Source organism: Limanda limanda, chromosome 3, assembly GCF_963576545.1.
Source record: "Limanda limanda chromosome 3, fLimLim1.1, whole genome shotgun sequence".
Lineage (NCBI taxonomy): Eukaryota > Metazoa > Chordata > Actinopteri > Pleuronectiformes > Pleuronectidae > Limanda > Limanda limanda.
The window spans coordinates 1629559-1690839 of record NC_083638.1 but is presented as its reverse complement, the minus strand read 5'-3'; the positions used below and the strand labels follow the sequence as shown (position 1 = coordinate 1690839).

At 40.6% G+C, this 61281-nt stretch overlaps 2 protein-coding genes across 2 annotated transcripts; both read left to right on the top strand.

The window, feature by feature from the left end:
- Positions 1 to 12455: 12455 nt before the first annotated feature.
- On the top strand, positions 12456 to 19265 carry LOC132998967 (up-regulator of cell proliferation-like). The gene is made up of 3 exons (XM_061068722.1): positions 12456 to 12492; positions 14309 to 19008; positions 19248 to 19265. The coding sequence occupies exons 1-2, from the start codon at positions 12456 to 12458 to the stop codon at positions 18982 to 18984; spliced, it is 4713 nt and encodes a 1570-aa protein (XP_060924705.1). The 3' UTR covers positions 18985 to 19008; positions 19248 to 19265.
- A 6537-nt stretch (positions 19266 to 25802) lies between these two features.
- LOC132999052 (up-regulator of cell proliferation-like) lies at positions 25803 to 32331 on the top strand. Its single transcript, XM_061068836.1, has 2 exons — positions 25803 to 25839; positions 27656 to 32331. Exons 1-2 carry the CDS (start codon positions 25803 to 25805, stop codon positions 32329 to 32331), a joined length of 4713 nt encoding a protein of 1570 aa, XP_060924819.1.
- Positions 32332 to 61281: the final 28950 nt, after the last annotated feature.

The window sequence follows — 61281 nt, the reverse complement described above, 5'->3', positions numbered from 1 at the left end:
AACCACCATTTTGAGAGCCCCTCATTCACACACACACACACACTCATACACATCTTTGTTAGTTGGTACGTTTTGTTAGTAATTTGTGTTTTTATACTTTATTATGTTCATAATAAATGTTTTCTTTCACAAATGTTCTTTCATTAATGTTGCATACAGTGGGTATGGAAATTATTCAGACCCCTTTAAATTTTTCACTCTTGTTACATTGCAGCCATTTGCTAAAATCAAAAAAGTTCATTTAATTTCTCATCAATGTACACTCAGCACCCCATCTTGACCGAAAAAAACAAATGTAGAAATTTTTGCAAATTTATTAAAAAAGAAAAACGGAAATATCACATGGTCATAAGTATTCAGACCCTTTGCTCAGTATTGAGTAGAAGCCTTTTGAGCTATTACAGCCATGAGTCTTCTTGGGAATGATGCAACAAGTTTTTCACACCTGGATTTGGGGATCCTCTGCCATTCTTCCTTGCAGATCCTCTCCAGTTCTGTCAGGTACGATGGTGAACGTTGGTGGACAGCCATGTTCAGGTCTCTCCAGAGATGCTCAATTGGGTTTAGGTCAGGGCTCTGGCTGGGCCAGTCAAGAAAGGTCACAGCGTTGTTCTGAAGCCACTCCTTTGTTATTTTAGCTGTCTGCTGTGGCGGCAATTTTACCATTTGGGCATTGATTGATGGAAGGGACTACTTTGATGTATAGAAAGATGAGCGAATGGATTCCCTTAGGTATCAGGGTGTTGCTCAAGCAACTGATGTTATATGACTTCCTCACTTACAGGGTCACCTAACAAAGACTTCACAGGAAAGCGGATGTGAGTGGGTTGTAAAACATTGATAAGGGATCCTTGAAAACAGATGTTTCACTCAAGGGGCCTGAGACCAAGTAGAAGATAGGATATTGATCACCTATTTCTAAAGATCAAAGAGGTTAATTGATAACATGTGTTCCTCTTACAGGAGGAGCCTGTAAAATGTATAAGAGTGTTGTGTGTCCTGTATGTCATTGCTCTTTGTATGAAATATTTGCTATGGTTCGTACTGTGATGCCCATCTGCAGATGTAGAATTAAACTTCCAGAAAGAACAATTGTGATGACTTGTGCTTGACTATTGAGAAAATTCTACGACAATCTGCTTAGGGTCATTGCCTTGTTGGAATGTGAACCCAGATCTGGGCCTTGCCACAATTCTGTCTCTGACCTCCATCGGCAGTTCCTTTGACCTCATGATTCTCATTTGCTCTGACATGCACTGTGAGCTGTAAGGTCTTATATAGACAGGTGTGTGCCTTTCCTAATCAAGTCCAATCAGTTTAATTAAACACAGCTGGACTCCAATGAAGGAGTAGAACCATCTCAAGGAAGATCAGAAGAAATGGACAGAATGTGAGTTAAATATGAGTGTCACAGCAAAGGGTCTGAATACTTATGACCATGTGATATTTCAGTTTTACTTTTTTAATAAATTTGCAAAACAAATTACATTTCTGTTTTTTCTGTCAAGATGGGGTGCTGAGTGTACATTAATGAGAAATAAAGTGAACTTTTTTGATTTTAGCAAATGGCTGCAATGAAACAGAGTGAAAAATTTAAAGGGGTTTGAATACTGTCCATACCCACTGTAAGTGAATTTTGCCAACCTCTACACTGTCAAGAACTCTATAAACCTTCACTGCTCATTATTTAATCTGAAATAGTAAATATTGAGATTTCTAAGTGAACAGATCTAAATGAGACTGATCTTAATCAATAAATTGGCTATCTTTTCCCTTCTGTGAAGGGTGGTGCCCCGCGAGAACTTAAACAAACTAAAGTTATGATTTAATAATATTTTAAATATTAATGTTTTATATTTTATTTTGATAACCACATTTATTGAACGCCTAAAGGCACACTAGCTTATGGTATCATTCCTAACCCTTATTGAACAACAGTGGGATCTGCTTCACTTGTCTTCTTGGCTGCAAGTGTTCATTTTTAACAAAAGAGAGTAACGCGGGTAACAAACTTATTTAAATTTCAGTAATTGTAACTGCGTTACTTGATTTAAAAAAATACTTTGTTACATGTTTGTTACCGCTAAAAGTAATGGAATTACAGTAACGCGTTACTTTGTAGCTCGTTACTGTAATTCCACTTCTCCCAACACTGGTCATCACTTGAACACTGACTCCAGGTACAGACCTGTTTTTATAACTTACAAACAATCAAGCAAAGTATATAGTACATAATGTATTAAATTATATATGCAATACTTTGAATGTGGAAGAACTCCATACGGCACATTCATTGTCTTGGTAGTGCACAGTTTAATCAAAAACCATATTCAAATACAAAGTTGAATATCCACAGGAAATAAGGACACAAACTTGGTTCATAAGTTAGATTTCCTCTACAATAATACCATACTTTATGTTTCTTGTCATTTTATAAGGGACGGACGAGCCTGAAGGATGCAGCTGTGCTGACCGTGTTCTGTCTCTTATGGGAAAGAAGACAAACAAAACACAGGTCATCTTTAGTTAAGGGAGGACAACATGAAGTGTTGTGCAGATGAAGCTGGTGCAGGTCGTCCTCATGTTGACCAGCCTGAAGCTGCCGATCTCCACCATGTTGCTGCTGCCACAGTGGATGCTGAGGACATCAGGTGCTGCATGATTCATGTAGTGACAAGAAGAAACTCACTAAAAAGGAGGTTTTATGCTGAAATCACTGTCACATCTGTAGGAAAACATGAAACAAAGGAGCAACACCTCAGGGTACAGACACTCATGGTTCACACATACACACACACACACACACATATTATCACTTGCTCCTGGTATTTCATGTGATGTTCTACACTATGACCATTTTTAAAAAGCGGTGTCGTAAAACATGAGCTGCGTTTCCTTTCGCTGGAGTTCAGTCCAGTATGTAAGAGTCAGGTGAAAGGATCGATTGTTAGAAAGTGAATATAAAATAACACTTATATAATTAATAGTGCTGTCAAACGATTAAAATATGTAATCGCGTTTGTCACAGTTAACTTAAAATTAATCGCAAATTTGTATCTATTCTAAATGTCCCTTCATTTGTTTTTTTTCCATAATTTTTTTTCGTTTTAAAGGGCCCATATTATGCAAATTCCACTTTTGTAGTGCTTCTACATGTTAATTTGGGTATCTGGCATGTCTACCGTCCCAAAAACTCTGGAAAAAAACAACTCCCACGATTTGTTGTGGTTCCTCTCTGTCAGAAACGCTAAACTAGAGTGCGTCGTCACTCGTGGTCTGTTTACATGGCATAGCCCCCCCCCCCTGAGGTGGAGCTCTAGCGGAGGCGGAGACCAGGGTGAAGTACGAGCCAGAGCACCCTCCTCAACCCGAGTGGGGGGGGGGTGTTAGCTGGGGAGCTAGCCGAGGGGGGACGCTAACCAGGGAGCTGGGTGAGAGGCAGAGGAAACAGAGCCTGCAGTCGGAGAGAGTTACCTGCCACAGCCCCCTCCTCAGCTCGGGCTCGCTGGGTGATGCCTGCGGGCTGCTGGCTCCATGTCAGCGGCTCGCTTCTGGTGGTTTGCTGTTTATTCCAGGTAGGAGTTCGGAGCTGCTTCACTGTGTTGATGCTGTGGCTGCTGTGGCTCTGTTTGACTGTGTGTCACTAGCTGTATGTAGCTGTATGTGACTTTGTCCAGGTTGGACGTGTCAGTGTTAGTTTACGGGTAGCAGCACCGGACTAACGCTAGCTTCTGTGTGTGTGTTTTGCCCCGTTAGAAGCAGCATGTATAAATAGAAAAAAGCTTTTTGTCGGAAGCTTACGTTAGCTTGCTGCTAGCGTTAGCTGTGGCACCGGCACCTCCACGGAGGTGCCGGTGTTAGCTCCGGGGTTGCCGGTGATGGGGACCGTGTCTCTGCCGCTGTGGCCACTTAGATGATTTAAGTGTATTAGCAGCGTGCTAACGCTAGCTACCTGCTAGCTTGTGTTTAAAGTTCCAGCACTTTCTTGAATGGTTGCTTGTGAACGTATTTACAGCAGCATTGCATGTGGCCGCCCCATTCGGGAAGCATCGGACTGGGAGGTGGGGGGAGAGATCCCATTTCGGGTCCGGAGATGAGGAGCAATGCTCTCGGAGTCTAGCTTGTGTGTGGGGAGGGGGGGGGCCCGGGCATGCAGCAGCTATACATAGAAAACAATGCACTCGGAGGCTAACCCGACTCGTAGCTTCTGTGTGTGTATGTCTTTGTTAGAAAATAGCACCGGAACGTGTTCAAGGACCCCAACCCAGTCACCGGTTGCAGTGTACCCGTGCGGGGGCGCTCGCTCAGCTGTGATGCCCGGGTGACGAAGCGGAGGAGGAGGAGGGGGGGAGAGAGCTGCGCCTTAAAACTTTTGTGGCTCGTACAGATTTGCTCCAAGCAGCCCGAGCACCGGTCACCAGCAGCTCGTGTCCACCTCCGTCGCTCGGTTTAAAATAGACTCATACCCGGGGTTTTAAGTGCATTTCGCCGCAAAAGTTGCAGCAGTGTTAGCTTCCCAAGCTAGCCCCCACATCCCTTTGCCTGTGTGTGTGTGTGTGTGCGTCTGGCTTAGACTATATGCCCTGTATGAATAAATATACACATACAATTAAATACTGTATACACACATATCTAATGCATGTATTTAATTAAATGTACATCTTTATCAGAAGGTGTAGTAGTGTGAAAATTGTAGCTTCAATGAAGAAACACAACAAACGAATACAGAAATATATGTGTAGGACAGTGACTTAAAATTATTTTAACAACCTTAAATATGCTAAGAGGAGATTTAAGACCTGAAAGTGGATGTGTGTGTGTGAGTGACAGGGGGGGGCGGGGGGGTGAGAGGGGGGTGGGGCGATGAGAGAGGGGGGGGCGGGGCACTCGAAACAGGTCAATCTGAGGAGGGCTGTTTTAGACAGGGTAAAAAGGGTAATGTTTTAAATGATCCTTGTGGTATTTTGACCAAAAAATGTTACAGACGATTCATTAAGACCCCAAGGAACCATATCAACTTGTGGTAAAATGGGCATAATATGTATCCTTTAATGCTCTTATCAACATGGGAAAGTGGATTGGCTTCCTTTATGCAAATGTTTTATTTAATTGGAAAACAACATTGCCAAACAGGGCGGTACAAAATAAAATGATAAAGTTCACATTTCAGGTAAACAAGGACTCAGCCTATTGTGCAGTTAAACCATGGCTTAATATTTTATTTTTGTTTAAGTTTGCTGTGAACATAGCTGTCAAGCCTCTTATTTCAGAAACAATGAACCGTAACAGTTAGGTTACCAATAAAAGGTAAGCCTACTACTTCTTTGCTTTCAGCCAGCTACTCAAACAGACAAGCAACAAGATAACAAACAAACAAAATACACAGGCAAGTGTCGGCCTACTTTGAAATAAATGAAACACAGAACTTTGTAGGGCTATTTGAGTCCTCCCATTATTTGTGGAAAATGTATGGAATAAGAAGAACCCTATTTTGAAATAAATAAAAACATATAGCTGCAGCCTAATAGCTTAAAAATATATATTTTAGTTGGCGAAATATTAACACAAAAAGCGAGAGCAGGTCAGACTGGAGGCGAACACAGATACTGAAGCTCGGTAGAAACCAGCTGCAGCTTCAGCTCTGATCAAGAAGCTGCGGCGCTGATCTCTGAGCAGCTGAGACCAGAGAAACTCTGTGTTTTCACTGTTTCCATAGTTAAGAAGCAGCAGGTGAGTCAGTGACCGGCCTGCTTCACGTGAACGAGCTCTGATCTCACAGTGTCTCTGTCAGCGGGGGCGGGGGGCGGAGCCCACGGACCGGTGCACTATCTGGGAGCACACAGACACACACTCGCCCGCTCCTGGTAATTCATGACGGCCTGATACGATGATGTATTTGTTTGTATTTGTATTTGTACTTCACAAAAAAGGAGGATCACACAAAACACAAGTATATTCAAATAAAATCAGATCTAACTGGTTTTACATACTCAGTCCTTTTGGTCCAGGTCTTATAAATGACCTTGAGGGAATAAGAGATCTTTTCCATAACATAAATCTCATACACAATTTCAATCCATTCATCAATCGTGGGAGGGTCCACTTTTAACCATTTCCTCGTGACACATTTCTTACTAGCTGCCAACAGTATAGCGAGCAGTTTTTTGTCTTTTATGTTCCACATTTCAAACAATATATTGCCCAAAAACAAAGTTTCACATTTTAATGGGATGTTCACATTAAATACATTGTTAATATGTTTGTGGATCTCTTCCCAGTAAGACCTCATTGCTTGGCAGTCCCAGAAAATATGGAAGTGGTTGGCTCCAATAGATCCACAGAGCCTCCAACAGGCGTCTCCGCTGCCTTGGTGTCGTTTTTGTATGGGTGTGATAAAAAGTCTTGTTATATTTTTCCAGCAGAACTCCCGCCATGTATTTGACCCGGTCGAGAGCCATTGTAGTTGACATATTTTCTCCCAGTTCTCCTGTGAGATCTTTACCCCTATTTCCTTTTCCCATTTCCTTTTTAGGTATTCTGTATTCTCTTGTTTGGATAATTGTATGGCGTTATATAATTTGGAGATAATTTTATCGCATGTTCTAGATTTAGTCAATGCTAAAAATACCTCCATGAACCCTGGCTCATCTTTTCCTAACGCGTCTTATATATTTTTGTTAAAGTAATGTCTCACTTGTAGGTACCTAAAAAAATCATCTTTCCCCAGACCGTGATCCTTCTGTGGGGTTTCAAAACTTTGAAATACCCCATTGTGGACAAATGAATAATAGGAAGTTAAACCTTTTGTGATCCCTGTCTTAAATCTCCCGTCGATGTTATTCTCACTAAAGTCTGAGTCATAGGCACACCACCTCATAATTTTAGATGTGTTTTTAAATCTGCAAATTTTGGCTATTTCCTGCCAGGACTTCAGGAAGCTGCCTGTATAGAGTCTTCTGGGATCTCCTGTTCTTCTTGTAGTTTGTTATCATTTAGTAGAGCTGTTATTGGGATACCCTTTACCATCGTTCCTTCTATTTTCTTCCATGCTGCAGTGTATGATGGTGAACACAGGCAGACTAGCGGCCTTAATTGGGCTGCATAGTAGTATTCCTGTAAGCAGGGAAGGCCCATCCCACCCTTTTTTTTTCTTAACTGCAGCGTTTTGAATTTAATTCTGGCCTTTTTCCCTTGCCACAGATACCTCGCTATCAATCTGTCCCATTCTAAGAATTGCTTAGATGGTATTCTAACTGGTAGACATTGAAAAAGATACAGCATCCGTGGAGAATATTCATCCTGATTGATTCTATCCGGGAGCTTAAACTCAAAAAGGAAATAACGTTCCATCTTTATATATCAGTTTTTATCTTTGAATCTAACGGATCGTAGTTGATGTTATATAACCTTGTGGAGTCCCTAGGTAATGAGACACCCAAATATTTAATGGACTCAGCCTCCCAATTCCAGTTGTATATGGTCTTAATTGAAACTGAAGGGTCATAATTAAATGTTAATACTTGAGTTTTATTAACATTAATTTTGTAACCTGAAATTCCTCTAGCAATTTCATCAATTTTGGGAGTGTCTGAGTAGGTTGTGTTATACTTATTAGGGATGAGCGAGTACAGCATTATCTGTATCTGTATCTGTTAACCATATGAATTATCCGTGTCCGTATCCGTACTCGGAGTGGGCGGGGCCTAACCCGGAAGTGGGCTGGTTCAATATAACTTTCTTTTTTAACTTTGAAATTTTTTTATGATTTTTTTATTTTTATTTTTTTTAAATTTATTTCCACAGTGTGTGTGTGTGTGTGTGTGTGTGTGTGTGTGTGTGTGTGTGTGTGTGTGTGTGTGTGTGTGTGTGTGTGTGTGTGTGTGTGTGTGTGTGTGTGTGTGTGTGTGTGTGTGTGTGTGTGTGTGTCAGATGTAGCGAGGGACGTTCACTGTCTCCCGGAGAAATGAACACTCTGTGTTTTTAGTATAGAATGACGTGAATTATATTCGTTCACAAGTCATACAGACTGGTTTTGTTATTTTCACTTTACATTAACACTTAAAGTTTAGTGCAGTGTAATTGTTTGCCGTGATAATTAAATGCCAGTGTGATAATAAATGACAATTTCAAACCATACAAACTGTCATGTTGTACTGTATTTAATAGAGGTTTACTTTACTGTAAAGTAAGTGTAAATGTAAAGTGAAAATAACAAAACCAGTCATTATGACTTGTGAACAAATATAATTCACGTCTTTCTATACTAAAAACACAGAGTGTTCATTTCTCCGGGAGACAGTGAACGTCCCTCGCTACATCTCCAGCGCTCCTCTACTGAGCCAATGCAGGTCTCGTGAAAAATGATCCGTACCCGAAGACCCAGTCGGGAAATGAACGAATCATTTCTGCTTGCTTGACTGAGCCTATGGAACAGTCCCGATGCGCAGTGAACCTGAGTGACTGAAAGACAGAGAACTGTTCTGTGAGTGAGTGAGCAGAGCCGTGTGTGACGGGAGGAGCGCTGTGACGCTGTATGAGGATTTTCATTCAGTCCGAGCACAGATAATGACTCCGATTACTCGTATTATACTCGTGATCGGCAAAAGTGCTTTATCCGTACCGGATACTCGTTTCAGCCGAGTATCCGGCTCATCTCTAATACTTATCAATAAATCGTCTGCAAATAGGGCAATTTTTTGCTCCCCGGATGCCATCGGTACCCCCTTTATATCAGTCCTCTGCCTAATTAGCTGACTTATGGGTTCTACAAACAAGGCGAAGAGGAGCGGGCGACGCACAACACCCCTGTCTCGTTCTGATACAATGATGTTTTAAAAAATTATTGTGACTTAGTCAACCACCAACATGCAAAAGTGTGTGTCAAACGGCGGAAGTGTGAGAGTTGGCAGCTCTGCGTTAACCTCGCGAGAAAAAAATTGACGTCGTTAAAATGGGTTTGCGTTAACGCCGTTAATAACAGGTTTAACTGACAGCACTAATAATTAATAATATTTCTTTCACCTTTCACCTCAATTGTACTAATAGTTGTTTTATTTACCCTGGAATGTGCCCTTTATATTTAAATACTTAAAACAAAATATTTAAATAGCTTATATTAAAGTTAGGGCTTTCATCACAGAGAAGCTGTTATTAATCTGATTAATCACCGTTTGTAAATGCCTAAAAAATCCACTTTATCTCTGTATATTGCACTGCATGAAAAGAAGAGTTTGTGTCAGTACGTGTCGCAGGAAATTTTTGGTGAAATTTCCCCTCTTAAGAGGCGGGTGAAATTCGCCTAAAACACCTGTTTGAGGATACCCAAATTAAATTAAAAGCTGTTCTTGAACCATTTGGAGTCCAAGCATGATCTTGATCTCTTTCGAAAGGTAACATTCTGAACTTTACCCCCCAACAGTTCAATCAGAGTTGGAAATCTCATTGGCTAAACGATACGCCAGTACTTAGGACAATTGGTTGCAATTGGCTCAGCCTTTACACGTCAGAAGAGGAGCAAGCTCTGTTCGTCAACGAGGTCTCTCGTTGGCTATTGCAGGCTGTGGACAGCCCATGCCAGCTCCTATTGGTGTCAAGTTTATATTGACAGCTCACTTAACCCAATAGGAGATGCTAGCCACCATTTTGAGATATTTGTTTACATGCAGACATAGTTGGAGTGAGAGTACGACACATTTTACATGTAGCAGGTAGCTGTGCTGACATTACGCAGCAGCTGACTGTGGCTATTCTTTGATGAAATAGTACCTTTACCATTAGTACCTAGCTGCTACAACGCAGTTCTGTAAATTACAATGTTTGACGCTGATCAGTAAAACAGAGCACCTGGACGGCGCCCGCGGGGGGGGGGTTGAGTTGAGAGGAGGTTGTTAACGGCTGTTCACAGGAAACTGTCAGGAATTGACCCGGGGTTAACCAGTTTCTGGCAGGCTTTCACATGCAAATGACAATGCTCTGAGCTTCACAAATGCAAATCAGGATAGTTTCCCTCAGAGCAGATAACACATTTTTCTAAGAAGCACCAACTAAACTATCTGGCGTAATTACACCAGGCTTACAATAAATATAAAACCTGAAATTGTTAGTGGTTTCCCTTGAGTAAGTAAGTGTGCTATAATGAATTACATTGTATACCATGAGCAAAGGTCAATGCTATGAACATTTTTTGAAACAGTGCACTTTATTTCAACATTTTATTATAATCCAAAGCAATGAGGCTCAGTAAGTCTGTTTCCCTGGACAGGAGTGACAAACTTCCCCTTCAATCTTAATTGCCCATGAACACTATCCTAAATCTCAACCACTTTACAGAGTGGCATGATAACAGTCACTTTTTCACTTGTGTTGGTTAAATGCACAGAGGATGTGTTAACAACACATCTACCAGCAATACCCTCAACAGGAAGAAATGATGCTGGGGATGATGTGTCTGTGCCCTTTAATCTCAAAACTTCTACTGAATCCCATAAAAATATCTGTCCTCCTAAAATACTGGCAAATATAGCACCATATTCACATGTCAATGGCAAACTAAGCTGTTTGCCATGAATTATAAATGTTTCATTTTCACCATTACTTTCAAAATTGCTACGAAAAATTAATTGATTTACTGATTTCCTTTTTCAGTGTAATATTTAATCCCCCATGGACTGCACAGTGAAAAAACACAGCAGCCGCCTGTTTGGCTACAGCATACATCTCCACTCAGTTTGATTATTATTTTAAATATAAAGGAGACACAATATAGAGCTTAAATTCCTTCATAATTTGAACTTCAATTGTCTTATTTTTGTTATTAAACTTTCTCAGTATTCCATTAAAACACTCAACACTTTTATCCAAAGCGACTTACAATAAGTGCATTCAACTATGAGGGTACAAATACAGAACAGTGAGAATCATGTTTGTGACCAGAAAGAATAAACTGGGCCTCAGTCACATACTCATCCCATATGAAGGTGCAATTTAAAAGCTGTTTTAACCGCTGCTTTAAGATGAAAAGTATTGTTGATATACAGTATAGTTACTAGTGGTGGTAATGATGATGATATATAAACTCAGGTCATGGGAAGAATATATTTAAAAAAATGTATCCTTAAAGTGACCATAGAGTCAATGTTTTTATAGCCTTAAATATAATGTAGGAATATTTCCTCATTTTAGTAAAGTCAACTGTACACTGTGTCACACTAATGCCAAATGTAAAATGAAATCACTGCACAAGCACACAAGTACTGAGAGAGCCCCCCCCACACACATACACTACCAATCAAGAGTCAGTCTCAGCTGTCACTCATGAAACTACTTATCATTGTGTCCATCAATTTAATACAACAATTAAATAAAAACATCAATTAAGACAGAAATCTCGTGCTAATTGATACCGGGAATCAGAAGTGGATCCTCATCAGAACACCAATGCACTCAATTCACCTCTTGTCATGAGTGCACTCGCCTGGTTTTAGTCATGTGACAAAACCGGTTATTCTACAAGATAGAAAACAATTACCGTAAGCTTATAAGGAAGTGATGAATAGATATGTCAACAATGAAAAGCAGACTGTTTACAAGAAGAGGTTGGGAGTGATCCTTGTTTACACCGGCTGGACGACATTCTTTTATTTTGTACTTTTGCAGACACGCAAACTGTTGGTTGAGTGAGAGAATTGCACTGTCACTTCAGACAAACACAAACGTAAGCATAAGGAACTCAATCAAACACAAAAGCCAGGGGAACTTTAAAAAGTTGTCAAAAACCAGATCGGGTTGTCAGTATCCTGCACTCAGCGATCTATGCTAAACTTAATGTGATGATAAAAACTAAATGCTCAAAGGAAGAAAGAGGGAAGAGCAGTGAAGGTAGTGCAGCTCCACCTAGAGGGATTTGTAGTTGATGCTCAAACAGTAAAATAATCACATTCCAATCCACCAATAACAAGCAAAGGCACTGCCTCTGTAACCAGACTCAGACTCAGACTCCTGACAGGGGCTTGAAGCTGCCGCTTTATACATTAAGCCCCTCCCACTGGGCTTAGATAGCAATTTAAACGTGTGTGTGTGTGTGTGTGTGTGTGCTCCTGTACAGATATCTTTGTGAGGATCAGTTTGTGACATTTTGACCCTCAAGTAAGACAAAGTGACATATTTTCCAGATGAGAGAGAACAAGAGAGAACCTGTTGTTCCAGTTCATCAGATGCTTTCGGTTCTGCTTGTCTAGTATAAATAGCAGAGCTGACACAAGCAGCCACACACTCTCCAGTTACACCATGTCAGGTATGTTTTATGTTTACATGCTTGAAACTTAGTTTAATGATTTGATTGATCTGATTTGAATGTCTGATAATAACAGGGGTTCTAAAACTAGAGAAACAACATGTATTTCTCTTCCAGGTTCTGAGGCACAAGGGAGTCAAGGAAGACAAAGGGAAGTCAGACCATGTCTGCAATGAACACGGAAGAAGGAGCGCTTACAGGTACATTCCTGTGAATACTTTGAAAGATCTGGGCCTTTAGATCAAATGGAGCTCAATAAATAATAATACATTTATAAGAAGAGGACTAAATTCCCTCGTCGCAGTAGTGATCAGGAGTTAAACTCCATAGCTCGCTGTACATTCCAACAAATGCAAAACAGGAACAGCAACTTACTGTTGTAGAAACCGACACAGAATCTTGGTCCATCCATACAATACAGGACTTCCTTAAGAAAATGACAAAAGTCACAATACGATAGCACAATAAGAAATATTTTTGTACTTATGTACTGAACTTAATTTGACGGTGTAGACTAGCAACAGGTTCAAATAAAGACAATTTGAACATCTTGGCAACAAACTAATCCAAATATCTACTATGTTTGAGTCTGTAGAATAACTATATTTAGCTTTGTGGAAATACATTAACAATTGTTCTGTGAAACTTACGAGTTGATATATATTTTTCTCCGGATTTTGATGCACAGAGGAATTAAGTGAAGGCTTTGACCATGTCTACAAAAGACCCAGAAAGTGAAGAACATGCAGGTAACTCATTCAACTTTTATTTGTGTATGGACACAGAGAGCCAATAAAAGCAATATGTTGAGATCTGTATGCTTGTTGCCATAATGCTCACAAAGCTGTAGCTACCAAATTCATCCTGAATTCTGTCCTCCAGCTGAGGACGTTAAAAACTTGGGTTAATTCTACAAAGTAGACAACGTGCAGGGTGTTAGACCAGTGTATCAGGTCCTGTCTTACGGTGGTAGTAACAATATGTGATTGGACTAGAAGCCGCTTGCCCATGTCCACCAACATCTTATAGTCTCTGGCTTACTCCACCTGACCAGGAATGGTCAGATGGAGGAGAACCTCTCTGTTCCTGTTCCCCCTCACAGACAAACGTTTTCCTTTGAATTGCATTTGATGTTTTGGATGTAAATGCATTGGTAGTAGTTGTCTTTGTGTCTATTGTTGCTGCAAGGCATGTGAGTACCTGGTTGTGTGTCCACGTATACCTATCTTGGGAGTGACTTATTTTACAACCAGTGAGGATGAGGGTAGCATTGTGGGCAGGATGGATCTTCGTTCAGCCACTGCTGTAGGTTTTTGGGTGAGGGAAGGACGTCATAGGTTGCTCGAAGCAGGAAGCTAATCCTGCTAGCTTCCATTCCCCTAGGTCCTTCCAGCTGATCTGTCTTTTGTCTATGATTTCCCATCTCATCCACTGCCCCTGTCTTGCTTGAGTGACAGCCTTCACACATCTTGCTGCTTCTTACTGATACTAGATTTCCAGGACTACCAATTGTCCCCACTCTGAAGGAGTTGCCTTGTTCCACAGGGGACTACTCTGACCTCGGCCCAAACCTCCTCTTCTCTGTTTAACGTGACCAACAATGTCAGTGTGCTAGAGCGCTGCTCTTACCTGTTGGGTTTTCTCTTTTGGTTTCCATTTCAGTCCTGTTGTCAATGATGGTCCAACAGCCCGTATATATTTGTCTCTGGACTCTGAGAGAGTCTCCAGCCTCGTTTTGGTGAATTTAAACTTCTCTACAAGACCTGAGAGAGGTAGCTCGAGGACGACATGTCCCTTCAGGCCGATGTTGCTCAGACATCTTAACACTCTTGGGAATGTAACAATGAATAGTTTTGGTTTCATGTAAATTAAGTCTTGGCTCCCAAATGTTATTCACAACAAAGACTTACAGTATGTAACACTGAAAAATAACACATACCCAAACATACACATACAAACCAATAGGTGGTGCCAGTCGTTGATTTCTAAAGTGTATGTTCTCTTTCTCTTTGACAGCCCTGTTGAGCTTTCTCGTCAAACTTGGACTGGAGGACTTTTATCCCAACAAGCTGAATCTTCAGTCTCTCATTGAGATCAACAAAAACAGTATTGAGGAAAAATCTGTTTTACTGCTGGAGGAAATACCATGGTGTTTCCTCAGAAAACTGTTCAAAATAAACGCAGAATGCAGGAGCTCAATACAATCATCAATCAGGCCAGAGGAAAAGATTGAGGAAGACAATGATCTCTTTGATGAAGACCATTACACGGCTGATGACTCTAGAGATGATGAGGTTAACCCCCTCGACCTCATAGTCGCTCTCTTCCATTGCGCTGACAGCATCTTGCAGCAGGAAATGTCCCTCAAGATGTCAATGTGCCAGTTCTCTCTTCCACTGCTGTTGCCCCACGGCCACAAGAGTCAGTGTACCCTGATGCTGTGGGCTCTGAGAGACATCGTCAAAGAGTGGCGTCCACATGAAATGTCTGAATCAAGAGGGTTTGTTGAAGACAACATTGTCCAAGCAAATATACCATTCTTCTCCTTTGTGAGGCTGAAGAACAGTAGTTTATCCAAGTCCCAGATTTTGAATCATGTCCTCAGCAGTGGACAACAGAACTGCAACATCTTCATACACAGAGCTGTGGAAGGGGGGGCAGTCAAAAGAGAACTTGCAGATGGGCTTGTTGAGGTTAGCTGGTACCTTCCCTGCGATAAGGAAAGTTTAAATGTTTTTCCAGAGGCAGTAGCCTTCGCAAATTTGCGAGGGGACATTAGTGAATCACTCACACAATTCAACTTTCTCTTTCAAGTATCAACAGCTACCTTTGTGTTCCTGGACAGCGTTGAAGAAAGTGAGCACAGGATTCTATCTTCTCTTCAAGATGTGAAATCCAAACTCTTCTTAGTCGTCAATCGAAAGGGAGGGAATGCCAGTGAGGAGATGATGTCTGTGAAGAGATTGGTGGATGAATTAGGTTTACCAAAGAACAGAGTGAAGGTCAAAGACCAGAGGCTAAATGTAGCAGAGTTCTCAAAGAAACTTTGTGAGGTCATCAAGGCATCCCTGTTAGATGTGAAAGACACCATGAGCATTGTAGATATGGTTGGAAAAGCTGTTGAACTTGGTCTGTCTGTGGACGAAAGCAAAACCGACGTACAGAGAAAAGCAGCTGAGGAGATCATGGGCTGCATTGGAGTGCGAAGTATACCACACTATAAAAAACTAAATCTGACTTTGCAAGGAGCGAACTGGAAAAGGTTGTCAAAGTTAGAAAAGGAAGAGTGTAGACTGAAGACATCTGGTGATTCTGGCCTTGAGGACTATAAATGTAAACTTCAGGAAGAAAAAACTAAAATCCGACAGGAGCAACAAAATTCTGACGTATCCAAAGGAATGAAGACTTTCATCAAGTGCTTATCTACAAGTGACAAAGAAAAAAGAGATGTTTTCCTGAAGTGGATGAAACTGAAGTTTGATACACATTCACGAGTCGAACTCTCTGTGTTACATAACAAATTCAAAGAGCAATGCAAGACGAAAGACGTCAAACTCATAGCAGAGTTAGACCAAGCCTTATTGGATAGCTCTTTAGGAACAGAGCATTACATGAGAGAGATGGGACTGATCTACGAGTTCTCAACCAGCATCTCAACAACAGCTGATGAAATATCCCAGCTCCCTGGTTTGGCAGCTGAAATGCTGTTGGATGGATATCCTTTAGAGCTTTTGGACGGAGATGCCTCCAACGTCCCAGAGAGATGGGTGACAGACGTACTGATGGAGCTTCACAAGAAGGTTGGACAGAGGAGCAGACTGTTGGTACTGACTGTGTTGGGTGTTCAGAGCAGCGGTAAGTCAACGCTCCTCAACACCATGTTTGGTGTGCAGTTTCCTGTCAGCAGCGGCAGATGCACAAGAGGAGCTTTCATGCTCTTCCTCAAAGTGGGAGAGGATTTGGAAAACGAGTTAAACTGTGATTTTATTGTCCTCATTGACACAGAGGGTCTTAAGGCTCCTGATCTGGCACAACTAGAGGACAGTTACGAGCACGACAACCAGCTAGCAACCTTTGTCATTGGCTTGAGTGATGCCACCATCATCAACATCGCAATGGAAAACTCAGCAGAAATGAAAGATGTCCTGCAAATTGCAGTGCACGCATTCTTGAGGATGAAAGAAATTGGAAAAAAGCCAGTTTGTCATTTTGTTCACCAGAATGTTTCATCAGTTTCAGCTCATGCCAAGAACAGAACAGATAGAAAACATCTCCTGCACCAACTCAATGAAATGACTCAAATCGCAGCTGAAATGGAAAAGAAACCTTCTATCAAGGAGTTCACGGATGTGCTGGACTATGACATGGACAAGAACAACTGGAACATCCCAGGACTCTGGCATGGAACACCACCAATGGCACCAGTGAACACAGGTTACAGTGAAGCTGTAGCAGATTTCAAGAAAAAACTTTTGCAAACAGTGAAGAAGAACCCGTGCAATGAAGTGTCGCAGATCCCAGAGTTTCTGGAATGGATGACGAGTCTCTGGCAGGCAGGGAAATATGAGAACTTCATCTTCAGTTTCAGAAACACTCTTGTGGCTCATACCTATAAAAACTTGCGCAAAGAGTTCAGTCAGTGGGAATGGGAGTTCAGAAAAGAGATTCTGACCTGGCAAACACAAGCAGAGGTAGAAATCTTGAATTCTGACAATGAATCTGAGGTAGAAACTTGGAACAGATTAGTTGGAGGAAAAAAATCTGAGGTGTCAGACAAAATAAGAGACCAACAAACAAAAATGAGGGAAAAAATCTACGACTACTACAAGATGACAGACAAACGAGTTAATCGGATAGATAAATACAAAGAGGACCTTTTAAACAGTGTCAAAGGCCTTGGAGATGAAATCAAACATTCTGTGTGGGAAAAACTGGATCGCATCCTTCAACTAAAACTTAGTTCAAAAAAGGTTCAGGACATTCAGAGAGAATACAGAGGTGTGATTGAAGAGAAGGTCATGAAGCTTCTGGATGACTGCGACGCGTCAACTCTGACTAAGGAAGAGCTGACACAAGAGTTTGAAAAGATGTGGGCTGAAGCCACTGGAAACGTGTCCGGCCTAGAAGAGCGAGACATTGCAGCATGCGTCCTGAGGCAGCTGACAAAAGACTTCTGTAATAGAAACGTCAATGAGGCTTTGAAGAAAGTAACAGACCTAAAGGAAATGGGAACAGGTCCATTTAAAACTAAACGTAAGCATGTAGGAACTTTTCTGCAGAAGTTCAAAGATATGTGCATAAGAGATTTGCAGAGCGTTGCAGACAGAATCATTGACTCTTGTACAAGGTTTGTACGTGATAAAGTAAAGACCGATGGAGATTACCAGGACTCTTTCACAAAGGATCTTCTAGAAAAAATAGATGAATCCCTTAACAAAGCTTCCACCCGTCGCAAAACAAATATACAGTTTGAGATTGACCTGAAACTTCACATTTGTGGCATTGCTTCAAGGGAATTTGGCAAAATGCACAAAAGATTCTTGTCGGATAATAATCCTCACACTCAGCTGGAAAAGTACAAGACTCAGTGCCTGTCAGATTTTCTCGATTTAAACAAAAAGCAAGATCGCTGCCAACGCAAAGCCAAAGATTTTGTCCAGTCTTGTATCAAACCTGCTGTGAAACAGTTCATCTGTGGATCTCTGGGAGTAAACATTGTGGATGACATTCTGACAAGTTCCCATTCAGCAGAGTATAGTTCTCGCACAATCTTCCAGTACAACATTCAGAAAGAGTTACTGCTACAGGAAAACTTCAAGAGTTTTGTCAGTTACATTGCTAACTATGAAATATATGTTAAGGATTGGATATTTCAGCACATCCTGCAAAAGATGTCAGTGGACAAGACTTTGTGCAAACTGAAGACCAACAATCTACAAGTCATCGATGATAAAATATCAGAAGCGATAGATCAGGCAGCAATAGGAGAGGATGGTGCTCCGCTGCCAGATAACAAGGAAAGCATCACAAAGCTAATCAGTAACATGCGCAAACATTTGATCAAAGACATCTCAGTTTCAGTCGAAGCTGAAAAAACCACCTTGTTTCTGATCCAAAGCTCATGTCATTCATTCATCAAGTGTCTCAAGATCTCAATGAAGGAGCTGAAGGACCAACTGGAAGAGGAGTTCTCAAACTCTGATGACATCACTGAGACTCTGAACAAGCTTCCAATCAAACCACAGGATCAGCTTTTCAAGCGAGTGTTTGGTTGTGGACGACAGTGTCCATTTTGTAAGGTTCCCTGTGAGGCCGGTGGCAAAGAACACAAGCAGCATCATGCAGCCATTCATCGGCCACAAGGTCTTGGCAGATACAGGTGTCTGTCAAGTAAGAAGCTGATTAATTCACTGTGTACAACTGACGTGCACAGTGATCGTGTATTCAAAAGCACAGACACCAAATGGGAGTTGCATCCTTACAAGGACTACAAGGAGTACTATCCAGACTGGATCATTCCTCCAGACCGCACCATAGAGGCATCTGACTACTGGAAGTACGTCCTGGTGCAATACAATGACAGATTTGCTGAAGAATATAAAGCCAAACCAGCTGATGTTCCAGAGGCCTGGAGGAGACTCACAAAGGAACAAGCTCTGAAGGGTTTGAAAGACGCCTTCAACATGAAGTGAACAAAGTACAACTGAACACATCAGGTAATTCAGTCCAATTTAATATGCAGCAATAGATTCACATTCACTTGGATGAAATATTATCTTTACTCAACTATTTTTAGACATAGACTCTGGAAATGTCCAGACTTTGTTTATAGATTTGTTTTCTTCCAGTTTCACATCTAACATTAGAAACGTGATCAACACGCCCACTCACTTTCTGTGAATGTTCTGGACATTTTCCTGCTGTGTTCTCACATTCTCTACGTTCTCACTTACAGCCTCTCCAGAAAGTCTCACATGTCTGGAGCTCCGTGCAGGTCTGAAAGCAAATTCAGAGAACTACAAGTCTTCAGTCTAATTCAGCTTCATGACAAATTACTATGTTAGGGGGAATCTGTGCAAGAGATTATTGTTTGGTTTGTTTTACTCTTGTGTATCTTTTTTGTTAATGTGATTAATCAACCAATGTGTTTCAGTGAAAATAAAGAAAGAGCAACAGAGTTAGTTTGGACCTCTGTGCATTTTATTTTTTTCACGACTCTTCGATGATTTATTTTTTGGCCTTTTTTTTTTTTACGGTGTCAATAGTCACTAGCCCTCGAGCGATAAAAGACATAAACCAGAAATGTCAAAATAAATGTCTGTATGTATATTTTTTATCTGTATTTTTGTTCCTTTTTGTTGTCGTATGTTTGTGCATATGATGAATTATCTTTTATATTACTTTACATAGTTCAGGGCAGAGAAACAGATGTGCATGGTGATGTGGATGTTGAAGTTATGAATGTATTATCTCTTTGTATGTAGTGACTATAATGAAAACAATGGTGATGTACAATACACTAAGAAATACTCAGTAATATACTGTTATTTATATTGTTACTTTTATTTTTTAAGTTGTTTAAGTTTGCTCAAGTAAATATTGTTATTCACATATTGTTAAGGATTAACTTCTGATTCACATTCTTCTGATTAAAATGTATTTTTCCATTATTAACATGCTCTGTTCTAAATGACAAGTACAGTACCAAGGACGATGATGATGATGCTGATGATGATGATGATGATGATGGTGAAGCACAAATTGTCTTTGTACGTTTTTATTTTTGGGACTTTCTGCTCATGTTTAGATGTCGACTAAATAAGCGAATGACATTTTGATAATGTGACGAATATACAAGCTTCAATAAATGATGAGTCAGTTGATCAGAGTGTTTTTTCTGATCACAAATGTGTTTTTCATAAATTATCAAACGATACCATGAAAACCATTTTGGTTAGCGTTCTGCATTCAGTGCTTATCCACTGTTGATGCAACATGGTGGGACACACAGGAAACTCTGCAGCAACACATCACTCACCTGCCACTTGGGGTAAAACAGCCACAAGGGGGCACCCAAGGCACATGTCCAATTTATCCAATCAGCACAGGCCAAAGGGAAACCAGCTGAACCACACACACACACACACACAAACTTGCCTGGAGTGTGATGTGTGTTCTTAATTCTGTATTCGAACGTGTGATCTCCTTTAGTTTCTTTATCTTATCGAGGGATCCCAGGGAAACGCCATTTCATTCTGCCTGCACTGCTGTTGTATGTCTGGCAAAATGACAATAAAGTCTGATTTGATTGGATTTGGTGGGAGGAGCCTGGTTTCAGTTCTGAGTAAAATCCCTGTTCAGAGAAATGGAGGCTGGAAGTAGTGATGCTCAGGTTGCTGTGGTAACCCTGGTAACTGTGTGTTACTGCACTCAGCTACACTTTAGTGTAACTGACTGGTTCCAACCATTTCTGACTCTGTCGTGTTGATGATGAAGAGCAGGAGGCTTGTTCCTCAATTTATTATCTGAGTGGGATCAGAATATGTACTGTATATATATATAGTGTATATCTACTGTATATATATACTGTATATATGTACTGTGTATACAGTACAAGGGAGGGCGCCTTTGGGCCAAGGATAAAAAGTGTCTACCTGGAGAGTGACTTGTTTTTATTATATATTTTTTTAATATATTATATTATATAGTACAGGTGTGTGTCTGTAATGTTGTGTTTTCTTGTCCTGTGTTGATACTTCAGAATTATTCCTGAGTCCTCAAACTGTTCTATTCTGTCACTTTTATAGTTTGTGTGCAGTGTTGTGCAATAATGGTTAGGAGTGATACCATAAGCTGGTGTGCCTTTAGGCGTTCAATAAATTTGGTTATCAAAATAAAATATAAAACATTCATATTTAAAATATTAATATTAAATCATAACGTTAGTTTGTTTAAGTTCTATCGGGGCACCACCCTTCATAGAAGGGAAAAGATAGCCAAATTATTGATTAAGATCAGTCTCATTTAGATCTAGTTCAATTAGAAATCTCAATATTTACTATTAAAGATTATATAATGAACAGTTAAGGTTTAAAGAGTTCTTGACAGTGTAACGGTTGGCAAACTTCACTTATGCAACATTAATGAAAGGACAAGGTTAAAAGAAAACATTTATTATAAACATAATAAGTATAAAAACACCAATTACTAAACAAAATACGAACTAACAAAGATGTGTGTGTGTGTGTGTGTGTGTGTGTGTGTGAGAGAGGCTCTCAAAATGGTGGCTAACAAAGAGAGTCACACCTTCCTGTGGTCTTTTAAGATGGTCTCTAAGATAGCAAACCCCCCCCCCCCCCCTTCTGGTCGGGGGACGTAGTTAAGTAGGTGAAGAGATATGTGGTGTCTGTGAAAATGCTAATTAGAAAATTGGCAGGGTCTGTGTAGAGCCTAACTTACATTAACCTTGATTTAACTTGTAACACAATATCACCACATATATCAAACTTATAAACACCACACAGAATCAAATAAACAGTCTTGCTTCTAGTCTAGTCTCATTATTAAGCCCAGCATGTTACCTATCCAAGGAAAAGGGAAAAATGAAGTTGCAGTTCAGTTCTCAGTTCTGTGAAGTCTTCTGGCTCGTGTGGTCTCTGCTTTCGCGGTTCTGTTGAGCTGTGCAGTTCAGTTGCTTATTGAATCTTTAGTTCCTACCTACAGGACAGTGAGTCGCTGCAAGGAGTTGGGAAAGCTTGAGATACGTGGAGGTTTCCTTCAGAAGATGAGCTGGGAGCTCGACCTTTGTTACCCCGGTTGTTGGATGGGAGAGGAGATGTGCTGGAGCAGCCCGGCCCTCTCCTAGGCGGTGCAGGAGAGGAGAGGCTGGACAGCCTGCTGTCGTTGAAGAGTTGAGGAGAAGAGTGAAGCAGCCTGGACCCCCCTCCTCTGGAGTTGCAGGAGAGGCGGCTGGCCGCCTGCTGTCCTCGGTGGTGGTCACTGGAGAAAAGAGCTGCTGGAGCAGCCTTCGGCCCTCCGAGGGATTGGAGAAAGAGAGAGAGTTGGGGGAGCCTTGGTCTTTTATAGAGCCCAGTGAACCCAGGTCAGGTGACCAGAGTGACCAATTGGAGTTGACCCTGGTAGAACTTCGCACCTATGTGTGAAGATGCCCAGAGCAGAAAAAACCTGTGGCCCCCTGGGAGACTGAGTTTCTTGGCCTTCTCAGGACAAAGAGAACACGTTGCACTCTGGGATATTGAGTTCGCTCCAGACCATGTGGCTTTCTCAAGACAAAGAAACATGTGCTTTCAGGTTTTGACTACACATCCAGGCCGAAAGAGAGGCCTGCTTTTTGCACAAAAACCATGTCCCAACAGCAGAGTGAAGACCTATCTCAACTGAAGATTTTATACTCAATGTTTTTCATCAAATTAAAAATTATTATTTATTACCTGATTCTATGAGTGTGTTTAATGTGGTGCAGCTTCTTAGAGCTGTTGGGCCGAGGTGAAAACTTTGTATTTCCAGTTTTGGATTAATGTCATGAGGGGAAGTAAAAACAAAGATGTAAGAAGTGAAGGAAAGAAAAAGATGATTTCTGTTATTTGCTCTGCACTTACTTCACTGAAAGGTAAAATCTAAATGTGCAACGAGGATTCAGTAAGAAAGATAAAAGGAGATGAACAATAACTTCCTCTCAGGACGATGAGGGCACAAAACTCAAAATCCTACTGAGATTAAATGCATTTAATTACGTCCCACAACTGAGCGTCATCACTTGTCAGGCGGGGGATCCAGAAGAGCTGCATTCCTCAGCTTCACTCCTCCCCCTGGCTGCAGTGTGTCGGTAGGAGGAGGGTTCGAATCCCAGCCGCCCTCCAGACTTTTTTCAGAGATTTGTGTTTCTGAGATAAACAACAGTTGATTTGTTTATGGACATATTTCATTTGATGAATGAGGCCTGAGTCAGATCACATGTACAGCGGACACAAGACCAGAAGCCACAGGTACACCCCTGAGTTACTGTTTATTTCTATTTACTAATTATGAGACATACTAAACACTACATGTCAAATATGATAACCCTTATCAAACATGTCATGTCAGGGGCAAATTGGACAACAATCCTTTAAGTTACAACAACTTACCAGTTCCATGGCGAAGCTTCAAAGTTCGCTGAGCCACCGCGGACATGCTGAAAAAGTCGATAGCAATCACAGACCCAATCTAAGATGTGATTATTCTCCACGAGGAATTTGTTCAACAAGTGCAACGACTGATAGAAAGAAACTTCATAAAAAATACCCTGCACCCAGAGATCCTGTAGAGTTCAGGATATCACTTCAACAGTCTCTGTGCAGCAGCAGACACACAACAGAGCAGCAGAGTTGTATCAGTGACCGTTAGGTGAACAACACAAAACTTTGACAAGTATTTCTCAACAAATAATTTAGAGAAACAAGAATTTTTCATTCAGAAATCTAAAACTTGAGGAGCAGAGGGATGAATACTTATTAAAATAAATAAATATAATCAAAAAATGTCACAGCTCCTTGATCAGAAGAGGAAATTCTCCTTGTTCCTGATGGTTACTCAGGATTGGACGGAGTGAGACGACCACAAACTCCTTTTTGTCTGACATTTTAAAATAAAAAGTGAATAAATCTGAATTACTTGTATGTTAATGAAAACTACTTTTATGTGTCGTACATCCTTTCATATGTTGACTAACTTTTTTCAACAGTAATGTTTAACAAGTAACAGCTAGAAAAACTTGTGTCATCCATGACATATTGTTTATTTTGTGAGTACTTCATGTTTCTACATTAAACATTTGTTTTGCTACACAGCTCTGTACATTAGTACTAAAGATCATGACACTGATGCTTTATAGGATGATGTTGAAGTATTAATATAGACATCAATGTGTAACGTTTGTATGGAAGGTATATTTATATCAGTGGAACAGAAGAGAACACTGTGGCCTCTGACTGATTTCATTCAAGAGACAAGAAGGTTGAAAAAAATTGAAATTTTGTCATATTTGTTAACATTTTCTGTTTTTGATTATGTCTGAAACCAAATTAATATTCATCCATTGTTGGTAATTGCTTGTTTCGGCTCCAGTTATTGTTTTATAATAACCGGTATGGGGGGGTTCAAGTTTTAATAAAAGTCACAAAGTGCACCTTGGACTCATGGATCCTTTTTTGAACGCAGCAAGGAGCCTGCTTTGCTGCATCTATTTCTTTTCATTGACAATAGTGCTACATTTATTGTGTTCCATGATTTATTGTTGATATACAGTTTAGTTACTGGTAGTGGTAATGATGATGATATATTAACTCAGGTCATGAGAAGAATATATATTAAAAAATGTATCCTTAAAGTGACCATAGAGTCAATGTTTTTATAGCCTTAAATATAATGTAGGAATATTTCATCATTTTAGCAAAGTCAACTGTACACTGTGTCACACTAATGCCAAATGTAAAATGAAATCACTGCACAAGCAAACAAGTACTGAGAGAGCCCCTCCCACATACATACACGACCAATCACGAGTCAGTCTCAGCTGTCAATCATGACACTACCTATCATTGTGTCCATCAATTTAATACATCAATTTAATAAAACATCAAATGAGACAGAAATCTCGTGCTAATTGATACGGGGAATCAGAACTGAATCCTCATCAGAACACCAATGAACTCAATTCACCTCTTGTCATGAGTGCACTCACCTGGTTTTAGGCTTGTGAGGAAACCGGTTATTCAACAAGATAGCCAACAGTTCCCGTAAGCTTAAGGAAGTGATGAATAAATAAGTCAACAATGAAAAGCAGACTGTGTAAGAGAAAGGTTGGGAGTGATCCTTGTTTACACCGGCTGGACGAAATTCTTTTATTTTGTACTTTTGTAGACACACAAACTGTTGGTTGAGTGAGAGAATTGCACTGTCGCTTCAGACAAACACAAACGTAAGCATAAGGAACTCAATCAAACACGAAAGCCAGAGGAACTTTAAAAAGTTGTCAAAAACTAGATCGGTTGTCAGTATCCTGCACTCAGCGTTCTATGCTAAACTGGATGTGATGATCAAAAACTAAATGCTCAAAGGAAGAAAGAGGGAAGAGTAGTGAAGGTAGTGCAGCTCCACCTAGAGGGATTTGTAGTTGATGCTTGGACAGTAAAATAATCACATTCCAATCCACCAATAACAAGCAAAGGCACTGCCTCAAGAGAGAACCAGTTGTTCCAGTGCATCAGATGCTTTCGGTTCTGATTGTCTAGTATAAATAGCAGAGCTGACACAAGCAGCCGCACACTCTCCTGTAACACCATGTCAGGTATGTTTTCGTTTACATGCTGGAAACTTAGCTTAATGATTTGATTGATCTGTTTTGAATGTCTGATAATAACAGTGGTTCTGAAACTAGAGAAACAACATGTATTTTTCTTCCAGGTTCTGAGGCACAAGGGAGTCAAGGACGACAAGGAGAAGTCAGAACATGTCTGCAATGAACACGGAAGAAGGAGCGCTTACAGGTACGTTCCTGTGAATACTTTGAAAGATCTGGGCCTTTTAATCAAATGGAGCTCAATAAATAATTAAATAAATGTATAAGCAGAGGAAAAGGATAAAGACTAAATTCCCTCATCACGGTAATGATCAGGAGTTACACTCCATAGCTCGCGGTACATTCCAGCAAATGAAAAACAGGAACAGCAACTTACTTTTGTAGAAAAGTACAGAGCTTCAATCAATTATAGCACACCCAAGATATTTTGGCCTCAGTTTTTCACAATAGGAGGAAGTGGAGACATGTTGTCTATCTTTTCATAAAGTCCAATGTCACCACAAAAACTCTTTTCAGTACAGGTCGCAGATTAAGGCAATTCTCTTTGGGCAGTGCAGGTTGGCTTTCATAACAGGCTCAGTGGGTGCAGGTCACACAGAATCTTGGTCCATTCATACAATACAGGACTTAATTTAGAAAATTACGAAAGTCGCAATATGATAGATAGTTCAATAAGAAATATTTGTGTAATTATGTACTGAACTTAATTTGATGGTTAAGACTAGCAACAAACATCTTGGACAAAAACTAATCCAAAAATCGACTGCTTGAGTCTGTAGAATATCTATATTTGGCTTTGTGGAAATACAGTAACAATTGTTCTGTGAAACTTACTAGTTAATATCTATTTTTACTCAAGATTTTGACGCACAGAGGAATAAAGGGAAGGCTTTGACCATGTCTTCAAGAGACCCAGAAAGTGAAGAGCTTGCAGGTAACTCATTCAACTTTTGTTTGTGTATGGACACAGAGAGCTTACAAAGCAATATGTTGAGATCTGTCTGCTTGTTGCGTGAATGGGCACAAAGCTGTAGCTACCAAATTTATACTGAATTCTGTCCTCCAGCTGAGGACGTGTGAAACTTGGGTTAATTCTACGAAGTAGACGACGTGCAGGTTGTTGGACCAGTGTATCAGGTCCTTTCTTACGGTGGTAGTTACAATATGTGATTGAACTAGAAGCCGCTGGCCCCCAAAATGTTTCCTTTGAACTGCGTTTGATGTTTCTGATATCACGGCGTTGGTAGCAATTCTCTTTGTGTCTATTGTTGCTGCAATGCATGTGAGTACCTGGTTGTGTCTCCACGTACACCTACCTTGGGAGAGACTTATATTACAACCACTAAGGACTAGGGTAGCATTGTGGGCAGGATGGATCTTCGTTCAGCCACTGCTGTAGGTTTTTGGGTGAGGGAGAGACGTCATAGGTTCCTCGAAGCAGGAAGCTAATCCTGCTAGCTTCCGATCCCCACAGGTCCTTCCAGCTGATCTGTCTTTTCTCTATGATTTTCCATTTCCTCCACTGCCCCTGTCTTGCTTGAGTGACGGCCTTCACACATCTTGCTTCCTCTTCCTGATGCCAGATTTCCAGGACTACCGATCGTCTCCACTCAGAGTTGCCTTGTACCACAGGGGACTACTCTGACCTCGGCCCAAACCTCCTCTTCCCTGTTTAACGTGACCCACAATGTCAGTGTGCTAGAGTGCTGCCTTTACCTGTTGTGTTGCTTCTTTTGGTTTCCATTTCCGTCCTGTTGTCAATGATGGTCCAACAGCCCGTATATATTTGTCTCTGGACTGAGAGAGTCTCCAGCCTTGTTTTGGTAAATGTAAACTCCTCTACAAGACCTGAGAGAGGTGGCTCATGTGAATGAAGTCTTTGCACACAAATGTTATTGACAAGAAAGATTTACAGTATGTAACACTGCAAACTAATAAACACAAACCAATAGGTGGTGTCAATCATGAATTTCTAAAATGTATGTTCTCTTTCTATTTGACAGCCCTGTTGAACTTTCTCGTCAAACTTGGACTGAAGGACTTTTATCCCAACAAGCTCAGTCTACGGTCTCTCTTTAAGATCAACAAAAATAGTATTGAGGAAAAAGCAGTTTTATCGCTGGAGGAAATACCATGGTGTTTCCTCAGAAAACTGTTCAAAATAAACGCAGAATGCAGGAGCTCAATACAATCATCAATCAGGCCAAAAGAAAACATTGAGGAAGACAATGATCTCTTTAATGAAGACCTTTACACTGCTGATGACTCTAGAGATGATGTGGTTAACCCCCTCGACCTCATAGTCGCTCTCTTCCATTGCGCTGACAGCATCCTGCAGCAGGAAATGGCCCTCAAGATGTCAATGTGCCAGTTCTCTCTTCCACTGCTGTTGCCCGGCGGCAACAAGAGTCAGTGTACCCTGATGCTGTGGGCCCTGAGAGACATCGTCAAAGAGTGGCGTCCACATGATCTGTCTGAATCAAGAGGGTTTGTTGAAGACAACATTGTCCAAGCAAATATACCATTCTTCTCCTTTGTGAGGCTGAAGAACAGCAGTTTATCCAAGTCCCAGATTTTGAATCATGTCCTCAGCAGAGGGCAACAGAACTGCAACCTCTTCATATACAGAGATGTGAAAGGGGGGGCAGTCAAAAGAGAAATTGCAGATGGGCTTGTTGAGGTTTGCTGGTACCTTCCCTGCGGTAATGAAAGTTTAGATGTTTTTCCAGGGCCAGTAGCCTTCGCAAATTTGCGAGGGGACATTTGTGAATCACTCAAACAATTCAACTTTCTCTTTCAAGTATCAACAGCTACCCTTGTGTTCCTGGACAGCGTTGAAGAAAGTGAGCACAAGATTCTATCTTCTCTTCAAGATGTGAAATCCAAACTCTTCTTAGTCGTTAATCGAAAGGGAGGGAAGGCCAGTGAGGAGATGATGTCTGTGAAGAGATTGGTGGATGAATTAGGTTTACCACACAACAGAGTGAAGGTCAAAGACCAGAGGCTTAATGTGGCAGAGTTCTCAGAGAAACTTTGTGAGGTCATCAAGGCATCCCTGTTAGATGTGAAAGACCCCATGAGCATTGAAGATATGGTTGGAAAAGCTGTTGAACCTGATGTGTCTGTGGACGAAAGCAAAACTGACGCACAGAGAAAAGCAGCTGAGGAGATCATGGACGACGTTGGAGTGGGAAGTATACCAGACTATAAAAAACGTAATCTGAGTTTGCAAGGAGCGAACTGGAAGAGGTTGTCAAAGTTAGAAAAGGAAGAGTGTAGACTGAAGACATCTGGTGATTCCGGACTTGAAGAATATAAATGTCAACTACAGGAAGAGAAATTACAAATCAGACAGAAGCAACAAAATTCTGACGCCTCCAAAGGAATGAAGACTTTCATCAAGTGCTTATCGACAAATGACAAACAAAAAAGAGATGTTTTCCTGAAGTGGATGAAACTGAAGTTTGATAAACATTCACGAGTCAAACTCTCTAAGTTACGTAACGAATTCAAAGAGCAATGCAAGAAGAAAGACATCAAACTCATAGCAGAGTTAGACCAAGCTTTGGTGGATAGCTCTTTAGGAACAGAGCATTACATGAGAGAGATGGGACTGATCTACGAGTTCTCAACCAGCAGCTCAACAGCAGCTGATGAAATATCCCAGCTCCCTGGTTTGGCAGCTGAAATGCTGTGGGATGGATATCCTTTAGAGCTTTTGGACGGAGATGCCTCCAACATCCCAGAGAGATGGGTGACAGACGTACTGATGGAGCTTCACAAGAAGGTTGGACAGAGGAGCAGACTGTTGGTACTGACTGTGTTGGGTGTTCAGAGCAGCGGTAAGTCAACACTCCTCAACACCATGTTTGGTGTGCAGTTTCCTGTCAGCAGCGGCAGATGCACAAGAGGAGCTTTCATGCTCTTCCTCAAAGTTGGAGAGGATTTGAAAAGCGAGTTAAACTGTGATTTTATTGTCCTCATTGACACAGAGGGTCTTAAGGCTCCTGATCTGGCACAACTAGAGGACAGTTACGAGCATGACAACCAGCTAGCAACCTTTGTCATTGGCCTGAGTGATGCCACCATCATCAACATCGCAATGGAAAACGCAGCCGAAATGAAAGATGTTCTGCAAATTGCAGTGCATGCATTCTTGAGGATGAAAGAAATTGGAAAAAAGCCAGTTTGTCATTTTGTTCACCAGAATGTTTCATCAGTTTCAGCTCATGACAAGAACATGACAGAAAGAAAACATCTCCTGGAACAACTCAATGAAATGACTCAAATCGCAGCTGAAATGGAAAAGAAACCTTCTATCAAAGAGTTCACGGATGTGCTGGACTATGACATGGACAAGAACAACTGGAACATCCCAGGACTCTGGCATGGAACTCCACCAATGGCACCAGTGAACACAGGTTACAGTGAAGCTGTAGCAGATTTCAAGAAAAACCTTTTGCAAACAGTGAAGAAGGACCCGTGCAATGAAGTGACGCAGATCCCAGAGTTTGTGGAATGGATGAAGAGTCTCTGGCGGGCAGTGAAATATGAGAACTTCATCTTTAGTTTCAGAAACACTCTTGTGGCTCAAGCCTATGACAACTTGTGCAAAGAGTTCAATCAGTGGGAATGGGAGTTCAGAAAAGAGATTCTGATCTGGCAAACACAAGCAGAGGTAGAAATCTTGAATGCTGACAATGAATCTGAGGTAGAAACTTGGAACAGATTAGTTGGAGAAAAAAAATCTGAGGTGTCAGACAAAATAACCGACCAACAAACAACAATGACTGGAAAACTCTCCGACTACTACAAGATGACAGACAAACGAGTTCATCTGATTGACAATAACAAAGCGGACTTTTTAAACCGTGTCAAAGGCCTTGCAGATGAAATCAAACATTCTGTGTGGGCAAAACTGGATTGCACCCTTCAACTAAAACTAAGTTCAAAAAAAGTTCAGGACATTCAGAGAGAATACAGAGGTGTGATTGAAAAGAAGGTCATGAAGCTTCTGAGTGACTGCAACGCGTCAACTCTGACTGAGGAAGAGCTGACACAAGAGTTTGAAAATATGTGGGCTGAAGCCACTGGAAACGTGTCCGGCCTGAAGGAGCGAGACATTGCAGCATGCGTCCTGAAGCAGCTGACAAAAGACTTCTGTAATCAGAATGTCAATGAGGCTTTGCAGAAAGTAACAGACCTAAAGAAAATGGGAACAGGTCCATTTGAAACTAGAAATGATCATGTAGACAATTATTGGCAGAATTTTCAACGTCTAAGGAAAGGAAATTTGCAGAAGGTTGCGGACAAAATCATTGACTCTTGTACAAGGTTTGTACATGATAAAGTAAAGACCGATGGAGATTACCAGGACTCTTTCACAAAGGAGGTTTTAGAAAAAATTGATGAATCCCTTAAACAATGTTACAACCATCACAAAACAAATTCAAAGTTTGAGATTGACCTGAAACTTCACATTTGTGGCATCGCTTCAAGGGAATTTGTCAAAATGCACAAAAGTTTCTTGTCGGATAATAATCCTCACACGCAGCTGGAAAAGTACAAGACTCAGTACCTGTCAGATTTTCTTGATTTATACCAAAAGCAAGATCCCTGCCATCGCAAAGCAAAAGATTTTGTCCAGTCTTGTATCAAACCTGCTGTGATACAGTTCATCTGTGGATCTCTGGGAGTAAACATTGTGGATTACATTCTGACAAGTTCCCATTCAGCAGAGTATAGTTCTCGCACAATCTTCCAGTACAACATTCAGAAAGAGTTGCTGCAACAGGAAAACTTCAAGAGTTTTTTCGATTACATTGACAGCTATGAAATGTATGTTAATGATTGGATATTTGAGCACATCTGGAAAAAGATGTCAGAGGACAAAACTTTGTGCAAACTGAAGAACAAAAATCTACAAGTCATCTACGATAAAATATCAGAAGCGATAGATCGGGCAGCAATAGGAGAGGATGGTGCTCCGCTGCCAGATAACAAGGAAAGCATCACAACGCTAATCAGCAACATGCGCAAACATTTGATCAAAGACATCTCACTTTCAGTGGAGGCTGAAAAAACCACCTTGTTTCTGATCCAAAGCTCATGTCATTCATTCATCAGGTGTCTCAAGATCTCAATGAAGGAGTTGAAGGACCAACTGGAAAAGGAGTTCTCAAACTCTGATGACATCACTGAGACTCTGAACAAGCTTCCAATCAAACCACAGGATGAGCTTTTCAAGCGAGTGTTTGGTTGTGGACGACAGTGTCCATTTTGTAAGACTCCCTGTGAGGCGGGTGGCAAAGAACACAAGATGCATCATGCAGCCATTCATCGACCACAAGGTCTTGGCAGATTCACGTGTGTGTCAAGTAAGAAGCTGGTTAATTCACTGTGTACAACTGACGTGCACAGTGATCGTGTATTCAGAAACTCAGACACCAAAGAGAAGTGGCATCCTTACAAGGATTACAACAAGTACTATCCAGACTGGATCATTCCTCCAGACTCCACCATAGAGGCCTCTGACTACTGGAAGTATGTACTGGTGCAATACAATGACAGATTTGCTAGAATATATGAAGTCAAACCAGCTGATGTCCCAGAGGCCTGGAGGAAACTCACAAAGGAACAAGCTCTGAAGGGTTTGAGAGACGCCTTCAACAGGAAGTGAACAAAGTACAACTGAACACATCAGGTAATTCAGTCCAATTTATTATGCAGCAATAGATTCACATTCACTTGGATGAATTATTATCTTTACTCAATTTTTTTTTGACATAGACTCTTGAAATTGTCCAGACTTTGTTTATAGATTTGTTTACTTCCAGTTTCACATCTTACATTAGAAACGTCATCAACACGCCCACTCACTTTCTGTGAATGTTCTGGACATTTTCCTGCTGTGTTCTCTCATTCTCTACGTTCTCACTTACAGCCTCTCCAGAAAGTCACAGGAACATGTCTGGAGCTCCGTGCAGGTCTTAAAGCAAATTCAGAGAACTACAAGTCTTCAGTCTAAATCAGCTTCAGGAAAAATTCAAATTTTTGGGGAAAATTGTGCAAGAAATTATTGTTTGTTTTTGTTAGTTTTACTCTTGAGTATCTTATTTGTTAATTTGACCAAACCACCAATTTGTTTCAGTGAAAATGAAGAAAGAACAACAGAGTTAGCTTGGACCTCTGTGCAGTTTATTTTATTTTCGACCCTTCGATGATTTATTTTTTGGATGTTTTTTTTACGGTGTCAATAGTCAGTCACCCTCAAGCGATAAAAGACATAAACCAGAAATGTAAACATTACATTTTTTATCTTTTATCCTTTTTTTTGCCGTATGTTTGTTTATATGATGAATTATCTTTTATATTACTTCACGTAGTTCAAGGCAGAGAAACAGATGTGCATGGTGATGTGGATGATGAAGTTATGAATGTATTATCTCTATGTATGTAATGACTATATAGAAAACAATGGTGCTGTACAATACACTAAGACCATTTGATATATTCAGTAATATACTGCCATTTATATTGTTACTTTTATTTTTTAAGTTGTTTAAGTTTGCTCAAGTAAATATTGTTATTCACATATTTTTAAGGATTCATATTCTTCTGATTAAAATTTATTTTCCATTATTTACATTCTCCGTTCTAAATGACAAGTGCAGTACCAAGGACAATGATGATTATGATGATGGTGCTGAAGATGTAGATGATGATGATAATGATGATGAAGATGATGAAGCACAAAATTGTCTTTGTACGTTTTCTTTTTTGGGACTTTTTGCTCATGTTTAGATTTCGACTAGATAAGCGAATGACAGTTGATAATGTGACAAATTTACAAGCTACAATAAATCATGAGTCAGTTGATTCAGTTTGTGTTTGACTTTTTCTGATCACAAATGTTTTTTTTGCTGATAGTTGCATAATGAGTATGAAATAAAATAATAATATTATAAACAATGTTTTCAAATAAAGAAAATAGCTATAAACAATATTTTAATCATAAATTATCAAATGATACCATAAAAAACATTTTGGTTAGCTTTCTGCATTCACTCCTTATGGGACACACAAGAAACTCTGCAACAACACATCACTCACCTGCCACTTGTGGTATAACAGCCACAAGGGGGCCCCCAAAGCACATCTCCAATTTATCAAATCAGCACAGGCCAAAGGGAAACCAGCTGAACACACACACACACACACACACACAAACAACCTGCCTGGAGTGTGACAATGTGTGTTCTTAATTCTGTATTTGTACGTGTGATGTCCTTTAGTTTCTTTATCTTATCGAGGGATCCCAGGGAAACACCATTTCATTCTGCCTGCACTTCTGTTGTATGTCTGGCACAATGACAAAGTCTGATTTGATTGGATTTGATTTGATGGGAGGAGCCTGGTTTCAGTTCAGAGTAAAATCCCTGTTCAGAGAAATGGAGGCTGGAAGTAGTGATGCTCAGGTTGCTGTTGTAACTGCACTCAGCTACACTTTACTGTAACTGGCTGGTTCCAACCATTTCTTACTCTGTCTTGTTGATGATGAAGAACAGGAGGCTTGTTCCTCAATTTATTATCTGATGGGAGCAGAATGTATACTGTATATATGTATTGTGTATATTTACTGTATATATGTACTGTGTATACAGAACAAGGCAGGGCACCTTTGAGCCAAGGATACACACACGTCAAGTAGAATCATAAAAGTATCTACCTGGAGAGTGACTTGTTGTATTTATTATTATATAATACTATATTTTCTTATATAACCTTTTATTTTGTTATATATTATATTGTATTATATATATTTTTTATTACATTTTATTTTATTATATTATATAGTACAGGTGTGTGTCTGTAATGTTGTGTTCTCTTGTCCTGTGTTTATACTTCAGTATTATTCCTCGTCAGGAGTGAGTCGTCCTCAAACTCTTATATTTCGGTCACTTTTATAGTTTGTGTGCAGAGTGAAGATAGAAAACGTTGAGTTCATCCTGCCTGGTTTATCTGCACTGAAGACTTTATACCCAATGTTTTTCATCAAATTAAATAGAATTATCAATTAAATTTTCAAATTATCATTGTGTTGAGACATGGCACAAGCACACAAGATACATACACAACCAAAGCCAGTCTCAGCTGTCACTCATGACACTACTTATTATTGTATCCATCAATTTAATACAACAATTTAATAAAAACATCAAATGAGACAGAAATCTCATGCTAGATGATACCGGGATTCAGAAGTGGATCCTCATCAGAACACCAATGAACTCAATTCACCTCTTGTCATGAGTGCACTCGCCTGGTTTCAGGCATGTGAGAAAACCGGTTATTCAACAAGATAGCAAACAATTCCCGTAAGCTTATAAGGAAGTGATGAATAAATATGTCAACAATGAAAAGCAGACTGTTTACGAGAAGAGGTTGGGAGTGATCCTTGTTTACACTGGCTGGACGACATGCTTATATATTTTTTACTTTTGCAGACACGCATTTATTGTTTTTTAATAACTTGTGTTGGGACCTGGTATTTGTGAATTACAGTTCGGCCTACATGTGAAGTCAAAAGCCCGAAGCTGCATGACCTTTGTTCTGGAGAAAACCAGAACTCAAAGTCACACAGAGGTGTGAAAACCGGACACACAAGGGTCAACCACTATTGGTCACTCTTGGCCCCATGACCTGTGAGGTCACTGGGCCAATATAAGGACAGGTCACCCCCTCTTCATTCTCTTACCATTCAATCCCTCCGAGGGGGAAGTCTGGCTCCTCCCACTCTTCTGTCTCTTTCCATACACCTCTTCTAGAGGAGCACACCACTCTTTCCACGAATCCTCTCAGAGGAGAAGGGTCCAGCTCACTCTTTCAACTCAAATCAACTTCATGGAGGTGAGGTGCAGCTTCTCCTCACCTCAACAAGGAAACCTCCTGAAATCCAAGCTCTACCAACCTTCAAGCAGCAAAGCGATGTCCTGCCGGAGAACTTTAAACAGCAACTTAGCTGCACCGCACAACAGTACCACAAAGGCAGGAGCCACACAACTCGTCAGAAGCCACTCATCAGAAAACCAATGAACTCAATTCCCCTCTTGTCATGAGTGCACTCGCCTGGTTTTAGGCATGTGACAAAACCGGTTATTCAACTAGATAGCAAACAATTCCCGTAAGCTTTTAAGGAGGTGATGAATAAATATGTCAACAATGAAAAGCAGACTGTTTACGAGAAGAGGTTGGGAGTGATCCTTGTTTACACCGGCTGGACAACATTTTATTTTGTACTTTTGCAGACATGCAAACTGTTGGATGAGTCCGAGAATTGCACTGTTTCTTCAGACAAACACAAACGTAAGCATAAGGAACTCAATCAAACACGAAAGCAAGAGGAACTTTAAAAAGTGGTCGAATGTGACGATAAAAAAACTAAATGCTCAAAGGAAGAAAGAGGGAAGAGTAGTGAAGGTAGTGCAGCTCCACCTAGAGGGATTTGTAGTTGATGCTCGGCCAGTAAAATAATCACATTCCAACCCACCATGACAAGCAAAGGCACTGCCTCTGTAACCAGACTCAGACACAGACTCCTGGCCGGGGCTTGAAGCTGCCGCTTTATACATTGAGCTCCTCCCACTGGGCTTAGATAGCAAATTAAACAATTTGATGGGCAAAACCAGTGCATGGAAACAAAATAACTGGTAAAACCGCTAAATAGTGTGTGTGTGTGTGCTCCTGTACAGATATCTTTGTGAGGCCCAGTTGGTGAGATTTTGCCCCTCAAGTAAGATAAAGTAAAATATTTTCCAGAAGGGAGAGAACAAGAAAGAACCTGTTGTTCCAGTGCATCAAATGCTTTCGGTTCTGATTGTCTAGTATAAATAACAGAGCTGATAGAGCAGCTGCACACTCTCCTGTAACACCATGTCAGGTATGTCTTTGTTTACATGATGGAAACTTAGTTTAATAATTTGATTGATCTGATTTGAATGTCTGATAATAACAGGGATTCTGAAACTAGAGAAATGTATTTTTCTTCCAGGATCTGGGGCACAAGTGAGTCAAGGAAGACAAGGAGAAGTCAGACCATGTCTGCAGTGAACACGGAACAAGGAGCGCTTACAGGTACATTCCTATGAATACTTTGAAAGATCTGGGCCTTTAGATCAAATGGAGCTCAATAAATAATTGAATACATTTATAAGCAGAGGAAAAGGATAAAGACTAAATTCCCTCATCGCGGTAGTGATCAGGAGTTAAACTCCATAGCTCGCTATACATTCCAACAAATGCAAAACAAGAACAGCAACCTACTGTTGTAGGAACGTTCAATAGATTAAAGCAAACCCAAGATATTTTGGCCTCAGTTTTTCACAATAGGAGGAAGTGGAGACATGTTCTCTATCTATTCATAAAGTCCACTGTCAACACAAAAACTCAGTTCAGTACAGGTCACAGATTAAGGCAATTCTCTGTGGGCAGTGCGGGTTGGCTTTCACAACACGCTCAGTGGGCGCAGGTAAAACAGAATCAGGTCCATCCATACAATACAGGACTTCCTTAAGAAATTATGATTAATTTTTATTGAATAACTCAAAAAGAAATATTTTTGTAGTTATGTACGGATGTGTTAAGACTAACAACATGTTCAAATTAAGAAAATTTGAACCTCTTGGAAACAAACTAATCCAAAAATCTACTATGTTTGAGTCTGTAGAATAACTATATTTGGCTTTGTGGAAATACAGTAACAACAAGACACTTGGTGTGTGTGTGCAAGCGTACATGGTTAGAGTTGTGCGTGTAAGTGGACAGACAACACCCTGCCACGATCAAAGGAAGTAATTGCAGCTTGTTTCCTGTAATTAAAACTCTCTCTGAAAAAAAGACCACTTCAGAAACAGAGAGGGAGGAATAGAGAGAGAGAAAGAGAAAGACACATGGGGCAGGAAGAGTGAAAATGACTTCTGCAAAAAAGGGATAAGAGGGACTGAGTTCTGGATTTCATTCCGTTGCCCGTGTGTGTAAGTGCGTGTGTGTGTGTGCGAGAGTTAGAGTGACCCACCTTCTGCAAACTGGAGGAGTTGAGCTGTGTCTTATCAATGATCTTTACAGCCACCTAGAAGCAAAACAAGAACATATTCATCTATTATTAGACTATTATTCATTCAATACACTAGGTTAGTGGGTTTGACACATCCCCCTCACAGCCCCAGACACACACACTCCCTGAAAACCGGACCAGCATTGTTTCAAGTTTGCGCAGCTATCCTTGTTAGAACTTCCATTCCAAACTTTATTGTGGACGTCCAAACCCGTATCCTCAACCATAACCAATTCGAACCCGGACCTTCACCTGACTTTAATTCACACCTCATCCCCTAACCCAGGAGCTCAGAAATGAGTTTTTGACCAGGCTTTGGTCCACATTAAGAAAAATTCCAATAAGAATGGTGTTTATACTGAAAAGGTCCCAAAGAAGAAACAAAAACCTGTAAACACGTGAAAATAGTACGATGCAATCTTGTAGCATTAAGTGATAAATAGAGCTGAAGCAGGGTTTTACCCGTGTAATATCAAGGTCTATAGTTCATTATCCAATGTGGAAACCAACATCATAAACATAAAGAGATAGAAACATTATAATGCAAAGAGCAAGCTGGGAGCCATATGACGTGAGAAAAGAAGTCTTAAGGTCAGGCAAGGAAACAAAGAATCTCTCAAAAAGGACACCGGAAGAGGGAGGTCTACTTCTCTCACTCCCATTTCTGTTTTTCACTGTCAACTAACTCCTCTCTTCCACTCCTCTTTCTGGTTGTACTTGTCTGTGTGACTCTTTCATGCCCTCTGACTCTCCCTTGTTTTCTTTGAGAGTGTGTGTGTGTGCCAGCGAGTCACATGGAGTGTTATCAGGGTGTCAGGCACAGGGCTGTCACACATTGACAGAGCCCGCCCACCCCTCGCTCTCGCCACACAGGCCGAGAGTTGGCTTGACAGGGCCTCAGACAGAGCCCGGCATGGGCTCACAGCGGACGCTGCTTCCCTCTTAAAGGGACAGAGTGCTACGTTACATCACATCTGGAATTCACAGTAAGCCAGGGACATTTAGGCTTCTCTATTCAGGCGGACAATGGTGATCTAATCTCCTGCAGCAGATGTACTGTCTCCAAAGCCATTCGAGCCTCAGATCAGACCAGACCTACTGTGTATCACAGCGTGAACCCTTCCCTGCTCTCAGTAAGCAGGAAGGAAGATTAACATTTAGACATCCGCTAAACATGTATATTGTTTTTCTACTCAGGGCTAGTTAAAAATATAAAGCTCCTTTTCTTTCCAAAGTGGTTTTTGGTAACCAGTCACTTCCTGAAAAAAACAGACTTGCTAACAATATCTCAGTGACAGTTTGTCACTATGTCATCAGAACAATCAAGGCTGTTTGTTTTTGAGGTAATTCCTTTTCCAGACAAAGACTTAAAGTTTAAATATTTCTTCTTGCGTAAAAACTGCTTACTTAGCCTAGTAACAAGTCTGTAGAAAAGCCTTTGTCCAGAATGTGACCTAAGTGGCTAAAAATAAAAGTCTAAAACGTTCAGATGGTCGGAGTGACGCTGGAATTGGAACCAAGAGTGAGATAAAAGCTTTCCAATCGTGAATGCCTACCTCTTTTCCGGTGAGGACATGTCGCGCCAGCTTGACCTTGGCAAAGTTGCCTTTGCCGATGGTTTTCAGTAACCGATAGTTACCGATGTGCGGCTGGTCATCTGATGTGGTTGTGGCGACGGAGTTCCGACATCGCGGCATGCTGGTGCGGCCAGATGTTGGCTTGGTCTCCTGGACAAAGAAAAAAGGCAGAAAACACTGTTTGTAAGCAGAGGATGACATGAAGGCAGAAAGTATTAGAACGTGACGGTGACAATGTAGCGGACTTCATTTTATATTCCTCACTAAACCATTTCAAAAGGGGTTTAAAAGTAGTTTCTGGTGGGCAGGTAGACGTTTTGCTTAAATAATAACGCATAAAAATAAATGCAGCATTGAAATTAGTTACTGATACTGATTTGCACATTAAATAGAGCAGCAACAGCACAAAACTTGAAGGCTTTTGGATCCCCACTCAAACATAAAATGTAAGTAAATTTTCACCACTTTAGGTTAGGTTAGGTTAGGTTAGTTTATTGGTCTCCACCAGGGAGAAATTTGTCGTGAAGACAGGGAACATGTTGCATACATAAAAACACATACAGTACAAAAAGAACATCAAGTTAAAAGTCTGGTGGAGTAAACAGACCACTGGACAATCCTGCACATGCAGCAAGCCGACGAGAACGCATTCACATGCTTCCACACCGCTACTCTAACTGTAATCATAAATATACATTCATATCAGCATCACATAACCTCAAGCATACATTAATCCGTTCACTCACATACAGTATGTCCATAGTTTGACTCATAATACATTCATTTCCATATACACATAGCCTATGTTCGTATACATATACAGAAACATTGCAATCATTTCCTGCTGTTGAGAAGTTTGGTTGATACAGGCACAAAGGAATGTTTGTATCGATTGTGCCTGCACAAGGGAAGCCTATATCTCCTTCCAGAGTTCAGGAGAGTATATTCACTATTCAGCACATGAGAACTGTCTGTTAAAATGGCATTTGCCTGTCTGATCGTCGCCTGCTCAAAAAGGTCCTGTGGATTTAGGGGGGGTGTTATTCCCATAATCTTGCCAGCAGTTTTGACAAGGCTTGAGATTTCAGCTCTAGATTTAACAGATAGGTTACCAAACCAGCTGGTGATACCATAGCGGAGTATTGACTCAATTGCTGTTTTATAAAAAATTAGCATAATATTTTTGCAAACTCCAAATACTCTGAGCCTACGTAGGAAATGGAGACGTTGGTGAATTTTGGCACAAACATTGGCCACCTGTGTGCCCCATCTCAAATCGCTGTCAACATGGACACCAAGGTACCTGAATGTTTTGACCTGCACAATGTCCTGGCCATGGACAGCCACAGGGCTCTGGTCTCCCATTGATCTAGGATCCAACAACATCTCAACAGTTTTAGTTGTATTAATGAGCAGCGAGTGGGCATCACACCAGTTGACAAACTTGTCGACCGCAAGTTGATGAACACTCAAATTAGTATGTTTGGTGAGCAGGCTAAGTATGACAGTGTCATCAGAAAATTTTACTGTGAATTGATTTGGCTCAGAACTGACACAGTCGTTGGTATACAACGTGTACAGAAAAGGTGAACTAACACACCCCTGGGGGGCACCAGTGCTGCATACAGCCAGATCAGACAAAGCTGAGTTAAACTTAACCTTCTGTGGCCTATTCGATAAAAAAGAATAGTACCACCGAATTAAGAAAGGATTGACATTTAGCTGAACTAATTTCTTCAAAAGAATGTGTGGTTGAATGAGATTAAAAGCGGAACTAAAATCAACAAAAAGAAGTCTAGCATATCCAGCTGGATTTTCTAGGTGCTTCAGAACAAGATGCATTACAGTCGCTATGGCATCACTTGTGCTGCGGTTTTTGGTGTAGGCAAATTGATATTTATCAAGCGCTGGTTGCACAACTGTTCGAAGCTTCTCTATCATGATCTTCTCTAATGATTTAAAAACATTTGAGGTGATGGCCACCGGCCGGTAATCATTGTCCTCCTGGGGACTGACCTTTTTAGGTATGGGTAGTATAATAGATTTTTTCCATAGTCTTGGCACTGTATAAGTGTCCATGGAAAACTGGAATAGTTTCACCCAGACCGGGGACAGTTCCTCGGCAAAAGATTTCAAAATAAAAGCTGACAGGCCGTCTGGACCTGTTGCCTTTTTAATCTGAATAGTTTTAAAAGTTTTAATGACTGTTTCCAGATCAATTACAATCCTATCCACATTTAAATCACAAATCACAGATTCTAAAACATCGGCACAATCTGCACTGTTATCAACATTAAAACGCATATAAAAATTGTTCAGTTCATTTGCCCTGGTCATTTCGTTATGAGCAAACAGAGGTTTCTTTTTTGCGTCCATGTTCGTCATATGTCTAATTGAGTCCCAAAGTTTCTTAGTATTGCATTCCGCCAAGTTTTGCTCTGCCCGTTCTTTATGTTGATGGCGCGCTGCTGTTATCTTCAGATTTAGGTCCTTTTGGGCCGCTCGGACCGCCGCTTTATCCCCCAACTTGAAAGCGCCTTTTTTCCTTTTAATACAGTCCATAATGTCAGGGGTAAAATAAGATTTATTGTTGGGATACCGTTTAATTGTCTTTGTGGGTATGACAGACTCAATGCAAAAATTGATGTAATCAGTAGTTGCTTCTGTAGCACTGTCTATGTCCGTATCCTTGAGAAAGATATCCCAATCCGTACAAAGGAAGCATCCCTTCAGCTCCTCCAATTTATCATTAGTCCATACCTTCACCGTCTGAGTGACCGGTTTGGTAGATTTAAAAACAGACCGATATGTGGGAAGCAGCTGAATTACGTTATGGTCTGAGTTTTTAAGTGGAGGTCTGGCTCTGGCAGTATATGCATCTTTAATATTCCCATAACATTTGTCCAGTATATTATTATTCCTGGTGCTGCACTTCACATATTGGTCAAATCCTGGCAGCGTTTTATTTAAGCTGCAATGATTGAGATCCCCAAGTATCATCATTGGGGCATCAGGCTTGCTTTCTAGATGACGGTGAACACAGTCTGCGATTAGATTTGCTGCCCTGCCCGCATTACCGCTGGGTGGGACATAGACAACGCACACAAACAAATTGGTAAATTCCCGGGGGAGATAGTGTGGCCGCAAGGTGACACACAAAAGCTCTAAATCGGGGGGGCATATTCTGTCCCTCACTGCAAGGTTTCGGCACCATCTGTCATTGATGTAGATACACACGCCCCCTCCGCGGAGTTTACCTGAGTTTGCGTCTCTGTCCAAACGTACATGGGAAAACCCCTCAATCTGAATAAAATTGTCCGGAACATCCTTACCGAACCAAGTCTCCGTAAAAGCCATAATGCCCGACTCCCGATATTCATAGCAGGCTCCCACCTGTTGACGCAGATCATCCATTTTATTTTTAAGGGAGCGGGGATTGCATAGGAGCATTGGCGGTAGCGGTAGCTTGGTGGCTGATTGTATGCGCCGTCTAATGCCGCCTCTCCTGCCACGCTTCCTAGCCCTGCTTCGCCGATACTTTCCCCCCTGGTGTCGGCACAGTCCGCCAGGGACATCCTGCAGAAGACCAGGCGATGGTATTGCCCCGCTCTCCTGCAGTCCCAGCAGCTCTGGACAGCTGTATGTCCTCAGGCCGCTGTTATTGATAGGATCCTCCGCCATGCATTGGGTGACGGGTCCGGCCAGGATCATCCACGCCAACACCAGTGCCTTAATTCCTCGCCAATTCACTCCACGTACACGCATCATACAGCTCAAAGCATGAGCGGTCATCTCCAATAAATCTGCGCATTTAATCCACCGAAGCCAGACATTAAACGGGGACATGACAAACAAACAAAGGACATGCAACAGGAGCCCTTCTCCATGTCGCCAGCAGAGCAGCGCCATTTTGTGGTGCAGCAAAGTCAAACACAAACTTTCTGCAAATTTTGGTAAGAAGTTGAGCATGTTAAAGCCCTCAAAAAGCCAATTCATTTGCCTGAATAATAATAATAATAATATTAAGAAAAAACAAGTTCCGTGTATCACAATGTTAAGAAATAACTTCAACAACTAATAACTCCATTCGCGAGCCATGGACTCTAACTGAAATCTGATATTCTGGTATTTGTGGGAAATCCAGTGAACAAATGAAAAACAGACAAACAGATGAGGAAACACCTCTTTGGCATCAATAACAAGACGAGTCCTCATAGTTACAATAACATAGATAACCAAAGTTAACTTACCATGATTGCCAGAGAAAATTGATCTTGAAAATGACAATTAACAATTCGAAAAGCCATATACCACTAGTTATAATTATAATAAATATAGAAATATATGAAAATATAACATTTTTAGGGCTGCAAAGCAGCACTGGGTGGGCCCGAGCACATCCATTTTGAAGCGTTGCATGCTTTTTGTCTGAAAAAACAAAAATAACCAGTTCTGAGAGAGAGAGAGATGTAACCTTTGCAAGACATAAAGTTTCCTTTGATCTAAGAAGACTGAAATCAGAGAATTTTTTGTTTGTCTGGTCATGATACACCTGTGTATTGATTTTTGTGAAGATCGGTCAATGGGAACACCTTCCGGGGGTCTCGGGCTGACTCGAGGGGCACCGTTGAGCCATTTTGCGACGCCCATTGAAAATTCCTTCAGAATACGTAAATTTTCACCACTTTCTAACTTTCTGCAAATTTTGGTAAGAAGTTGAGCATGTTAAAGCCCTCAAAAAGCCAATTCATTTGCCTGAATAATAATAATAATAATAAGAAATAATGAATAATAATAATAATAATGAATAATAATAATAACAAGAATAATATAACATTTTTAGGGCTGCAAAGCAGCACTGGGTGGGCCCGGGCACATCCATTTTGAAGCGTTGCATGCTTTTTGTCTGAAAAACAAAAATAACCAGTTCTGAGAGAGAGAGAGACGTAACTGTTGTGCAATAGGAGTAGACTTGACGTTGGCTAATTATTAATAATCATGAAATATGATTATTAAAATAAAAATTATCTATCAAAAATAATTAAATTATTAATTGAAGATGATCAGTAATCAAATAACAATAAAACCACTAATGAGAAAATAGGAATTATCAATTAGAAAGTACAAGCTATCAATTAACAATGATAAGGTTATCAACCAAGAATAATGAAAATAATTAGTCAAAACAATAAAATTATCAATTTAAGAATAATACTATCTATATTAATAATTGAGAAAGGGGGGCACCACCCTGGTTTCCCAGGGACCAACGATGTCAAGCTATAATTATCAGTCTCATAATGATAAATGTCAAATTAATAATGTCAATATTTTAATATTAACGATTACTTAATAAACAGTGAAGGCTTCTAAGTTCGAGCACAGGCGATCATAATCCAGCTGCAATCACATACATATGCACAAATAATCACAGACTACAGATACTTTAATTACAAAAGTATTTATTAAAAAGGGGAAATAAAGTTATAATGTTATTCAATGATTTATCATTTTAACAAGCTCCAATATTTCAAAGGTAAACACAGCAGCAGCACTTATCACAATTCAGAAAATACATGGACAACCTGCGGTCTACCTATGTATGTCTGTCTCTATGTGTGTGTGTGTCTGTGTCAAAGTGTCTCTCTGTGTGTGTGTGTCTATGTGTGTGTGTGTGAAATAAAGTTAGTGTTATTTAATGATTCATCATCTTAACAAACTCCCATATTTCAAAGATAACAACAGCAGCTTATCACAATTTAGAACACGCATGTAACCTCTGGTCCATCTATGTGTCTCTGTGTGTGTGTGTGTCTGTCTGTGTCTATCAATGTGTGTGTGTGTGTGTGTGTGTGTGTGTGTGTGTGTGTGTGTGTGTGTGTGTGTGTGTGTGTGTGTGTGTGTGTGCGAGAGAGAGAAAAAGAAGGGGGGTGGCGATGACGCGTAGTGACATCACATCTAAGATGGAGGCCGATCATGATTCGTGGAATCAAGGCCTAAAAACTCTCAAAATGGCGGATTGACTACAAAACAAGATGGCGGAGCCGTTATGAATTTAGAGCCAGGATGGGAGGAGAGAGAGAGCGGAGGCGTGGCAATAATAGACTCAAAATGGTGGGTTTAACTTAACGTTATCCAAAATGGAGAATATGTTAATGACACCATGTGGCCGGAGCGCACACTGGTGGTCGTCACATGAATTACACAAAGGAAATTTTAGACAAAGAGAATTCTTATCTCTGCTTGGCTTTGGGGCCGAATGGTTTCCAGATGTGTTCAGCCTCTCTAAGCATAGATTTAACTATGTGACATGACCTGTATTATAAATACAGGTCAGGAGTGTGTATAGGTCGGTTTAGAAGGAGAGAGAGAGAGAGAGAGAGAGAGAGAGAGAGAGAGAGAACATGAGAAAACATGTAAGGAGAGTCCAAAGAAGCTCTTAAAAATACGTCTGAGATGAGTTAACAGTGATTCACCCCTCAGCCCTCAAGCGAGCGTTGTGGGCCGAGGTTCTGATCGGTGAAATCACTGCAGACTCACACAGACGTTAACAGTGCGGGCGGAGGCGCTTCTCACGGCCCTATTTACTGCAACACAAAACATTGCGATCCAACCGGAAACCGGAAGTAGCGGCTCGGAGTAGTGGCCGGCTAAAACAATGGAACACGGAAGTTCCATCAACAAAATACACTCAAGTATTAAATCAACACGCTACATATTAAAACTAACATCTGCCCAGACAACATAAGCCTCTTACTGTGACCGTGATTTCGTGGGTTGCATGCGACTTGGCGCGAATCCCCGGAGGTTCAGTGAATCGCTTGAAGTTTCTCAGACGGGCTCTCGTGAGCACCGCAGCTGGGCCGGAGCCGATCCGTTGTGCTCCGTGGCGAGATGAGGTTTCGTCTTCTTCTGCAGCAGCGGAGATCGTGCTGCCTCACAGGGACGTTCGGCTGCTTGTAGCCGTTGTAGATCGTGTGGAGAAAGAATAAAGTAAAGTCCGTGTGGATAAGGAAACAGTCTGAGATCGTCCAGCGAGCAATTTCCTGTTTTGATCTTTCCAAGTTAAAAACAGGAAAAGTCCTTTTCAAAATAAAAACGTCAACTAAGATAAAAGAATGAATGAATGAAATGAATTGAAATGAATAAAACAAACGTCTAGTCGCCTCCTTAGTTACTGAGTCGTGTGGTTAGACCTCTTGAGGTCAGAAAACAACTTGAGCAGCGTGGAAAGGAAGATGACAAAGAGAGTCTCTTAAAAATACCGAGTTAACTAGTAGAACCCCGGAGGGGTTCTGTTGTCGCTTGGGCATCTGAGTGAAGAGAGGGAGATTTCTGTGAGCTCAGCCCTTTTAAGTCATGTCTCAGGTGACTCCCCCCTGGGAGGAGGGGTCAGGGGTCAGTGTGGCCCTCCAGCCAATTGAGTGGTCAGGATTTGGCCCCCAGGGGCGGGCTTACCGTGGGGGACCAGGACGTGATCTTTTGCCACATGGAGATAAGGGCCCATGCTGGATTTTTAAATGTTAGGGGTTACCCGAGCCTGGCCTAAGGTTTTACGACCCTTTGTTCTAAGTCGGATCACTGGGCCTTGCCCAACAGTCCCCCTTTGACCTGGGAAGTGGGTCGTTACCCAGTTTCCAGGGCACGCTAGGGTCGAGAGTCCAGTGATAATCCATGAGAGGTAATCCTTGAGTGGAGTTGAAGCATTGAAAGTTAGTTCATCATGAGGCATAAATGTCTTTGAGGCATGAGTCTAAACAGAGAGAGGTAATTGTCTGGGCAGACAGAGGCTAAACAACATATATTCTAAAACACGGCGCACATTTCAATTTCACATAATGCTTATCGGCAGTTATTGTTAACATACTGATGAATTTCGGTGAAGAGTGAAATGAAAGAAAAGTGGAAAAAGGAACAGAAGAAAATGTTTGAGTAGGTGCTGGTGTTTTGAGGTAATCATGTGTGTTATTCTGTCAAACCAAAACATTTAGAACGGCGAGTCACGTTCTGTTGTTCGCTAATCTGTGAATATATGGTAAATCCTATTTCTAGGTTTGCAAATCTACAGATATTGAAATTTTTCTGCCAAGACTGAATTGCCAACTGTACCCGTGAGGGCTGCACAACCGTAGTGGTAACGACTTCAAAATCCTCAACGAGGTCTAAGGAGTTCACTACCTGAACATACGTTATACGATTTACTGACAGAGGGTCTAAAGCATGCAGCTATTGATGGAGTGAGTGGTTTGAGCGGTCTTTGTTTTAAAATTGGGATTTCTTCCCCCCCCCCTTTCAGGTGTGGAGGTGAGGGGGTTTCTGGCAGCGCCTCGGTCCTTCCCAGTCATTGAAGTCATCTTTAGGAGTGGAGAAGGAGGGCAACTGCTTCTAGTTTCGCCAACGGGGTTCAGTGTCTGGTCTCTTAGGGGAGCCTGGAGGAACACGTGGCACAATGTCTCTCATTGCTTCATCCACACATCTCCGTATTAATTCCTCTGTGCCAGGATGCATCCCATGTGTTGGATTTCGGTCACCATCACTATACTCCTGGTATTGATGAGGTTTCCTTTGGTTACAGCCCCTACTTCTCTGTGGAGAGGGATTCAGGTGCTGAGGTCGAAACTGTTTGTGGGGCTGGTTGAAATCCTCACCCCCTTGGTTTTGAGGGGCACCCTGTTGGAAGGGTCGTTGTTTCTGGTTCTCTTTGCTGGGGTTCATCCTGGCGTGGGGAAAGTTGTCATCTTCCAGCGCCGGGTCCACATTGAGTTGGACTTGAACTGCCAGAACCACGGTGTCGTCTTCGTTACACCCTCGGTTGTCTGGGTCGAAGCGATAAATGTCTTTTCAAGGGGCTCTTGCCGCCGGTTGCGGATTTCCTCTCTTTGAGGGGGTGCTGAGTCATCAGTGTCTTTTGACTCGAATGTGCCACGGTACTCATCTTCGTGGCCACCATCTCTTGCACCGGGGTTGGAGGACCATCCAGGACGCGACCGTGAGTCATGGTGCGCCTCTGCCTGAGTGACAGACTGGGAATCTCTTTCAGCCCTCCAGGACGGATTCCTTCCGTCGTCGTGATGTGGGTCAGCATGGCTCCGTGCAGGATGTGTTCGTTCTGGCTGGAGTGGATGCTGTGTGTCTGCTGGACAGGCATTTGATGTTGCCTCATAGCGGTCCCAGGTCACTGCACGTCTAGGGGTTGAGTCCGGCTCCCCCTTTGGTGTTGAGTGGGTCGGAGCGGTTGACTGCTGGGTGTGTCTGGCTCTCCAGAGCAAAGCTCCCTCTGCATGAGGGTTGCGTAGCTGTGCTCGCAGCTGTTCTCCCAGTGTCTCTGCTCTGCTGGCTCCACCGGGAATGACGTCAGCTCCTGGCCCTGTCATCAGGGATATCAGCTCGAGGGGGGGGCAGCTCCGTTTGACTGTGCCCCCCTTTCTGCTGACCTTTGACCTGCGCATGCTCCTGCACCGCCTGGTCCTGTTCTTTGCGGGTCTCGATGATGTGCCGCAGGTGGGAGTTTTTTCTCCTGCTCCGCTCGACATGCGGCTTGCATGGCTATGAGCGCCTTCGCATGTTCTTGGGTCTGCAGCTCGGCTCTCTGCTGGTAGAGGAGTGTCAGTTGACCCAGAGCATGGGGTATTTTTGGATGCGGGCCAGTGGGGTTGATGAGTGCATGGACAGTTCTTGATCTTACGATCGCAGGTACTTATTTCATACTCACTCAACTCACTCACCGCATCATTAGAAAAAAATTACTCAGACTGGCTACAGTCTCTAATAGGACCTCTGGTCCTGAGGGAGCACTTGCCCCACGGTGTTACATGCTACTCATCTTCTGAGTGCGAAAAGGCACCTGGTGGACTGCTCACGCTTGCTTAGAAAAAGTGGGTAAAACACTTAATTAAAAAACTACACAACAAGATGCACAGGTGAGCTTCACCCTGTGTCTATAAAGTGTCAATGAAGGATAGCTCGGTGGCTCAATCCTTAAGACCTAGTTGTTCAACAACTAGTCTTCTCAAAACTAGTCTCTCAAATCTAGTTTGTCTCCTTAAGATCAAAAAGCATGCAGAAAATCTCCAATAAAAATTACCAACTACTGAAACGCAGTCAGCAACCAACCAAAGTTACACAAAAGTCTGCTTAGCAAAGGGAATTAAGAATAAAGAAACTTCAAAGAGAAATTAGTTTCGAACCTATGTCTCTCTTCAAAGATTAATCATAATTATTGTGCATTGAGATGACACAACCACTTATATGCTAGAAGCAACCAACCACGGATACACAAGGCACTAGTATACCTGCTTGGGACAGATGCAAAGGGATTACAATAAAATTTTTCAAAGAGAAATAAATTCCTAGAATTATTTTTCTCTTTTCTTAAATTATTTATGATTCTTGTGCCTCGAGAACACAACCACCGATTGCAATCTGCAGCCAATTACGGATACACCAGGCACTGGTATACCGGTTTGGTAAAAGTTCAAATGAATTAAAAATAAAACTTTGCAAAGAAGAATACATTTCCAAAATTATTTTCTTCAACAACGAATCCTGATCAATACCAAATGAGAGAAAGGAAAAGTTTTGAAAAAATCAAACTTTCAAAAAAAATTTAAATTTTTCAAAAAAATTAAATTTCTGGAAAAAAAAAAAAGAATCTGGATTATTGTACACAGTATTATGATACAGCTGGAGTTAGATCGCCTCACAGGGGGCACCATTTATGTTGTGCAATAGGAGTAGACTTGACGTTGGCTAATTATTAATAATCATGAAATATGATTATTAAAATAAAAATTATCTATCAAAAATAATTAAATTATTAATTGAAGATGATCAGTAATCAAATAACAATAAAACCACTAATGAGAAAATAGGAATTATCAATTAGAAAGTACAAGCTATCAATTAACAATGATAAGGTTATCAACCAAGAATAATGAAAATAATTAGTCAAAACAATAAAATTATCAATTTAAGAATAATACTATCTATATTAATAATTGAGAAAGGGGGGCACCACCCTGGTTTCCCAGGGACCAACGATGTCAAGCTATAATTATCAGTCTCATAATGATAAATGTCAAATTAATAATGTCAATATTTTAATATTAACGATTACTTAATAAACAGTGAAGGCTTCTAAGTTCGAGCACAGGCGATCATAATCCAGCTGCAATCACATACATATGCACAAATAATCACAGACTACAGATACTTTAATTACAAAAGTATTTATTAAAAAGGGGAAATAAAGTTATAATGTTATTCAATGATTTATCATTTTAACAAGCTCCAATATTTCAAAGGTAAACACAGCAGCAGCACTTATCACAATTCAGAAAATACATGGACAACCTGCGGTCTACCTATGTATGTCTGTCTCTATGTGTGTGTGTGTCTGTGTCAAAGTGTCTCTCTGTGTGTGTGTGTCTATGTGTGTGTGTGTGAAATAAAGTTAGTGTTATTTAATGATTCATCATCTTAACAAACTCCCATATTTCAAAGATAACAACAGCAGCTTATCACAATTTAGAACACGCATGTAACCTCTGGTCCATCTATGTGTCTCTGTGTGTGTGTGTGTCTGTCTGTGTCTATCAATGTGTGTGTGTGTGTGTGTGTGTGTGTGTGTGTGTGTGTGTGTGTGTGTGTGTGTGTGTGTGTGTGTGTGTGTGTGTGTGCGAGAGAGAGAAAAAGAAGGGGGGTGGCGATGACGCGTAGTGACATCACATCTAAGATGGAGGCCGATCATGATTCGTGGAATCAAGGCCTAAAAACTCTCAAAATGGCGGATTGACTACAAAACAAGATGGCGGAGCCGTTATGAATTTAGAGCCAGGATGGGAGGAGAGAGAGAGCGGAGGCGTGGCAATAATAGACTCAAAATGGTGGGTTTAACTTAACGTTATCCAAAATGGAGAATATGTTAATGACACCATGTGGCCGGAGCGCACACTGGTGGTCGTCACATGAATTACACAAAGGAAATTTTAGACAAAGAGAATTCTTATCTCTGCTTGGCTTTGGGGCCGAATGGTTTCCAGATGTGTTCAGCCTCTCTAAGCATAGATTTAACTATGTGACATGACCTGTATTATAAATACAGGTCAGGAGTGTGTATAGGTCGGTTTAGAAGGAGAGAGAGAGAGAGAGAGAGAGAGAGAGAACATGAGAAAACATGTAAGGAGAGTCCAAAGAAGCTCTTAAAAATACGTCTGAGATGAGTTAACAGTGATTCACCCCTCAGCCCTCAAGCGAGCGTTGTGGGCCGAGGTTCTGATCGGTGAAATCACTGCAGACTCACACAGACGTTAACAGTGCGGGCGGAGGCGCTTCTCACGGCCCTATTTACTGCAACACAAAACATTGCGATCCAACCGGAAACCGGAAGTAGCGGCTCGGAGTAGTGGCCGGCTAAAACAATGGAACACGGAAGTTCCATCAACAAAATACACTCAAGTATTAAATCAACACGCTACATATTAAAACTAACATCTGCCCAGACAACATAAGCCTCTTACTGTGACCGTGATTTCGTGGGTTGCATGCGACTTGGCGCGAATCCCCGGAGGTTCAGTGAATCGCTTGAAGTTTCTCAGACGGGCTCTCGTGAGCACCGCAGCTGGGCCGGAGCCGATCCGTTGTGCTCCGTGGCGAGATGAGGTTTCGTCTTCTTCTGCAGCAGCGGAGATCGTGCTGCCTCACAGGGACGTTCGGCTGCTTGTAGCCGTTGTAGATCGTGTGGAGAAAGAATAAAGTAAAGTCCGTGTGGATAAGGAAACAGTCTGAGATCGTCCAGCGAGCAATTTCCTGTTTTGATCTTTCCAAGTTAAAAACAGGAAAAGTCCTTTTCAAAATAAAAACGTCAACTAAGATAAAAGAATGAATGAATGAAATGAATTGAAATGAATAAAACAAACGTCTAGTCGCCTCCTTAGTTACTGAGTCGTGTGGTTAGACCTCTTGAGGTCAGAAAACAACTTGAGCAGCGTGGAAAGGAAGATGACAAAGAGAGTCTCTTAAAAATACCGAGTTAACTAGTAGAACCCCGGAGGGGTTCTGTTGTCGCTTGGGCATCTGAGTGAAGAGAGGGAGATTTCTGTGAGCTCAGCCCTTTTAAGTCATGTCTCAGGTGACTCCCCCCTGGGAGGAGGGGTCAGGGGTCAGTGTGGCCCTCCAGCCAATTGAGTGGTCAGGATTTGGCCCCCAGGGGCGGGCTTACCGTGGGGGACCAGGACGTGATCTTTTGCCACATGGAGATAAGGGCCCATGCTGGATTTTTAAATGTTAGGGGTTACCCGAGCCTGGCCTAAGGTTTTACGACCCTTTGTTCTAAGTCGGATCACTGGGCCTTGCCCAACATAACCTTTGCAACTGAAATCAAAGGATTCATGGTCCATGTATGTCCGCGTTACAGAACATCGTGTTTTAATGGCGTGTAATCAAACTTTGACGCCACGCCACGGTCACACCGTGTGATTAAAAAAAAAATCCATCAGTCACTTTTTATCTCCATCTTGTTGTGATGACACTCATCTCAATTTGAAGTTGATCCGATGAAAACCCTGGTACAAGTGTATCAAAGAAAAAATGTGGAATATGGCCAAAATGGCCACTAAATGCCAAATAGCAGGCTTCCTGTTGTGTTTTTCCAATTGCACCAAGAGACTTTTTTGTTTGTCTGGTCATGATACACCTGTATATCGATTTTTGTGAAGATAGGTCAATGGGAACACCTTCCGGGGGTCTCGGGCTGTCTCGGGGGGCACCGTTGAGCCATTTTGCGACGCCCATTGAAAATTCCTTCAGAATACGTAAATGTTCACCACTTTCTAACTTTCTGCAAATTTTGGTAAGAAGTTGAGCATGTTAAAGCCCTCAAAAAGCCAATTCATTTGCCTGAATAATAATAATAATAATAAAAATAAATATGCTAAAATATATGAAAATATAACATTTTTAGGGCTGCAAAGCAGCACTGGGTGGGCCCGAGCACATCCATTTTGAAGCGTTGCATGCTTTTTGTCTGAAAAAACAAAAATAATAATGAATAATAATAATAATAATAAATTTAAAATTTTTAGGGCTGCAAAGCAGCACTGGGTGGGCCCGAGCACATCCATTTTGAAGCGTTGCATGCTTTTTGTCTGAAAAAACAAAAATAACCAGTTCTGACAGAGAGAGAGACGTAACCTTTGCAAGACATAAAGTTTCCTTTGATCTAGGAAGACTGAAATCAAAGGATTCATGGTCCATGTATGTCCACGTTACAGAACATCGTGTTTTAATGGCGTGTAATCAAACTTTGACGCCACGCCACGGTCACACCGTGTGATTAAAAAAAAATCCGTCAGTCAGTTTTTATCTCCATCTTGTTTTGATGACACTCATTTCAATTTGAAGTTGATCCGATGAAAACCCTGGTACAAGTGTATCAAAGAAAAAAAGTGGAATATGGCCAAAATGGCCACTAAATGCAAAATAGCAGGCTTCCTGTTGTGTTTTTCCAATTGCACCAAGAGACTTTTTTGTTTGTCTGGTCATGATACACCTGTATATCGATTTTTGTGAAGATAGGTCAATGGGAACACCTTCCGGGGGTCTCGGGCTGTCTCGGGGGGCACCGTTGAGTCATTTTGCGACGCCCATTGAAAATTACTTCAGAATACGTAAATTTTCACCACTTTCTAACTTTCTGCAAATTTTGGTAAGAAGTTGAGCATGTTAAAGCCCTCAAAAAGCCAATTCATTTGCCTGAATAATAATAATAATAATAATGAGGAATGATCCGTACATAAATATACACAACTACAATATCAGAGTACTCATAAATATCAGTCCCCTGAATGAGCCAGACTTGTCCCACAACACATCAGTGAAACTTTTCACTTTTTAAAAGCAAACACAAACACTCTGAATAATATTATTCTTATTATTCACACTGACAAAGTTTTGTAAGTGAATTTATTCTCACCTGTAAACGGAATCAGCACCAGTAGCAGATGTAAAGACATTTTAATCCGTTTGATTTCATCCATTCTTCTTCTTTCTCTTCTCTGCTTCTCGGCTCTTAGTAAAAAGTGTAATGTGGCGTTTACTTCCTGTTGATTAATTCCCCTCAGTGACATGTCTCCTCTGTCGTAATGTGCTTGATGCATGTAGAGAAAATTTCCATCAGCAACCACTTTCCCCCATCGACCAGAGACTGTGAATATTACACGATGAACTAATGTGCAGCAGGCGACTTTTAGATTTAGACACTTGTCACTCATTCACATGAATGATGCAAATATCAGTAGATTCAGTCCAAATAAAGGACGAAACACGTCACCTCTGGAGCAATTTCACATCTGGACTTTTATTTTTTAAAGGTGGTCGAGCTTGAATTTCTGTCACATGTTCATTGTTTTTTTCCTTTGTTAAAAAAACAATAACAAATTGCAAACTTATCTTGAAGTTACTGAATAAATGTAACTTATTCAGGTTCTTATTCAAACACATGGAGCCAAGAGCTATTTAACCATTTGTTCAGGTCACATGTGCATGGAGGATTTTACTGTAATACCATTTAATAACATTATTGACTTGGGCTTCAAAATGTTCACGTGAATCAAATGTGATTCTGTTGTTTCCAGCTGTGGATTGAACTTAGTTTGCAAGTGGACCAATAAAGTAAATGTCTCAGAGTCATTGTCATATATGGTCACATCTTTAACTTCACTGTGTCTGAAAAGATATGAACACATCATTCAGTGTTACGAGCATCACGTTTTTTTCCGTAGAAACGAGAAGCTGCCACCCATTTCATACTCATTTATTAGGAAAGAGAGAAATTGAGAAAGAAAGAAATGTATCCAGTCTTTATAATGAAATCGGTTGTTAACACACAAAAAAAGATACAACAAAATCAGCATTAAACTCCACAAGAATCTGACCTTGGGTCTGATTATAAAGTAAAAAATGTATTTTTAGGTCTGCAGAGTCTTACAAGAATTACATGGAGGGAGTGTCAAACCCCTGTTTTAGATGCACACTGTAAATAGAATAAACCTCTCTTAATTATTGAATTTTAAATGGATGAATTTCTCATCCTGATATGATTGATTTCTCCTTTTCCTGAGATACTAAGATGTGTGTGTGTGGGGGGGGGGGGGGTTTCAATTGGTTCATATAACAATTGAAAGATTTCAGCTCAAAGAAATACATGTCAGTTGTACAGCATTTCAACAAGACACAAACAATAATCCTTTTCTGTTAGTTGATATGAAACACTAGTTAGTTAGTTCATTTTTGTGAAATAAAAGGTGTGGAATATTGATTTATATTCCAAAGAGAACAGATAGATTTCCCTTTCACCTCAGACCTGAGCATTGCAAAGCTATCAGGCTTCACTGGGCTCATTGCATCATAGCAACAACTTCTCCTTACTAAAAAACAAAAACATTGTCATCATCTTCATTGTCACACAACCACAGTTGATGATGAAACTTTTGTAAGGGTGTAAATGGCTAAAAAAAAAAAATTAAACAGGAAGAAAAAAAAAGCACATTAACTTTACTAGGGATGGTCTTTTAGAGGACACATTAATGTGATCTTGTGTTCCTTTGGTTAATCACTCATTTTTGAAGTTATATTACGAATCAAATTAATAAATTATGTGAAGTATTAAACTGGTGTCTACTGTAATCCCTGCTGTGTCAGGTAAAAAAACATTGAAATTATTGGATTTTATGTTGAAATTTGGAGGACAAGACCTTTTTTTCTTATTCTCTAATGGATTTGATAAATTGGAAAAATCCCAAATAACAAATTTGCACCAAAAAGTGTCATTTTAACAATTCAATATGGAATTTATTTACTTCTGAATGAAACAATAGTGGAAAAAAGATAATAACCTGGTCAGCATTTTAGTCTGGAAGTAGAGATGTTGGGAAACAAAAACACATGACCACCCCCTTTTGGAAGAAAGCAACAGGAAATGAAAGGCCCCAGGTCGAACATTAACATATATGTCTAAATAAAATGACTTGAAGAAAGTGCTCTGTGCACAGCCATTTGAAAAACAGTAAAAAGGAAACATTAAAATTATTTACAATAAAAATTAAATACTGAACCGTATAAATACAGCAGTTTAGAATACATTTCTTCAGTAACAAAAACAACTAGCATCTGCTAATGTTGTGGCACAAAATGTAAGTCTGAACTAAAATATATGAAAATAGAACATTTTTAGGGCTGCAAAGCAGCACTGGGTGGGCCCGAGCACATCCATTTTGAAGCGTTGCATGCTTTTTGTCTGAAAAAACAAAAATAACCAGTTCTGAGAGAGAGAGAGAGACGTAACCTTTGCAAGACATAAAGTTTCCTTTGATCTAGGAAGACTGAAATCAAAGGATTCATGGTCCATGTATGTCCGCGTTACAGAACATCATGTTTTAATGGCGTGTAATCAAACTTTGACGCCACGCCACGGTCACACTGTGTGATTAAAAAAAAATCCGTCAGTCAGTTTTTATCTCCATCTTGTCGTGATGACACTCATCTCAATTTGAAGTTGATCCGATGAAAACCCTGGTACAAGTGTATCAAAGAAAAAATGTGGAATATGGCCAAAATGGCCACTAAATGCAATATAGCAGGCTTCCTGTTGCGTTTTTCCAATTGCACCCAGAGACTTTTTTGTTTGTCTGGTCATGATACACCTGTATATCGATTTTTGTGAAGATAGGTCAATGGGAACACCTTCCGGGGGTCTCGGGCTGTCTCGGGGGGCACCGTTGAGCCATTTTGCGACGCCCATTGAAAATTCCTTCAGAATACGTAAATTTTCACCACTTTCTAACTTTCTGCAAATTTTGGTAAGAAGTTGAGCATGTTAAAGCCCTCAAAAAGCCAATTCATTTGCCTGAATAATAATAATAATAATAATAATCCTTACAATTTCAATAGGGTCTCACCAGACACCTTTGATGTCTGTGCTCGGGCCCTAATAATAATAATAATCCTTACAATTTCAATAGGGTCTCACCAGACACCTTTGATGTCTGTGCTCGGGCCCTAACCAGTTCTGAGAGAGAGAGAGAGGTAACCTTTGCAAGACATAAAGTTTCCTTTGATCTAGGAAGACTGAAGTTAAAGGATTCATGGTCCATGTATGTCCGCGTTACAGAACATCATGTTTTAATGGCGTGTAATCAAACTTTGACGCCACGCCACGGTCACACTGTGTGATTAAAAAAAAATCCGTCAGTCAGTTTTTATCTCCATCTTGTCGTGATGACACTCATCTCAATTTGACGTTGATCCGATGAAAACCCTGGTACAAGTGTATCAAAGAAAAAATGTGGAATATGGCCAAAATGGCCACTAAATGCAATATAGCAGGCTTCCTGTTGTGTTTTTCCAATTGCACCCAGAGACTTTTTGGTTTGTCTGGTCATGATACACCTGTATATCGATTTTTGTGAAGATATGTCAATGGGAACACCTTCCGGGGGTCTCGGGCTGTCTCGGGGGGCACCGTTGAGCCATTTTGCGACGCCCATTGAAAATTCCTTCAGAATACGTAAATTTTCACCACTTTCTAACTTTCTGCAAATTTTGGTAAGAAGTTGAGCATGTTAAAGCCCTCAAAAAGCCAATTCATTTGCCTGAATAATAATAATAATAATAACCAGAACATCGTGTTTTCATGGCGTGTAATCAAACTTTGACGCCACGCCACGGTCACACCGTGTGACTAAAAAAAAATGAGTCAGTCAGTTTTTATCTCCATCTTGTTGTGATGACACTCATCTCAATTTGACGTTGATCCGATGAAAACCCTGGTACAAGTACATCAAAGTAAAAATGTGGAATATGGCCAAAATGGCCACAAAATGCAAAATAGCAGGCTTCCTGTTGTGTTTTCCAATTGCACCTAAATACATTTTTTGTTTGTCTGGTCATGATACACCTGTGTGTTGAATTTTGTGAAGATCGGTCAATGTGAACACGTTCCAGGGGTCTCGGGGGCACCGTTGAGCCATTTTGCGATGCCCATTGAAAATTCCTTCAGAATATGTAAATTTTCACTACTTTCTAACTTTCTGCAAATTTTGGTAAGAAGTTGAGCATGTTAAAGCCCTCAAAAAGCCAATTCATTTGCCTGAATAATAATAATAATAGTAACTAAAATTTTTAGGGCTGCAAAGCAGCACTGGGTGGGCCCGAGCACATCCATTTTGAAGCGTTGCATGCTTTTTGTCTGAAAAAACAAAAATAACCAGTTCTGAGAGAGAAAGAGACGTGACCTTTACAAGACATAAAGTTTCCTTTGACCTAGGAAGACTGAAATCAAAGGATTCATGGTCCATGTATGTCCGCGTTACAGAACATCGTGTTTTAATGGCGTGTAATCAAACTTTGACGCCATGCCACGGTCACACCGTGTGATTAAAAAAAAATCCGTCAGTCAGTTTTTATCTCCATCTTGTTGTGATGACACTCATCTCAATTTGAAGTTGATCCGATGAAAACCCTGGTACAAGTGTATCAAAGAAAAAATGTGGAATATGGCCAAAATGGCCACTAAATACAAAATATCAGGCTTCCTGTTTTGTTTTTGCAATTGCACCCAGAAACTTTTTTGTTTGTTTGGTCATGATACACCTGTGTATTGATTTTTGTGAAGATCGGTCAATGGGAACACCTTCCGGGGGTCTCGGGCTGTCTCGGGGGCACCGTTGAGCCATTTTGCGACGCCCATTGAAAATTCCTTCAGAATACGTAAATTTTCTAAACTTTCTAACTTTCTGCAAATTTTGGTAAGAAGTTGAGCATGTTAAAGCCCTCAAAAAGCCAATTCATTTGCCTGAATAATAATAATAATAATAAATCCTGAATCTTATGTGATTATGTGCTTACACTACACAAATTTAACAACAAACATCCTAGTTGACATGGACAGGGTAAGTACATTTTCTGATAGTTTCTCTGGAATAAATACTGACTGATATTTAAAAGGGGAGCATGGCCATTTCCACTCATTCCTTCCAAATAAAAAACAACCTATCACTCAATTTTTGTAAAGTTTAGAGATTTAGATCTGCATAATTGCCATTTTCGGTACAAACAAATAAAGTAAGTTTTTCTTCATTACAGCAGGATTATGATTATAAACTGTTAACCTCAGTCTTAGTTTAATCTTATATATCAATGCTGTTTAATTCTCCCAGCAGTAACAGAAATATAACCCATCATAACTTACTGGTGATTTGTATAAATATGACCGTAAAAGCATATATCCTCGTAAGCTCAGAACTTCCTTTAATACTACCAACCAGGTAACACCAAATAATGCCAGTATCATTCTCTGAAAATGTAAAAGGTTTTTACCCTTGTTGTGCGGATGAAGGTGTCAAAGTTCACATCCTCATTGAAATCTATTTCAAAGATCTTCTTGGGCTTCCTTTTACGTGTCTTCTTGTCAGGCAAATGGTCCACTAAAGGAGATTGAGTACATGAAAAGACAGACATAATGAAAATTCCGTCAGAATACGTAAATTTTCACCACTTTCTAACTTTCTGCAAATTTTGGTAAGAAGTTGAGCATGTTAAAGCCCTCAAAAAGCCAATTCATTTGCCTGAATAATAATAATAATAAGAAATTATACCCATATACATTTGATAAAGCAATTTGTTTTGACAGTGCTTTAGAAATATAGTTCATCATCAGGAAATTTTGGTAGATGAGTCTTTTAAATAACATTAACAGGCAGGTTTTAACTTTACATTTAAAGGAAACATGAGTCTTTTGTTATGCTTTATGACAAAGGTCTTCTTTTATTAAGTATGGAAGAAAAATGTGTGAAGGCCCAACAGAGGTATTGATCAAAGTATTCATACTAGCTCATGTCAAGCATAAGATAATAATAACAATTTTATTTATGTAACACCATTCAAAACAGTTGATAAAAAGTGCTCCACTGAAAAGACAAATACAAATATAAAATTTGATGTCTGTGCTCGGGCCCTAATAAGAAGTTGAGCATGTTAAAGCCCTCAAAAAGCCAATTCATTTGCCTGAATAATAATAATAATAATAACCAGAACATCGTGTTTTCATGGCGTGTAATCAAACTTTGACGCCACGCCACGGTCACACCGTGTGACTAAAAAAAAATGAGTCAGTCAGTTTTTATCTCCATCTTGTTGTGATGACACTCATCTCAATTTGACGTTGATCCGATGAAAACCCTGGTACAAGTACATCAAAGTAAAAATGTGGAATATGGCCAAAATGGCCACAAAATGCAAAATAGCAGGCTTCCTGTTGTGTTTTCCAATTGCACCTAAATACATTTTTTGTTTGTCTGGTCATGATACACCTGTGTGTTGAATTTTGTGAAGATCGGTCAATGTGAACACGTTCCAGGGGTCTCGGGGGCACCGTTGAGCCATTTTGCGATGCCCATTGAAAATTCCTTCAGAATATGTAAATTTTCACTACTTTCTAACTTTCTGCAAATTTTGGTAAGAAGTTGAGCATGTTAAAGCCCTCAAAAAGCCAATTCATTTGCCTGAATAATAATAATAATAGTAACTAAAATTTTTAGGGCTGCAAAGCAGCACTGGGTGGGCCCGAGCACATCCATTTTGAAGCGTTGCATGCTTTTTGTCTGAAAAAACAAAAATAACCAGTTCTGAGAGAGAAAGAGACGTGACCTTTGCAAGACATAAAGTTTCCTTTGACCTAGGAAGACTGAAATCAAAGGATTCATGGTCCATGTATGTCCGCGTTACAGAACATCGTGTTTTAATGGCGTGTAATCAAACTTTGACGCCATGCCACGGTCACACCGTGTGATTAAAAAAAAATCCGTCAGTCAGTTTTTATCTCCATCTTGTTGTGATGACACTCATCTCAATTTGAAGTTGATCCGATGAAAACCCTGGTACAAGT

Coding starts and splice junctions, on each gene's coding strand:
- LOC132999052 (XM_061068836.1), top strand. CDS start 25,803: ATGTCTGCAATGAACACGGAAGAAGGAGCGCTTACAG. Junction 25,840..27,655: donor GGAAGAAGGAGCGCTTACAG/GTACGTTCCTGT, acceptor TCTATTTGACAG/CCCTGTTGAACTTTCTCGTC.
- LOC132998967 (XM_061068722.1), top strand. CDS start 12,456: ATGTCTGCAATGAACACGGAAGAAGGAGCGCTTACAG. Junction 12,493..14,308: donor GGAAGAAGGAGCGCTTACAG/GTACATTCCTGT, acceptor TCTCTTTGACAG/CCCTGTTGAGCTTTCTCGTC.